Genomic DNA, 67,549 nt, shown 5'->3' with positions numbered 1-67,549 from the left:
CTCCCTTCCATCGTCTGATTGGTCTGACTAGTCTTTCGCAAGGACTTCTGGGTTGGGCATCGCCGAAGACCGCATCAAGAGTGCAAAGGGGGCGCCTATGAGCATACTTCGGAGTATATGAATGACAGCTGGGACACGCTACGGACTCATATACTAATCGAGCTCGCGCAATTTAAGGCCACAAGACCGAATAAGTCCACACGAAGTGCGCCATTTGGGCCAGGGCCTTTGGCTCCATGTCCGATTCCTTCTGTGGATGCCCTGGCTCAAACTGAAATTTTTACGTAACATGGGAGCGCCTATGGTTGGCTTCAATTCATTACAATGTAAGAAAGCGACGTTGCATCGTCCATCTTTTTTTTTACAGTCTATGGTATGGAACCACTGCTTTATACAACAACAAAACTCAGAAAACTTGTTTAATGAATTACATCACAATTGAACAGTATGTGTTTTATTATGATTTCTAAATGCAAAATCTCACCTAAAACAATGTTATATAGATAAAAACCTAAATAATACTGTACATGAAAGAACAATTAAGATCTACCAATTATAACATGACGACTATATGCACCAAATCAAATGAAGAAGAAAAGAAGGTTAAGTAGGTTAAATAAACGTTTCAAGACAGAGCAATAAGAAGTGTTGTATACAAAAAGCCGTAACAGTTGAAATGTAAGGACCAATAAACCTATTGTCGAAGCAGAATTTAAGTGTATTCACATTTTGAAAATACAATGTCGTAAAAATCACAATATCTGAGCAAAATGACATTTAAGATAGACTAAGCACTCACGTAACACTACAGATGACCAAAACTATGAGACGAAGGTTTTAAAGCATAAAATCAAACCGTTTCACTAGAAAACACTGAACTTACTCTGGTGTTGTTAAACTGATGATGCTAAAACATTTTTAAGAAATACTTTTTAAGAAAATGACCACTACAAACATATACATTAAACAGAGCTAGCTCACCCAAAAATAAAACGCACGTTTTGATGAAAAAAAAAACACAAGTTTGTATAATTCATTGTTTTAGGAAAGTCTACAATGTTGACTCAGTTTACAACGTAAAAATAATTGCTATGTTCACACTGTCAAGTTTCAGGACTTAACCGCATCAACAGGTTCACACAGCAGATTACAATCGCAGCTCCAATCTGTTTTATGAACAATACAACCGTATTAACAACTCAAATACGGGTGTGACACCCATAGTCTGGCACTGTATGAACGTAGCCAATGTTTTAACAACCGGAACACAACAGCGATTCCACAAAACGAGTAGAGAACTGAAAAGGTCATGACTTGGTACATAATAAAATAACGGATTATATTCGAGTTTACTTGAAACTAAACCTGTTTGTGTGCCTTCAGCACACTTGGTATATATGGCACAGGTCACACTAATTAAGTTTATGCCTACATAATCCACTCATTTAAACAAAAAAACAAAAACAACAAACATAAATCTGTGTGGTTTGAACTACATGAGGACTACATTTTTGGGTGAACTAACCCTGCTGCCATCATCCCTCCAAAAAGCTGGAAATGTTCCCAGCTATTAGTAAAACCCTTTGCCTGTGCAATTTGGGCAAAATTGAATTTAGTCTCCGGATTCTGTGCACACATACTATTGCTTTGAAATCCTTGGCACAAGCATTGGTTACAAATAAAGCATGGTATTCTAAAATTAAACCTTAAAAAAAACTTTAAATAAAACCATAAATCATTTTTGGATCCCAAAATTAGCAACTGCAAACTTTGTTCTACTAAATTGCATGCTTTTATGTATTATGCGGACCAAATTTTTTACCCATGCACAAAAAAATAACAATCATTGTGTGCGAACTTAGACTTTGAACAAACATTGGGGTTCATAATGAGCTACAAAGTAAAAAACAAAATTCAACACAGTCTGGCATGGCAGGCAACACCAAGCGCACGTGTCAAAAATATACCGAATTTCAATGATCATTTTATTTCTTTTTTTTGAATTTACCTGACCCCACTCCCTCTCCAACCTCCTTGTCACATACGTTGTTCACTTTCTGACAATCGATACTGTTGTCTGCTTCATCTGTGACCTCTGCATTCTTCTCATCTGTTGTGGGATCTTCTTCCGTGGTTTCATTTTGAACCTGTACCGGAGAATCAGAGTTACGGAACCGTTTGGGAGAGGGATCGTCGGCTTCGGTCTTGTCTTCGTCTTCGAATGTTGAGGGAAGTTTCTCGAGCATTACCGTCAGTCTCGGACGGCCTCTCTTACGATGTTGAGTGCTGGTACCAGCATAGCTAAGATCCAAATCTACATCATCTGGTACGCAGAGTTTAATTTTGCCAGAACCACGGGGTCGTCCTCTCTTTCGTGGAGCATCTCCTTTATTCTTTTTAGTGACGATGACCTTTTTACCGGAGCCTCGAGGTCGTCCTCTTTTTCGAGGGGAACCATCAGCTGCTCGTCTTATGATCTTCACTTTGTTAGAAGACCCCGGAGGTCGACCTCTCTTTCGAGGAGATCCATCCACAGCCTTGACTTTCTTTACCTTGGAACCGGAGCCTGGAGGTCGTCCTCTTTTCCGAGGAGTCCCATCATTGGTAACTTTGGCAGAACCGGAAGGCCGACCCCTCTTCTTTTTAAAGGTACCCGACGGCCTTCCTCTTTTTCGGGGAATGCCATTAGCTTCGTCAAGGCTAACTTCAACACTAGACGAGGCTTCATTTTCTCCGCTGTCTGTATCGGTTCGCATTGGCGACTCTGCCGTGGCTTCGTATTTCCGAGGCCTTCCTCTTCCCCTCTTGGTCTTCCGGGCATCCGATCCTACAATGGGATGAATACGCGGCCTTCCAAGGGGCTTCCACAATTTTCGTTTGCGTTTTATACTCTGCCTATGAAGTTTCTCCGATTCCTCCTCTGGCGTAAGCGGAATCTTTCTCGGCCTGCCGCGGATTTTTGTCTTCTTTGGTCGACCACGTTTCTTCACCTTGGACTTTATGATCATCTCAGGAGCAAAGAAGTCCACTTTTTTGGATGTCCTGGCATTGTCTGTCGGCGCTTTCTCTGTAGTGAATTTCTTGTTGAGCGATCCCCGCGGTCTGCCTCGTCCTCGTTTGGGTGGATGGATGCTGTCGTCGGGCACTGTGTTCTCGGAACCATCTTGGATCTCAATTTCCATCACGCTGTCACGTTAGACTCACAATGCCACACTCGATTGATTGTTTGGTGTGGAGATTCTGTTTGTCAAGAACAAAAGGAGAAATCATGATGGCTGTCTAGGTAAGGTTTGACAACATAATGTTTGAAGATCATCCTTGAAAATATTTTTACCATGTAACATTTCATGAATGGAGCATTTATTAATGTAAGTTTTTTTTAGATAATATCAGCAGACAATAAATCAGTTATTAACTCTTTCCCCACCATTGACGAGTTATCTCATTAATTAAGAGAAAACATTTGCATAAAACATTGTTCCTGTTTAGGTTTTATGTTAATCTGTAATACCGTGATTATCATCTAGATTGCACACTTACCCAATTTATAAAAACTGAAGGTTTTTTTACTAATTGTGTATGTTTTGATAATCATTCTGAATCTGATCTCTAATAAAATTACTTCACAAAAATGCAATTATTTCAGCTTTTTGCTAAAAATAAAAATATATATTTTTAAAGAAAAATACCCATATTTAAGAGTTTATAAGCATAGAAAAAAATATAGTTAGGATAACAATTTTTTCCCCGTTGTATTTGTTTCTTTGTTTGAAAGCAGAGGGTCTGTTCTTTCATTTGATATATTTGTATGTTTATATATTTTTAGAATATTTTTTTCTGGAATGCATTTTGTGAAACTTTTGTGAAAATTACAAAAAATGCTGGTGAGCAACTTTAAAAAAAGGCTGGTGGCGAATGAGTTAATAGGGATGCACTGATATATCGGCCTATAATTGGTATCGGCCTTTCCTCCAACTATTAGATCAATCGATTGTAAAAATTTTTTTTTCGATATTTAGGTAGGACTAGGAATTTTTATTCAAAACAATTACGAAAACAAGATAATCAAGATAAAACTTCGAAAGCACCACTGATTTGACATCTGTAGCCTACTGCAACACTTATACTATACTTAATAAAAGGGTTAAATAAATACATGTTTTCAAAGTCTCAAAGTAACTGTGTTAAATAATCGTGATTATGTAAAAAAAAAAAACTGTGATAATGATTTTGCAAATGATCGAGCAGCCCTCTATTTAGGGTAATGGTATGATGTCTCAAGCCTAAAAATAAAGCGATTTTTGTTGCACAAAGAAAGACATTCTGATTATTACACTATACAAATTTGGAAAACTTTACATAATTTGAAACAATATTATCTTTGTTCATTTAAAATATTATATTAATATACTATTAACTGACCAGCAAAGCCACTGATGATAAAGGCCACTTTTACCAAAATGCTTGACTAGTTCAATGTTCAAAAAATGAACTGCAAAAAACTGGAATAAATTTAATTCCTAAAGCTTTACATTATTATATAGCAGTTTTTATATTTTATTGCATTATTTTTCTACATTATATAGTTTTTTTTACAAAAGTGAGGGGACTTGTATTATATAATAATTGGGGGATATTCCGTTTAACTAGAAGATGATTAAATCATAAGCATGATAACACCGACATAAAAAATACTGTAGCATACGTCTGTATTTACTATAGTCTACACTTTGTTAAATCATATAGCATACTGTAGTATTGATAAACTATAAAATACTTTATATTAATGTAAAATCACCATATTATCTAAGAGTTTTACTTTATTTTACTATATTAAACACTACATTACTACAGTATGTGTTACTGTGGTAAAGTATGTGTCTGTATTGACAACAAAAGACGTCTACAGATCATCGACATAAGTTTACGTTGTCAGCTCTCCACGCATTCCTAATGGCTGAAAACTGCATCGTTTACCACCACAAGATCGCTCACAATACAAAATACTAGCCTTGAAATTCTACTTGCTTATAACATTTTAGAGCGCAATTACACCGAATTCGCTAAAAAACACATTATTGCATGCAGTATGACACGCGGATGCTGCAGACTTCACGTGCACATTGAAGCCCGCGAGCTTTTGTGGTTCCAGGTAAAACACTGGCGATTTTTTTAGCCGCCTGCTAACAAGATAAAGACAAGTTTACAGTGAATTTCAAAGGATTTCATTCGATCGATAGTCGAGAATATTTGAAACACAACGCACCTTACTGATAAAGCGCTCGGACAACAGCAGATGTTGATGTTTTCATGCATGCGACAATATTTTGGTAGCAAACGGCACCGGACAGTACAGTGGGCGGGTGGGCGACTGCGATTATTTGAAAAGCATGCCCGACTTCATGCGGCGCTGCGCAAGACCGATCGGCGTACGACATTCTAGTACCGCGAGAGCGGATCAAAAGCTGAATCGCTCTCGCGGTGCTGTGATGTCATACGCCGATCCGTCTGCGCAAGTTTGCGTGAAGTCGAGCAAACGTAATGCCATTTCTCGCTCGTGTCTAGCTCGGTTCTGAAAGCCGATAGGAGATCGCCGCCTACTGTGACGGCGTGCAAATCGGAGAACAAAGCCTTCATACATTTGTACAAAATAAATGACATGTAGGCATAAATGTAACGTGTCATATTCAAATAAAAAACGTCAACCTGTAACACAGTAATCCCTGTTATTACAAGAACAACGTATTGAGGTTATTACACATTTTTATTACACTTATTTCACATAATAATACATATTATATATAGAAGGTAGGCTACTGGGAAAAGGGGTGTCCAGATCTCAACTAGAGTGCATTGAAGGGTACACGTTTTTATCAATATGTGTGATCCCTATGATTTGAACCCAAAATCTTTGCATTGTTAACACAAAGCTCTACAATAGGCCTACCATTTCTCAACCAGGGGCCATCAAAAACCTAAAAGTGGGCTTTTTAATGACCTGAGATGACAAAACAATCAAAATAAGCTAAAACAACTAAACATCAAAATATATTCCATAAGGGCGGTTTCCCAGACAGGGTTTATTCTAGTCTTAGACTTAATGCATGTTTGAGCTGCCTTAATTTAGAAAACATTTTGTACTGACATATCTTAACATATCAGTGCCATTGCTTTGTCTCAAGTGTTAGGTTATTTTTAAATAAATAAATCTTAGTAATGCCAAGCTTGAGAATATTTTATTGTGTAGAGGGGCCAAATAGTGTTATGGACAATGTGCGAGGGGGGCAGATCAAAAGGTTAAGGTCGTTTAATTCCATTTACATTATAAAATTTACAGTCGATACAGTCAATAGTTGGTTTAAAGAGCAACTATTTCATTGCTAAAAACAACATTGTTTTGTGTATTTTGTATAATACAATGTGTTTGCATGTTTTATGGTTAAAAAAACATTATTTTCCACATACCATACATTTTTGTAGCTCCAGATTTTCTTTTTGAAACGCACAGATTTGAAAAGCTAAGTGTCCTTGATTGGCCAGCTATTCTGTGAGATGTGATTGGCCTGAATACCTTTGCCGTCAGCTTTGCAGCCAAGAAAAGAGATTGACGTTGGAGATGATAACTCGCGTCATCATTCACTTTGGGGGTTGTACCTTTTGCACATTGTTAACATGTACTAATACACACTTACACACCAAAAGAAATCTAAAAATGTGAAGAAGACAATAGGTGCCCTTTAATGTGGCATTCTTGGGGTACTCTCTTAAATTCCATTAAGGTAAGCAACAAAGTCGACCAAGCCACAGAATATTTCGGATTATCTGACCTCTTGCTCTCATTATGTCCATGCAAAGCAAGCTCAAAAACAAAATTTGTGCAGTCTATCATGCAGTCAGACTTTAAAACAACAAACAGGGAAAATAATAAAAGCCATGACTTACATCTTATGGCAAATAGAGTTGGCTAGCTAGATCCAAAGTGGTGAAAGCACACATACTGCAATCACTTGAATCCGTTGGTTGATCTGGTCCAAACCTCTTAATCCTTTATTATTCTTCAACTGAACGTCTTTTAAAGAGCGATTTTGTAAAGATAAAATCATATTTTCTTTCATCTCGATATTATTTCCCTTGCTTCCACTGATTAGAACTGTAACTAGCAGTGTGGTTATGAGACTCTAAGAACGGTCACACGAGGTCAAATACAAAAAAAGAAAATTTTTGATTTGCCTACACCAGACGTGGGGAAATTTGGGGTGCAGCAGATCTGAAACAAGCCAATTCGAAATTTTGGGTGGCGCCCACACACTAGGGTTGTAACGGTATACCGGTTTGGCGGTATACCTTGACATTAACTTTTACGATTATCATAGCGTTAAGATTTGCTTATACACGGTTTTGGACAAAAATAAAGCAGATCTCACCTGCGCTACTACGCACATGCAACTTCATTTGGCGTAACCGCTACCAGAAAAAAAGTTAAAATCTACAGTATGGGAATACTTTGGGTATACAAAAACGAACGTGGGGTTGTCCTTGAAGATAGATATCCAGTTTGCAAGAAATGTGGACGAAGAGTGGCTGCAAAAAGAGGCACTAAAGCCCATTTAAGTGGTTTATATTACAGATCAATTGAATTTGATTATACTTAGGCCATATAATAAAAACTATACATTTTCACTCACGATGTGAACAAATTAATATATCCAGAGCAATTCTGAGAGAATTCAATAAAATTTTTTATCATTTTATTTAAAAGAATTAAATTAAAAGAATCAAAAAAGATAAAGAATCAAACTTTACTTTTTTCGAAAGTGTATTTCCCCCCCAAAAAAGTTTAATATAATAAACCATATGTTCAACCCAAAACCCATATCTGTTTTTTATTAATTTAAGCGTCTTTGTAGCTAATAATAATAATAATAATAATAATAAGTGTTTAATACCGCGAAACCGTGATCGTTTCTGAGATGATTATCACACCGTGGAAATCTCATACCGTTACAACTCTACCACACAAACACACACACAACAAATTCAGTTAAGATTTGTTTTTATAAATGATAACATGATTAACAGTGAAATAGTACAACTAAATGCTTTTATTTTGTATTAATTTGTAATATATATTTAACTTTTTGGTAACATGTTAAAGTAGCTTTCCTCTCTGGCCAACTTTAAGGGGGCAGCCCACCATGTTTATATGAACAAAGTTTTGTTCATCAGAACATAGAAATGTAAATAGGTTTGTAACAACGCAAGAGTGAGTAAATGACAGATTTTTCATTTTTGGATGAACTAGCTCTTTAAATGTGATAACATTGGCGAATAGGCTAATATTTAGATGAAAACAAAGATTTAAAAGTACTCAATATTTCATTAATCCTGTTCATTACACTCTGTTGTAAAGTTATAAATGGTTTCTTCACAGCAGTGCCATAGAAAAACAACTTTTAAGGTATAACATTTTCAGCATATTTGTGTTCCCTGGGATTGAATTTACAAGCTTTTATGCTGCTGAGGCACAGGAACTTTCAAGTCAAAAGTTCTTAAAGGGACACTCCACTTGAAAATATGCTCAGTTTCCAGCTCGTCTAGAGTCAAACATTACATTTTTTACCGTTTTGGAATCCATTCAGCTGATCTCCGGGTCTGGCACTACAACTTTTAGCATAGCTTAGCATAATCCATTGAATCTGATTAGACCATTAGCATCGCGCTAAAAAATAACCAAAGAGTTTCGATATTTCTCCCATTTAAAACTTGACTCTTCTGTGTAGTTACATCATGTACTAAGACTGACAGAAAATTAAAAGTTGTGATTTTTTTAGGCCGATATGTCTATGAACTATACTCTCATTCTGGTGTAATAATCAAGGACTTTGCTGCCGTAACATGGCTGCAGGAGGCACATTGATATTAAGCAGTGCCTGAAAATAGTCCCCTTAGTTACTTTCAATAGCAGTATATTAGTATATTTTCCAAAAAAGTGGAGTTTCCCTTTAAGAGAAGCATTTCTGTCTTACCTTTTATAATCTGTAGATCCAGTTTCCTTTTGTGCAACCGATGTGGATTGTGGACAGTTTTGCAAATTTTAAAGGTTCTTTAACCATACAATTTAGGTACTCAACACTGTCAGAAATAAAGGTACCAAACCTTTTTGTCGCTAGGGTGATTTTTTATCTTTACAGGTATGTAAAACATAATACAATGTTGTTCCTTTTTGGGTACATTAGTGTACCTAAATTACTTATCGTGTACATTCAAAACGTTCAGTTAAATGTTTTGTACCCCTAACTATACACAACTGGTCCTTTAAGATACACAATAGGTCCTTGGGGTATAATATTGTACGCCAAAAGGTACAACATTTCAATGTGTTACATACCCATAAAAGTTTAAAAATGAACCGTGTACAACCCCAGTGACAGAAAAGGAACAGTTTTGTACCTTTGTTCTTGAGGTCCTCCATCTTTGGCCGAGTAACATCATTCTGGTTCAGAATTAAGAAGATTTGAGAGAAGATTTGTAGTCTATTTAATGATTTCTTCAGTGTTTAATGCTGACACTTTTCCAAATGCTATTTGTAGTTATAAAGCTTTTAATTATTTCCTAAATGATCTATTAAAACAAGACATTTGCTGGAAAACTAATCACTTCGATTCATGCTTGATAATGATAAGAGGTTTGCAAAATCAGACTCTATTCTACAATGAAGGCACCCTGCAAGCACATGTCTGTATGGTAATAATTTTGAAGACCACTTGCTGATTTTCATGCTCCTATTCCCTAGTCCACTGATCAAAAACAAATTTGTGGTAAAGCTGTTAATCTAGCGCGTACCAGATGGGAAAGTTGATGTTCCATATCTTATGTCTCATACTTACACAAGCAGGAACGAGAACAAGTGGGCCGCCTCTCTTTGCCTACACGAATGCAGATAATTGTGAGTGGGACCTTTGGAAAGCTTCCCTGTTTTGTATTAGAACAGTTTTGAGGCATCGGGCAGAATAAAAACCCGAATACGTGTTTGAGAGCAAATTTTTATTCAGTATGTATATACAGTAACACGGTCAACATTATCCAACACTTTTTGGATCATTATTTATTTCACGTTTCCAAAACTAACAAATCCAAAATCTATTCATCATGACAGCATGAATTGAAACAACTATTAGATAATTAAATAGGACAAAATTGACACAAACCTATCACATCCACCGCTTTAATGAATAACATCGCCTACGCATTTTACAGATATACTGTAATTAAATTAACGTATGTAACATATGCGCTCTCTATATGTTCCAGTTCACTCTCTCTGTAAAATATGATTATCTTCACTGCTGAAAGAAAACACAGTCTCATGTGAGCCGCTTCGGGGCAACATTTATTTGCATTTGACAATAATGAGCAAGAGATGGCAGGCCAGCCTAGAAAATGGATTCATGGAGCGGCTCCATATCTCATCCTCGGAAGAAACGTATAGGGGCCACGATCCCAGGCTGGCTTTTGATTCGTCGCTCCCAGTGGCCAGGGCACAAAGTCAGCCAATGGGATCTGTCCCCGACACCTGCGTCAAAATGGCCTGAAGCTGATATCACCGATGTCTGGAACCGAGACGTTTCAGGTAACATGAAGTGAAAGTGGCATGGCTGGTTTAAAATCACGTTGGCAGTCATAACTTTTTTATAATGCATGATTTTTCTTACAGACAAAACCTATACGGGTGTAAAAACCTCATAAATATTGTCGAATACGCCAATGCATGACCCTGTCTGTGAAAGTCTCAATCTAATTTTGAGATTAGGAGCATCAACGTTTGATTTCAACAAATGATTTTATTTCAGTGATGTCCTTTCTCAGTCAATTAAGATATCAAGGTTATATTTTACATACTGGTTTACATTATCTATAGGGTGAAAAACTGTAAATCACAAAAATGATTAACTATTAGCATCACCTATGATTATATATCTTTATGTGTTATGCGTTTTTCTGATAAAACTGTGCTTCCTATACATTGAAAAACAAATGCAAATGTAGTGATGTTATAAGCCGTTTATCATATACAGCTCTGTTCCCAAGGACCTCACCTGTGACCTTTCAAGACATCACAGGTTAAGGGTCTCAGGGACAAAGATGTACACACTGTGGTTTTATTGAGATTCAGATGAATCAAGGCTGATTCCAGGTCAAGTTGGGTTTGAATACATCAATGATTTAACAAAAATCTGCATTTTATTTAATTTGACCAAGAAGATTTTTTATTGTGCAATTACTAATACACATACAGAAATAATTAAGATAGCATGCAAAAATTGTTTATGAAATCAATACACTGATGTGTTATCCGTAAAGCACATTCCCTGTCTGTGAAATCCAAAATAAGTCCCATAATTTAATGACTTTTCTTAACAGACACATTTAGTCAAATACTATAGTGACTACAGATGTGTACGGCATTGGCAATTATTTGTACTATCAGTGCCTTTCAATAACCACAATTGAAACATAATCCGTAAAATGTTTTATGTGTAACAATGTCATACACCATGCGACACCAAGGTATTGCTGATTCACGGTCGTAGTGTCAATGCTTGCAAAACGACCGACCCCGTTATTGATCCGGGATGAGAAAGCAATCGCTCTACCATCCTACTTACCTCCTGTTAGATTTAACACAAAAGAAAATATACGGCTAAATCACAGCATCACGTCCGACCTGTTTCTGTTTCTTCTCACATCTGTTGAGGCTGCGACCTGTGGAAAACACAAACAGAGCGTTTTAACATTTAACAATACTCCGGCATTAACATCAACCCCCCGGAAAGACTGAAATTAAGGCTTGGGATCTCTGCTTTAACGTCGTAAATGAGTGCGCAGTTTAGTTTTGGGCCCCTGGTGGCAGACGAGGAACATTGCGTATGAACCGAATGAACTCGAAAGATATGCAATCCCAGCAAACTGTGTCTCCCCTCGCTCTCCGGCTGTCCTCCTTTTCTGCAAACCCTCTTAAACACAAACACACGGCCGGTAGATTAATGCGCTACGTATATATAACACGCAGAATACACATGATAAACCCGAGATATATCGTATGACAAAGACGACGTGTCGCAGGTCGACCATGTATAGCGAGCATGCAGCGCCATATACTTGTCTTCCTGTTACTCATGGTGTCCCAGTTTCAAACGCTGCTCGTCTCCTTCGGAAAAGAAGAGTGGGGGAAAACAGCAGCCGGGAACAGAGAAGGCAGACAAATGAAATTTAGAAACAGTGAGACAAGACACAAGGAAAAGAACAGTTTTCAGGGCTTCAAGAAAACTGTAGATGTTAAACAACTAAAAAATGCTACGAAGCTGAAACTGCGTTTCCGACTGATACGGCACCGAAGCGTATATACATTAAATTCACGACCATACATAAATCTGCCTCGTATGTTATATATACACTCAAAACAGTTGTCACGAAATCCAGGGTGTGATGGTACGTCTCCTGTTCGTGATCCTCGCTTTGTACTTCAAAGTAAAAACGAAGGCAAACTTGTTTCCTTTCACATCTATCCCTCCATCTCTCCCTGCGCTCGGATCCCTTTCCAGTCCCTCCTACCGTTGACGCTCTTACACTCCTGGCGATAAGAGGCGGCTCATGAGATAGGTGCGCTCGTACAGCCCACCATTATCTGAAGCTTCCTCTCTCTCCCTCTCTCTCTCTCCCATCCTCTGCTCCCATTACATCCGACAGAAACCATGTCCAATCCGCCCCAGCGTCATAAATCAATGTCACCTAAACATTAACGTGCCCGACCGGCGCATGCCGCGGTCGTTCGGACTCGGTCTCGCTTCTTCCGTCACTGTCCCTGCCTCGCCTTTGCCTGGGTGTCTCGCTCTGCTACACCCTACCCCCCCATCGTCTCCTCTCCTGCGTTTAGTCCATAGCATACACACCACCCCCCCCACCCGCAACGACAATGTCTGGCGCTCAAACACCAGAACAGTACTGACACCTTGGGATTGATCCTAACGCTGTTAGAAGTGTCTGTGTGTGTGAAATGGAAGATATTACAACATATGGGATATATAGGGACACACACAGAGAGAGAGAGAGAGACCGAGAGAGAAAGAGAGAGACAGAGAGAGAGAGATCCCTCTCCCAGACAACAAAAGCTTGAAGGTGATTACCCTGCAGTAATGAAAAGTGTCACTAGCCATCACACTGCATTACAGCGAACTTCTTCCTTTGACAGAAAGATCTGACGTAATGATAGGTTTAAAGTAACTCAATAAAGTCTGTATGAAAAATCTGTGCTTTTAGATTAAACGTTCGTGAGACGTGAACATTTTAAACAAAGAAATGCTTTGGCGTAATACGAACAAGAAGGGTCGACGCTCTTTCTAGGCAGAAATCCAATGCATGTCCTATACAAATGAATTGTATTCGATATCATTTTTTTCGTTATGAAAGCGACATTTACTATACAGGAATTGTATAGGATTAATCGATGACGTAATTAATATTAATACGTTAAAATATGACGCTCGATATTGTATAAATCACCATAACTATCAATCTGTCTACCTGTGTGTGATAAATATTCATGATGTATGTGCGCATTCACAGTAAACATACTGCATCAAACAAACAAACAAACAAACAAACAAACAAACAAAGATGCCATAAAACAACAATCTGTGCTGCCGAAAAAGGAATTAAACAATGAAGAGGTCTGAAGCTAATGAGCCAAATGCGAAAACAGACAAAGGGAGAGTTTGATAGGACCACAAAACAGATATGCTTTGTTACGAAACGGTAAAATATTGAGTGACTTCAACATAGGTGCTTAATTTAATGGTTAACAATAAACTAACTTCTGGATCTTTCCCATCAATCGTAGTTTCTCGAGGGAAAGCATGGGAGGGTATAAAGTATTGGTGCATGTTTTGTGCGCTCGTGTTTCTTTGTTCCTAAGTCGGGTTGTTTCTTCTTCTAGTGTGGGGCTGAACGTCTTTGTGTGTGTCTGGTAATGAACGACAGCCAGAGATTGCTGATATGTGCTCTTTTTATCTCGCTCTAGAGAAGGGCAACGCAATGCGGATGCTGGCAGCCCGTGCGAGGGACCAGACAGTCCGCGGGACGGAAAAAAACAGGTGGAGACGTTTATCATTCATAAGAGTGCGGGAGAGATGATCGAGGGGCTAATTGCAAATACCGACCTCGCAACTTAGAAACCCATCCGAAAAAGGCTTTAACTATGGTAATTATTATAATGTATGTGCTTGAAAAGAACCGACAGCGGCTCGCAGCTGAGAAAATATTAAAACGAGCTAATGAACAGATTACGGATAATGGATGACGGATAATGAAGCCCGTTTTTTTTTCCGAAAACACTCTCAGCGTGAAAGAAACACACAGCGGTGCTGTTTTCGTGTATTGTGCTATAAATCCTTAAAGATCAAGTGTGTCATTTCTTCAGTATTAAGATTCCCCTATGTCAGCTTAAAATCCAGAGAGCCATAAGTACTCCATTAATAAACAATGTAGACCTATCAAAAATGTACATTAGCTCAAAAAAGGATGTCGGAAATACAGCAAACACATTACATTACCATTGCATCACACGCATGCATCACTTCGGGAATTTACAATGGACTGAAATACGATGGGTTGCTGCTAATTGTTGCCATCTATAAGCACCTCAGCAGACAATAAGATAGACCTTATAAACCCAAATTATGTTATACACTCAATAAAGGTGACATGGAAGAATAATTTGTGGCTGTAATATAGTTGTACAATTTAGAAACTTTTACTTTTAATAGTTTACACGACTCCCAAAAGGCTATGTGATGTAAATCTAGATCTAAAGAGATCATTAAATCTCAGTGGATAGCAAGAAAAATCCTCTTTTTTTCCTCAGAAATTTACTTGACTGATTTGTTATAGCCCTCTTGTGGACGTGGGGAAACGGGCACTCACCCAAACCGTCCATATGGCAGATACAGCTAACTAACACCCTGTTAATGATAGTGAAACAAACAATGAACAACAACAACAAAGAACCTTCTGTGCGGATGCCAGCCATATGCTTTGTTTAAAGCACAGTCATGGCCCAGTTTTAAGGCTAAAAGCTGTGGTATTTTTGTTTATATGCAGTGGATGGCCATTCATACTCACCTCGATGTAATCGTGACACCGCAGGGAAAGCTAGAAGGTTGTACAGTTAACTCCAGGCTGATTATGATGCAAAACCATACAACCAACTACCTCAGCCTGCAGTGCACAGACATTGTCGTACCATCAGTAATGCATATATGAGTATATGAGTAATGTCTCCCTCTATTGGACAACTTATGTAATGCCACAAATCCCATGCACATGAAAGGAACACTGTAAAAAGTGACATTTTGATCTAGTCAAACAAATATCTTAAAATGGTAACACTTAAAATAATTTTTTTAACATTTTTTAATTAAAGTGAGAAAATGTAAGGTGAAAAAATCTTTTAAAATTACTTCAATTGGTAACCACAGCACAGCTATTTAGTTCAGAGAGAGAGAGAGAGAGAGAGAGAGAGAGAGAGAGAGAGAGAGAGAGAGAGAGAGAGAGAGAGAGAGAGAGAGAGAGAGAGAGAGAGAGAGAGAGAGAGAGAGAGAGAGACACACAAAAAAATAATTGTTTCAATTTCAACAAACCACCATTATGGAGATCAGTGTTTGCATGTCATCGGCTCATTTGCATGTTAAAGGACACACCCAAAAATGGCACATTTTTGTTCACACCTACAAAGTGGCAATTTTAATATGCTATAATAAATGATCTATATGGTATTTTGAGCTAAAACTTCACATATGTACTTTTGGGACACTAAAAATGTATTATTCCATTTAAAAAAAAAATCATAATATGACCGCTTTAAAATTTTCACTTAGTGAAAAAAGTTAATTTTTTTAGGTGTTACACTCTAAAAATGGCTGGGTTATTTTTTAACCCAAAATGCTGGGTTGAGTCTGTTGGGTTGTTTTGCTGGGTTATTTTTTAACATTTTAAACACTTTTTGGGTAGTTTCAGTTTTCTGGTTGTTGGGTTAAAACTGCTGGGTTATTATGCTGGGTTGTTTGAAGAGGCTCACGTGCTTCGCGCCTTTGATGTTTGAATGTGCTCAGCAACAGTCGTCGTGAAAGGACAGAGTCACTGGAAGCAGTTGTTTCAAGGTAAGTTTATATGTTTTTTGTAAACATTTCATGAATATAAACAAGATTATAACATTTTGCGAGACAGCGTGTTAATTTATACAGACTAAAAGACGACGGGTGTAATTTAGAGGAATGACGACTGTTACCTCAGATCGCCATTTACACAAATTGACTTGAATAATCGTTCTAAGATGTTTAAGATGGCATATTAATAAAATTAATAAAATCGATGTTACAAAATCCCCATCATACGGTTGATTACGTTAACTCGTGATAATTTCTGTAAGCCTTTAACAAAGCGAGTCAAAACCCGTACCGAGTCGACCTCCGCAACCCCACTTCGGCTTTTTATGTCACACACGCGCATAGTTTTCCCAGGTTAGCAATAGCGACACTATTAAATCAAATTTGGTGACAAACGAGTTGCTTTCTTGTCATTCGATATGTAAAGACAGACCGCGAGGCGCGAGCACATGTTAACTTTACCGGCGGCGGAGAATTGCGGAGCCGGCGTCTACTCTGTCACTGAGGCAGGGACAAGCAGCACATTCAATTCACCGTCGGTACGGCAGGTAACTCGTCGATAAATGAAAACGAAACAGCGTTTCCAAGAACCGGTGTCTAAAATGTATATAGCTTCGTCCTCTCTTTTAAAATGAAACAATAATTTAAGTGTTTGGACATGAACTTGAAAACATAAACGTATTTGTCACCAAGACGGAGGCTGCGTGTATCGTTTAACAAACATGTATATGTGTTATATGAATGAAGATGTGTTATTGAGTCGTATTTAGTTACTATTCTATATTAATTTAATAATATTTTTGGGTTGTCTCCTGTGATTTCAAGTTTATATTGACCAACCCTCTGATCTGTGGCTGATACTGTATCAGAGATGTTATGTTTTTTGCAGAGATTAGATGTGATGTTGTTTTCCCATTCTTTTTTTAGAGTGTGCAGAGAGTTTTAACGTCCATCCATTGATGAGGCTAGCAAGGCCTTCATACAACTTCAGCCAGTAAGTATAATTCCTATTTAAAATGTATTGGGAATGTCTTAATTATCTGCTGCATTTTAGTTCTGCAGCACTTTATTCTTTATAGTCAGATCATCCTATTTGTCAGTCTGTGTGGTTTGCAGCCTTTGTTGTTGGCACAACAATTAAAGGAGTGTAACACCAAAGTCTTATGCAAACCGATGACAGGCCATTGCATTTTTGGGAAAAATTCTCACACGTGGTGGTAATGCAGCCAGGGATGCAAAAGAAAGTCTTATAATTTTTATAAAATGTATAATTCCATTGACCCACATGGTTTTCTGAATACTTAAATCTGATAATTTAGTTCAGACCACTAAAAGTTTTTTCCTCTTTTGTAGATTGCAACAAATGTAGTGGAAGTTCTTCTCTGGACAGAATCCTCGAAATCCTTTCCTTTATTTCCTGGCCATGGGAAACTTTTTCTCAATCTGTCTCTCTGATGGAGCCAATACGGAAGTGACTACACTGCAATTCGGCCAAGATGGCGACGGCACGCACCGCCTACTTTAGGCTTCAAAAATGCTCTTCACAAACCAATGGGTGACGTCACAGACACTACTTTCATATTTTTTTACAGTCTATGGTTTAAAGGCATTTTACGTGCTTGAAAAAAATTACCCCAGGCAATGTGCATCTACTGTAGTCTGTCATTTTCCAAATGGATGAATCCTCTGCTGTTCGATTCCTTTTTACATCTTTGTTCGTGAGGAGTAACTTTAATAAATGAATTATTGTTAGTCAAATACATTCCATACTCTGAAACTTGGAACATCTGTTCTGTAAAAAACTTTACACATCTGTAAATGATTTTACTTTTAATTTAACAATTACATTGTTTCTTTTCTTACACTGCTGCAGTTTTGTTTATATACATTTCAGTATTTCATTTATATATTGTATATTCTTATATACAAATTCTGTCTTAAATTCAAGCAAATTGATTTAACCTGTTACATTGTTACTTCAATGTGCATAATTTCTGATATTTAATAAATATATTTATACTTGATGTCAGTAAGCAGCAGTCCTTTAAATGATTTTGCAACTGCCAACTGTAAAAATTTAAGACTTTGTAGTTATTTTGAAGTCAAATAAACATTTATTTGGTGTTCACAATGGTCTTGATTTACAATAAAGCAAATGATAAAAATAACCCAGCAAGAATAACCCAAACCCTGTATATTAATCTCATAAATGGTTAAAATGACTACACGTTGGGTTTTTTCAACAACCCAACCTGCTGGGTTAAAATGTGTTACCCAACGTGCTGGGTTACTTAAACCCAGCATGTGTTCTGTCCAATATTTACCCAGCGCTGGGTTGCCAATTGGGTTGTTTTTAACCCAACCATTTTTAGAGTGTACCAATTGAAGTATTTTTTAAAGTTTATCCAACTTTTACTTTTTACAATGTAAAACATTGATAGATTGAGCACAGTAGGGGAGAGCAGAGATTGGTTTAACGCTCAATGAATGCACTTTTAAATAAATAACATTAACTCTTTCCCCGCCATTGACGAGTTATCACGTCAATTATAAGAAAACATTTTCCTACCAGTGACAATGACCAACTCCTGAAGAGTTTTTACGGTAATCTGTAATTATTATCTGTAATTCTGTTATTATTCACTCTATATTCCGATTTTACCCATATAAATTTATAAAATGTATAAAATTATTTATAATAAAAACTGAAGCAAAAAATAATTTAATTAATTTTAAACTCTGATGTTTTGATAATCATTCTGAATCTGATTTCTAACAAAATTCATATACAAAAAATCAATTATTTCAGCGTTTTGTTCAAAATTTGGTATTTTTGAAGAAACCCATATTTAAGTTAAAAAAAGAGAACAAAAAAGTTTTTTCCTTTTTGTTTGTTTGTTTGGGTCTGTTCTTTCATTTGATATATTTGTATGTTTATATATTTATAGAAGAAATTTTCCTGGAAGGCATTTTCTTTAAAAAAGCTGGTAAAAATAAATGTTCTTATAATAATAATAAGAATTATAATAAGAATAATTAGTATTAGTAATAGTGTTGATAAAAATTAACAATTAGTATTAGTAATGATCCACAGAAATATATATATAAAAATTGTTAATTTTAAAGTTGTGTTATTTACAAAAATCTAATTATACATGCAATAAATTTCGTCTAATTTAAGTAAATAATCCAAAAAATCTGCAATGTCCCTGCTGTATAATAATAATATCCTGCATGGCTGTATGTGCCCCTTGCCTTCACGAATTTCAAGTTAAATTGTATCCGACTCAATTAAGTTATAATTAAACTGACACGGGTAATGACTGCTAAAATGAAAAATCAGGCAAACATTTCAAAGGTTTAGTATAAACCTTAACTGCATAAAATGAGCAAAAACCACAATGTGTCTTTTATTTACGCTGCTTTATCAACACAATTATCACTGTTCTCACCTACATTCCAATGCATAATGAATACATGCAGCCATGTAATGTATATTTATCCATAGTATAGTGTATGATTTTTGTACCGCTACTTATTGCGTATTTGCAAATATATTTATTAACATATAATTAAACCTAAAAGGTTTAGTCTTAAACATATGCAACACATCTGTAAAACTGTGCAATGCCTCTGTTTGAATGCTGTTAGTGTTGTGTGCTATGATGATCAACAAACCATCCACTCGAACTTTTGTGCCTGTCTGACTGATTTAAGTTTCATTTCTCAACTGTCATTTCATGCGCAGAATCAAAGTAAAAAGTTACGAAGTTGAATACGAATATGAGAGACAGGAAATTAAATGTAAGAAAAACTAACCTATATTAAAGGGACAGTTCACCCAAAAATGAAAATTCTGTCAAACCGATCATGAATCCCATTTACTTTCATAGTAGGAAACAAATATACTAGGGAAGTGAATGGGGCCTTATTTACAGTTTGGTTACAAACATTCCCTAAAATATCTTGTGTATATAACATCATGAGATTGCATAAATCATTTTTTCATTTTTGGGTGAACTGTCTCTTTAAACACGTACATATAATCCATCACACAGGGTTTTGTTGTTCAAAGGGTTCTAGCAAACACAAGCAATAAAAACATCTGACTTGGGGAAATACTTGAGATTTTCACATGCTTAATGAGGTGACTTCAATCAATTTCATACGCTGTTCGACAAAGAATAAGGCCCTTAATCTTCTTCGTATTGAACTGCTGTGTCTGATACCTGGAAAATGAATTCAGCCTATTGATCAGAATACTTTTTGCCTTACACATACAGCAATAACAAAGTTTCACTTTCTAGTCTCTCATTAACTTTTAAGTTAGTTTATATGCAAACTTTTCCTCGATATCTGGTACTTGATTATTTGTTATGAGCTTTAATAATGCAGTTTCAAACATTTACATTTTTGCATTTGGCAGACGCCTTTATCCAAAGTGACTTACAGTGCATTACTTTTGTATCCTGGATTCGAACCTATAATCTTTTGCACTGCTAATGTTAACATCTGTCGCATCTTCTATTCAGCCCATTTCACTCTTTTCACCCTTCCCGTCTCGAAAACTAAAGCACAAACCTAACCATCAACATTATGAATTTGATACTTCTGTACTTACGGTTTCTACTGTTAAGGTCTCTTACTTTTCTCATTTTTTATGCGCCTGAATATCCTTTAATACTTCTGTCCTTTTCTCTCTGGCTGGGCTCCACCCAATCTTCTTCTCTCTTTATTTTTCTTTCTCTCACAGCCACATTCACAGTCCAATCACGTGCGAATGCGGCACGGTGGTGCCAGTGCCAGCTTTTGCCAACCTGAAAGTCTGTGTGTCTTTACCAGGACATAAGGTCACGCATTTAGTCATGAGCTTAATTATCTTGGTAAAGGTGGCAAACATTTTTGGAAGTGAAGCAACTGCGACAAGTTTCAAACTTCACGTCTGATTTTTTTATGAAAAGTGAAATTGCGGGGACTATTTTTTGTATAAACTTGATATTAACCAGATTTTCTCTCTATAATTTTTATCTTCCGTCACTCTTCTTCACTATGTTACCCAAACTCCTTCCCATAAGCCTGTGTGTGTGTGTGTCTGTGTGTTTGCCTCCGCCGCCCGATACCTTATTCAAAAAGCCAGCAAATGGCAGGTTGCTATGGGAACTCGCTGCTTGGCAACTTGCTAGCTTGGCGACGTGCCCATCGGTTGCCAGGGCAGTGTTTTTATCGGTAGCTAAATGCCGTGCCAGCTGTGTGCGTCTGGAAGTGCAGCTTTATAAGTGTTCATTTAGTTTATTTGTGTGTGTCTATGTGTATGTGTTTGTTTAAAGGAAGGATTTATTAGGTGGTAAATTAAAGTGATGAAAAAATGCACTAATAAAATGTATAGATACATGTATGTCAGGTTGTTTGTTAAAGGGTGATTTTGTGCATCTTTTGTGCAAGACAAACTAACAAGAGCCCCATATAGATAAATCTTAAAGAACAGACCTTTAAAAATTAAAGAAAGAAAGAAAATGAGGAATATTTGAAGATCAGAAGAAAATTGTGCATAATGTAATCATTTACATTATATTTTCAATGTCTTTACAAAAATTCAAAACCTGTGAAAAAGTGAGTTAACAGTAAATTCTTTATTACCGTGCATGCGGAAATTCCTTTCATCGTTTCAGTCTTATGGATGGACTAGTGGCGACAACTCCGAAGCATTCCTGCCATCAGAAAAGACATTTAATGCTGTTAAATCTCGATATTAAAACACATACAGAACAACAACTTGTCTGTATTGCTTTGAAAAAGCCCTCAATTACTTTCCTATCTTGATAAGATGTTTTCAGATGTTTCTACAACTTCTAGTCTATCATGCAGAACTTACAGTATTTTAGTGGGCATTATTAAGGTAGATTGTCACTCAACATTTCATTGCCATTGTATGTAACTCCTCTTCAACTAATGCAGAAAGCGCAGGATTTTGAACTGAGGCCCACGTGTGTTGATGAAAAGGTCTTTGGGTTAAGAGCTATACTTATACTGAATTAATGAAACGCCCATATGCCACACAAATACTATCCAACATTGAGCACAGACTTTGAATTCAAATCTATGTGAAATAAACAAAAAACGGTGTTTATGCTGTATTGAAACATTTGTTATTATTTGATTATGTTATATTTCCGAATAAATAAACAAGCTACAGAAACATAGTGAATTGAAAAAATGTGGTTTAATGTATTAAAACAATGACCAGAAGAACCAATTACATTTAAATTAGCTTTATCATAAGCACACCAAAGCGTTTGAAGGCGGACGAAAACAGCAGGTGGACGCCGTCACCGACTGTGACCGCTGCCAGCGTTTTTTTTTCAGCTAAGAGTTTTGGTTGCTATGATATTTCTGCTTTGTTTATTAGTCGTTGAGCGATGCACTGGTTGGTTGTTGTAATATTTGTCCCGCCCCTCCACCGTGATTGGATGGCTAAGTGAAAAGTGACATTGACACCCGTTCACTCGGATTTAAAGTTTTTTTAACTCTGGGCGCTCAGCGATGAGCCCGGGAAAACGCAGAGGGCCAGTGCTCAGCACAGACAAACCCCGCCACCTGTTGGCATTTTTGAAAAGCGCGGCATTTCCATTGGAAACAATTAACTCTTTCCCCGCCATTGGAGAGTTATCTCGTCAATTAAGAGAAAACATTTGCATAAAAAAGCAGACTACCACTAGATGGCGCACTTACAGAATTTATGAAAAAACTGAAGCTAAAACATTATTTACTCTTTTTAAACTCTTTTTCTAAACTTGTTTTGATAATCATTCTGAATCTGATCTCTAACAAAATTCCTTCACAAAAACGCAATTATTTTTTTAAAGAAAAATACCCATATTTAATAGGGGTGGGAATCGCTTGGACCCTCATGAATCGATTCAGAATCGATTCTTAGGGTCCCGATTCGATTCAGAATCGATTCTTGACGTACTAATTTGCATATCTGTGACGTCATTACGTCGCATTTGCTTTCAAAGCCAGGTTAATGTTTGCGCTTTTGCTAGTCTCTGAACTGTCATATACTGTACTTTAATGCAACTAGGGATAAATAATGTCATTCTTATATACATACATGTCCTGTTTCTGTTGTAAGACATTAAAACCAGTAAAAATATTAATTTAACGTGACATATTAATTCTATATGCTAACCGGCATTAACTTCCACGAACGTTAAGCGTCTAATCATCATCATTATACACAGTGATTGGCAGTATTACTGTATTTATATAATGCAGCGCACCCAGCGACTGAATAACAAACTATGTGCATATTTTTACAGAAGTATATTCATGTTCTATCTAAACAGTCTGCGGATGGTTTAGGGCAGGGGTGTCCAATACGTCGATCGCAAAGGCAATGCCGGTAGATCACACAACTGCTGCTCCACGCGCAAAATTGTCATTATGGTCTTTTGGAGTAATTGTGAAACATGCAGGTCTTTTTGAGTTGCTGCGCCTTTCTTCTCAAATGTGTTTTGCCAGGCCACTGCAGCTCAGTCGTCTTTAACTTCCAAAATTCACATGGATGCGCATTCTTGCCTCACGCAGTTCCTGATTCACACGCACGGTGTGTGTGAGCGAGCAAACGAGAGGGAGAGAGAGGCAGCGTAGCGCTGATTTGTATGCTTTACTGTTTGTTTCACTAAACCGCATCTCCGCTATTTTAAGGAGTACTCGACATGTACTCAAGGTTTTTTTTTTAAACTCCTCAAAAAGAATATAGTAATGGTGACAGCCCTAAATTCAATGTAAAGATATATGCAGTATAGTCCTACAAGCATTTAAAGTGTTCTTTCTCTTCTGCTCTTGTAAGCTCCGCTATGCGCTCTTGCAGGGCGCGCTCTCTTAAGTTGTCCGTGTGCATCACCGCTCCCCCAGTTGAGTTCCGCCTTTTGGTTCTGATAACGTGACGTTATTTCGTAAACTAACATTTAAGAATCGATTCTTGACATTTGTGAATCGATTCAGAATCGTCCCACGTCCGAATCGCGATTCATCTAAGAATCGACTTTTTTTGCCCACCCCTAATATTTAAGAGTTTATAAGCAGAGAAAAAAATAGATAGGAGCGTTTTTTTACCTGTTTTATTTGTTTGTTTGAAAGCAGAGGGTCTGTATGGTTATATATTTTTTAGAAGAAATTTTTCCTGGAACGCATTTTGTGAAACTTTTGTAAAAATTACAAAAAATGCCGGCGGGCAACTTTTAAAAAAATGTCTGGCGGGGAATGCGTTAAAAACATACGCCGGCAGTGGGCGTAAACGCTTTGATGTACACGCTCAAATATAGAAACATATGAGGAGCTCAGATTCAAAAGCCACTAAACGCAACCTCTGTCAAAAATGAGAGAAAGATATTACACATTCATGAAATACTTCAAACGCTTCAAATCTCCTTAATCCCGGGACTCCGACCATTCAGAAATATTGCTTTGTTGTCAGAATCCATTAACTCTTTTCCCGCCATTGACGAGATATCTCGTCAATTAAGAGAAAACGCTTCCCCGCCAATGACGAGATTTTCTGTCTTTCCGCAATACCGCTATTATCAACCAGGTGGCGCCCTTCCACAACTTTTTAAAACCGGAAGTATTGCCCTATGGCAAGCTGCTGCATGTCCGTGTCTGTTTTAAAGATCGCTCTGAATGGGATCTCCATGAAAAGTCCGTCATAAAAATGGAATTATATCTACTTTTTGCTCAAAATATGGTGTTTTTGCAAAAACCTACCCATATTTAAAAGCTGATTGCAAAAGAACCACTAAAGGTAGGATGAAACGGGTTTTTTTTGTTTGAAAGCAGAGTGTCTGTTCTTTCATTTGGTATATTGTATGTTTATATATTTAAAGAAGAACATTTTCTGGAAGGCATGAAACTTTGGTGAAAATCATGAAAAACGCTGGCGCTGGCTGGCAACTTTTTTTAAAAACGCTGGCGGTGAAAGAGTTAAGAGTCTAATAAAAATGCTTTTTTTACAAGAAAAGATGTCAGATGCACTTAGAGGGTTTTGCATCTGAGCTTTTCATGTGTTTTATGATGTAATCAAACTCCTAATATGACATTTTCTGTTTTTTATTCTCTCTCTCTCTCTCTCTCTCTCTCTCTCTCTCTCTCTCTCTCTCTCTCTCTCTCTCTCAGCAGTCAATGTTAAAGATATCAAGGTTATACTTTCACAAAATGTTTTACATTATGTTGGATGATTTTATATAAAAATCTATGAACTGCAAAAACATGACTTTAGCTGGGTTTTCACAGACAGGGTCACAAACATTTGCATGTTATAAGTCATGAAAAGATTTGCTCATTTTGTAATTTGGTTCATAATTGTGAAACATTATTTTAAACCGTTAAAAGAGATACAATCTTATAAGCCTGCTGCAGTTGTGACAGCTCCTCATCACAAAAAAAACAATATGAATGGTACTATCGTGAAAAACCCTTATTTTTCAAACAAAAGGAGCTCTTCAAAGGTTTCACAGAAGAGATAGCAGCTTTAATTGTATCACCTAACAGGTCTTTCTCAATCTTTCCATCAGGACACTGATCAATATAGCATCTGAACCTGCAGTCTACATCATTACACAGCCTGAAAGAAATGTGTGTGCGTCTGTATGTGTCCTCTCTACAATCTTAAATGATGTTGATTTTTCAATCTGAAATGTGTTGAAGATGATTGTAAACAGCGAAAGAAATCATTTATGACTTCTTGTATTTGAATGTAGGTGATGTGTATCAGTGATGTGATTGGTTTATGCCGTGTGTTTGTGTGTTGGCAGCAGACTGAGCAGTCTGTGTCCTTGTGTTTGCACAATGCGGCAAAGGGGTGGAGAACTAAATCAATAAGAAACAAATGAATTCAGATCAATACTGAGTCTAGTGATGGATAAAAAGAGGTTGAAGGAGACCGAGTCACGGAGAAGGAGAGAGAAAGCAAATGAGAGAGCATGCCTATGGAACATTCAGATGTAACTTTATATTAACAATGCAACAGTTTTTATCACTTTACATTATTGCTTTACAGTTATATCCGCACATATATAATAACAAACCTAAACTGTGACTTGCCTGTAATGTTAAGGAGATGCACGTTTTGTTCTGCTCTTTCTGTAGTACCATATCTAAATTCACCATGGTAACCATATTTTAATTATCAAAGTCATATTCTTAAAATAATATAATGGTATGAGATGATAATACCTTAATAGTCCTATTTATATAATCTGCAGAGACCATCACACTTTTTTGACATTTAGCATGTATAGATATTCCTATTTATTATATGAATATAATAATGCTCCTGTATAGCTCAGTGATAGAGCATTGTGTTAGCAATGCAAAAAGTTATGGGTTCGAACCCAGGGAACACGCATTCCAATAAAAATGTATACCTTGAAAAACACTTAATATGTTTAATGATGTCATAACACTGACATCATTAAAGGCTTTGGATAAAAGCATCTGCCAAATGCATAAATGTAAATGGAGTCCGATTACAATCCTACATACAATTATTTTTACAATTAGTAACACTAATGTATATCTAATGAAAAATGTATTTATTTTTTATTTACGTGTTTTTATCATTTTTAACAATTTCTTCTTATGGCCTTTCTCATATGGCTTTACTGTAAATACTAATATGTTTTTTATGGAAACTAATTGCAAAATTGTGCAAGCGCTACAGAAATAAATCTGAAATGAACTGAATATACTACAGTACGGATTATACCACTGTCATCTAACCATATATTTTAGATGCAGGCTCAAAATGCTAAAAGTTTTTTTGTACTTTTATTGATATATTGCAGAAAAACATAAAAGCAAATTGTCACAAATTGTGTTTCTCAGCTGGTAGGTCACTGCCTTTATGGGTCATGTGATCGCAAGTTATACAAAAAGACAAGACATGTACAATATAAATCGAACGCTCTGTAAGTCGCTTTGGATTAAAGCCAAATGTGTAACTGTGATTGCATATGTACTGTAATTATACCAAAACCACAAAACTCAAACCCACATCTGTCACATTCCCCTTTAATACTCATCACCCACCAAAACCACCTTTAAGCAGTCTGTTTCAGGAGATCACCACAAAGTCATTAAAATGATTTCAACCTTCTTCGTGTTATTACAGACTCAAACATACAGTAAAACAAACATCTACAACTAGTCAAATATTAGTATTGAATTTAACTGAGGTACAATGTAATCAACGACTGCATTTCCTTCGTGTTACACTTATGAGCACAAACTGTTATATTGTTTGCAAACATTTTGCATTACTTAACATCTAACATTTTTTGCATGATGTATTAAAATTTGATTTGTAACATACAGTATGGTGCAAAAGTCTCAGCCCACCGCTAGCTTTGTTGTTTTATCAGATTTATGACTATCCATATTTATTTTCCCCTCTGTTTATTAAGATACAAACAGATACAAAATGTAAAAAATTCACAATTGTCAGAACAAAATGGCTTCTCGGCACTAAACTCTTTTGAGGAGATTGAAGTCATTAAATTAGAAGTAGAAATTAGGGTTATTAATTTTATTTAAGTTTAAAGATGCACTGTGTAACTTAAGTTTTAGAAGGATATCTTGACAAAAATGCAATATAATATACATAACTATATTATCCGTGGTGTATAAAGACCTTACAAAATAAATTGTAATGTTTTTTATTACCTACCTGAGCCATTTTTATCTACATACACCGTGGTTCCACTTACTTTGTGCCACCATGTTTCTACAATAGCCCTAAATGGACAAACTGCTCTATAGAGTGCGTTTTGTTACTACATTGTATAGGGCTGTAACGATTAATCGTGCAAATGCGCGTTTTTTCAATGAATGAAAAGCCAGGTGGCGCTCTCATGCAGGAACTCCCTTTGTGCCACAGAAGAAGTAGTATTACGAATGCTATTCCAGGAAATGTCTACAGGAATATTTATATTGCTGTTCTTCAAATTGTTTCAGTTATTTTCATGATAATAAAGAATATTTTGAATGATTTTGTTTAACGAGTGTTGCTTTTTTAAAAACGACTCTGACTCGTAATGATTTTAGATTGAAAAGGACTTCCTACTGACCAAATGCCGTAGTACACGCACAAGCTGTGCATGAAACACATAATCGATTTAAAATCGATTCCGAATCTATTTCAGACAGGCATTTTTAAATGGGACACACGATTCATCGTTACAGCCCTAACATTGTATCAGATGACGTGTTTGTCCATAGCTTCACTATGCATTTCAAAAGGGAGGGGTGAGCTGTGGACTGAGCCGTTGGTTGCAATTTACAGTATCACAGCTAGATATCGCAAAAAATGTACAGTGTTATTGCTTGTGTAAGTGTAAGAGGAGATCACACTAAATACTTTACACTTCAGCTTATATTTTTATTCTGTTTTGAAATCATACAAATTACCTGTATTATTCCTGTATTAATTATATATGTTCAAATGTTCATATGTTGCAAAAACATATCCTGATGATTTTTGGCACAAAAGAAAAATCGATAATTTGGACTAGGGATGCTTAACGATTAATCGCGATTAATCGTTAGCAGAATAAAAGTTTTTGTTTACATCATATATGTGTGTGAACTGTGTATAATAACTTTGTATAAATAAATGTACACACATGCATGTTATATGTTATAAATACTTAATATATAATTTTGTTTTCTTAAAATTATACATGAATGTGTTCATATTTATATTTATATTTATAATATAATATAATATAATATAATATAATATAATATAATATAATATAAATATATATATATATATATATATATATATATATATATATATATATATATATATATATATATATATATATATATATATACCTGTGCGACTTAAGACCGATTTTGTGTTCCAGAGTCACGTTTGTTTATGAAAACCACAATTAGAAACGCCTCCTAACGACCTCATTGAAAAGGGTGATGCACAGCGAGAAAGTCGCTGGTGGTCCGAATGGGGACTAAGACTTTTGCACAGTACTGTATATCATTTCTTGCTGCGTTAAAGCAACACTAAAGAGTTATTGCTCTTTGCTCCCCCTACAGGTTAGAAGCGTAATTGTTCATTAGCACTGTCGTAAATACTGCAGCATAGCTGGCTCTGATTGGATTGTAGGTCTGCCGTAAAGCAAGTTTTTGTAGTTTTCACTCGAACTACAGGACCACTACCTGACGCTTGGAAACTTCTTTAGTGCGGTATTGGTTGATAGAGAGCTGGAAAGCGAATGTGAAAGTGCCATTCACCCTGTTTTGAGTGGATGAACCACTGAAACTTTTTTGGAAACGTTATTTTAAGGTAAAAAAACTCTTTGGTGTTGCTTTAAGGTGATAGTTCACCCACAAATGAAAATTCTGACATCATTTTTGCCATTACCATTAGACTCACACAAACTTCTGTGATCTTTATTCATAATGTTCTGGGTTCAGTACAATGAGAATAAATGGTGTCCACTGTCCCTGATCCACTTTTACTATTAATTTCCTATTGTGTTCCACTCAACAAAGTCAAATGGGTTTGACTACACAAACATACAAACAAGCAATAAAGGAAGAAGAGGTTGAAATCTATAGTAATTGAAGTATTCTGCCATCCACTTTCTGTTAAATGGGTGACTCATGCAAGGCTGAAGGGAGAGGGGAGAGAGAGAGAGAGAGAGAGAGAGAGAGAGAGAGAGAGAGAGAGAGAGAGAGAGATTAAAAAATACAGATGCAATGATGGCATATTCACTAGTGGCCGATGTGCTTTAAAACGTGTTAGAGCCTTGAACTTCATAACTTACTGTCTGTGCCTTACTGCTTTTCTAAGGCTCCATGTAAAAGTATTGGGCCACTGTACAGTGCTATTGTATGGTGTTGAATATTCTGAATTTTTTAGTCCAATTTACCATCATAATGTAGTGTACACTTGACCCTGACCTGTTATCAAAGAATGCGTAATATCCAGAGAGCCTCGCATATTACAGTGTAAAACAATAAACCCATTAAAATCACTGATTTCCCTAAACAGGCTCAGTTAATGCTTTTATTGCATTCATGCATTTAGCAGACACTTTTATCCAAAGCACATTTAAATGTATACATTTTTATCGGTATGCGTGTTCTTGGGTTCAAACCCATGACCTTTTGCGAAGCTAATGAAATGCTTTACCACTGAACTATAGAGAAGCACAAACAATTAATGAATCTACGTACAATGCATTTGTTTCACAAAACATGTGGTATATAACATTAATCCAAACGATTCATTCTCTGCTTTTTTCTGACGTGACCGTGCCCTTTTAAACTTTACTTACATTAATCACAGCTTCTTCCATTAAAACAAGACTTCCAATCTGAAACGAAAGAGAGAAAGAAAAAAGATGATTATAAACCACTGACTCATGAGTCAATTTAGGGTCCATTAAACCTACATTCAAGCCATTCAGCCATAAACATGCCCGAGTTTATCAGACAAAGAACATTACACAGAAAATGTGAAAGCATTTCCCTGAGCTGAAGTTTTATTCATTTAATCAGCCATCATAGCTCAACATCCCACTATATTAAAGACATCTGTTAAGGAACAACAGAGTGAGTTTCTCTTCTTAGAAGTTAGAGATGGACAGATGGATAGACAGGCGGATGGACTCACTGAACTCTTTTCAATTTTTCTTTGAAAACGGTCCTTGATATTTGAAAAGAGACTTAATTTAAAGTCATTACACGTCAATACATTTTGTTCAAAGATCTAGTTTCTTTCATTGAGCACTGCCCTTTAGAAGCTACATAACATTTATACGCTTACATAAAGACGAATGGTTTACAAATTTGCATAGAATTTATATTTACATTTAGGCATTTAGCAGACACTTTTATCTAAACATTAAGAAAAAATACAGCGTTTTGTCATATGGAGGCAATCCGCTTGTTAAATATGACCTTACGCACTGCTTCCGGGTCCAACCGATCTCAAATACCACTGGGAAATCCTGGTAACACTTTACTTGAAGGGGTGTTCATAAGACTGACATGACATCTTCATAATCATGACTTGACATGTGCTATGAACATGAAGGAGATTTTATGCACGTTTACACCTGTCATTTTGTGTCATTTGGTCAATTATGTCATGGATTTTAATGCAAAGATGACATTGTTTGAGATGTCTTTGATATGACAGCTTGACATTAACCAAGACAACATGACTGACCATTGTTTACCAGTGATACAAATTGAATTTGTCATTAAAATGTCATTAAGTGTTAATACGCTGTCATATAGTTTTATAACAGCGTCATGAATATTTTTCTTGACCTCAACTACAGTGGTGCAAATATAATATGTAATTTAAATGTCATTAAGTTAAGTGTTAATACTCTGTCAAATAACAGCGTCATTAATATTCTTCAGTTCATAATGTTTTTTTAAATGTCCACCGTGTGTTTAAGAAATAAAATCAATCATCCATTAATAATAATAATTGAAATTGATAAAATTATATTTTATTTTTGCTTTTGGAGACAGATTCACATTTCAGTACAATTATGGGTTAAGCCATGCGATGTAATTAAATTAATGAAATATTTTGTTATTTTTTCTTCTATGTCAGAAAATTTTCGAACCCTCTGTGTGAGAAAGAACAAGTTCTGTTAGTTGTCAGTTTTTTATGTATTGTGCACACATACTAAGTATAATCTTTTGACGTGTCTGTTGTATTAACTTACTTAATGACATTTAAATGAGTTTAATGTAATGTTAACCCATACGCTAGTTTCTTAAGTTTGCTATTTCATGTTTATGACAGATTTTATGAAGTTATGATGTATTGGTTTATGTCAAGTTGTAATAAAAACATCTCAAACAATGTCATCTTTGCATAAAAAATGACACAACTGAACAAATAACACTTGATGACAGTTGTCATAAATGTGCATGAAATCTCCTTCATGTTCATGACACATGAAGATGTCAGTCTTTTGAACACCCCTTCAAGTAAAGTGTTAACCCAAAAACACCTGATCCTAATTTTAGGCTAGGTTTACATGGAAACGATCTGAAAAGAAAACGCAAAAGTGCCGTTGCGTTATCACTTTTTATTCCGCATTTATACGAGCGTATTGAGGAGGAAATCTGCGTGCATACGGTGACGCAAAAATATGTGATATTCGATGTAGTATGCACTCCAGGCGGCTAGGTGGCAATGTGAAGCACTCACACACAACACCACCAAGTCCGCGTGCCTGCGTAAAACCCTCTTCCTTGTTCTCCCAGGTCTGTCAAAAGCCGTCTGGTTTCCCGCCGACGAATTGGCGAATCAACAATTTGATGGCGGTAATCAATGTGCCTTCTCTGATCAGTAATACTATCTGTGAATATTTCGTACAACTGCTGGAAAGACTCATTATAAAGATATTTATCAGAGCTGCTATGGCAACTTGAAGGTCCGACGAATGGAAATAATCCGACGTTTGTTGTTATTTTCCTGAACTGGCGCATGCCTGTGATGTAAACGCGTACGCGACAAGAGCCACCATGAGTAGACTTTTGATTTTTTACCCTTTAGATGGGAACATGAGGGTAGATCGTTTTTTAGATTTCCACTCTGGAGGGTGGTTTCACTTTTTTGCATTTTTAAGCCCCAAAAACGCTGTCACCGTGTGAACAAAAGGCACAGCCGATAAAATATTTTTACGTTTTCACCCATGAGCGTTCTCGTGTAAACAGGCCCTTAAGCTCTATAACAAAATCAGGTGACCAGACATGGATATTTTACAAATTATTAAAGGGATAGTTCACCCAAAAATGATAATCATTTACTCACCCTCATGTTTATCAAAACAAAAAATTATTAAACAACCCACCACCAATATCATGACCTACATGCTCATGTATTTTACAGTATAAGTATTTATATTACATCAAAACCATGGCATTAAAAATTGCTTAAATCATGCAACTAATATAATAATTAATTATATTAGTATAATTGTTACATTGTTACAGTGAAATAATAGTAAACATAATATAAAGCTCATCCAGTTTTTCCAATAGTCCAAAGGCAGTCAAATGTACAACTCAAAATTAAATTACTCGGATGAAGATATAATGGTAAATAAAGGTAATAAATATATCCATTTAAGAAAAGTGTGTTGTAGTACGCAACTCATGTTTTCTTTAAATCACATCAACAGCAGGCAGGACTGTAATGCTCGTGACATGCGTGTCATTTTATTTCAGTGTGTTATTCAAAACAACTCTGTTTACTATAACGCAAAAAGACTGTGTGTGATTTTTACAGTCGGCAAGTCTAGTGGAAGAGTTTTTTGCAGCATTAAGTGCAAATATTTTTATCTTTAAAATCACGAGCATCTGTTCCACCTTTGAAACCACCCACGTTTTGTTGCTTTCCGCATATCTCCTAATGAAAATAAACTACACATTCGCGACTACCGCGTCCCATCTGCAACCCATCCTCGAGGTTGGTGGCGAAGCACCAGTACAGTAACTAGAAAATGACATGACAACACGTCGTTTTGGGTAAACTATCCATTTAATATATTGCTGTTGGTGATTACGTGAGCCTGGAGACTGCACACTGTGAGTTTATAAAATTATAGCTTTAATGTGTAATATGAATGAGTAGTGCTCATAAACGGGTGTTTAAAATAATATCCTCCATTGAAAGAGTGGAGGTTCGGACCCGGAAACAGTATTCCTCATGTCATGACTTGGCCGAAGTGCTTATACCACGTTACTAGTTTTCAAAATTTCGAAAAAATACCTGTTGGGAGAGAGAGGGGGGGAAATAAAATTTGAGTTTCGTCAAAAATACCAGAACTCTGTTTCGTCTCTCAGATAAATACAACTTTTGAGATTGCTTACACACAATGAGTTACACACATTCAAAGTGCGTAACACATTAAAGTCAACGTCAAAGCCTTTCTTCGACGTTACAAGGAACTGAACAACCAAACTGTGACAGATGTGCAGCCCATTGGGAATGCAAGCCTCAAAGCAGACACGACCAACAGTACCAGGCACTCGAATGCACTGATAACAGACACTCTCTGTTTCCTTCAAACACACATTTACATTCATGCATTTGCCAGACGGTTTTATCCAAAGCAACTATATGTGCATTACAAGCCATATATTTTACAGGGATCGAACCTATGACCTTTGCACTGCTAACACACGCACTTGCATGTGCATAAGTATCTGCATGGGAATTTTAGTACCGCATGCATGTACATAAAAGACACACATACACGCCCTCTTTCACAGAAGTACAGTCTATCTCCTTGTCTCGCTCACACCCAACCCCCAGCACCTCAGGGTTTGAAATTCATGTGCGAAATAGAGAGAGAGAGAGAGAGAGAGAGAGAGAGAGAGAGAGGAAGACAGAGCACATGGGGTAATGCAGTAGGGTTGGTGAGAAAAAGAACGAGGAAAAGGGGGGGAAGGGAAATCGAGCAGGAAGATACTGACACGTGAGAACAATAGAGGAAAAAGAAAACTATAAAAAAAAGGTAGAGAGATATCCAACGCAAGACGGAGTATTGTCAGCGGTACGACTTACGCGGCGCTGGGGAATTCACTGCATCAGCCTGGACGCATTCCAACACACACAAAAACATGCGGACACGTTCCCAGAAAGCGGCGGATGTTAACCCTTACACCACAACTGTAATTTTATAATTATTACTTGTACAAAGAAGCGTATGTTCACACAGACCACATCCCCACAGTGCATTTCACACATTACCTTCCCTGAAGTGAAATGTCATTCCCTCAGCAAATAACACTCTCAATGCCATTCATTCATACGCAGCGTACATGTGAAGATAATAAACGGACATAGCCAACCTACACAAGAGCAAAAAAATTACTTGATCATCATATAGTCCTATTTGTTATATCAGTGACAGTCAATATCAGTATATAGTGTTCTTGTAGCTCAATGTGTAGACTACTAAATTAGTAGACAAAGATCATGGGTTCGATTCCCGGCGAACACACTAACAAATACAGATACAATTTGTAATGCACAGTAAGTTGCTTTGGATAAAAGCGTTTGCCAAATGCATAACGTACACTGTTTGAATAAATGAACAAAATATGTAATTGGGGCAGTATCCGGTCATAAAGAGTTCATATTAGCACCTTAGTGGTTTATATTAGTGCCTCAAAGGTGAATATTGGTACAAAAATGTATACATTTCAGGACCTAAAGGTACATATTACGATCTTTTTAAAGGGTACTGCTGCCCTAGTGACAGATGTGGTACATATTTTGACCATTTTCTTTTTGACAGTGTACACTTACTGTAGGTTCACACCCGCCGCGTTTGAGGCGTCAAATTCGCGTCTACCGCGTCTAGTTTGCCACTTGAACATTTTGAGTTTACTCGCCTCATTCACACGTGAAAGCCGCGCGTGATATTCTAGTCATCTAGACATTTACGCGAAAATTCGTGTCATGGGAGGGGCTTCTGCGACTCTGCTCGCTTCCTGTAATCACGTCACTACTAAAGCGAGCTCCTGATTGGTTAACGCAGCGCGTTTTTCTGCCAAAGTTCAAATTTTTCAATTGCGCTTTTCCCGAGGCAACACTCAATTCATGCCTTTCGCGCCAACTAGACACGCAAATTAGGCGGAATCGCGTCTACCTTGCCGCGCTAAACGCCTCATTCGTGCCGAGAGACCCCCAGACGTGCATCAATGCGTCTTTACACTGTCAGAAATAAAGGTACAAAACTGTACCTTTTCTGTTACTGGGGCTGTACTCTAAGTTTCCATTTGGTACCTTTACAGCAATACAAACCAGAATACAATTTTGGGTATATTACCGTACCTTAAGGACCTACATTGTTAGAAAAAAGTCAAAATATGTACCCTAGCTGTCAGTGGGGCGACACCCTTTAAATAGGTAATTGTTGGACCATTAGGTACAGACATGTAAACATTTAGTACCAATATGTACCTTTGAGATACTAATATGTATTTTTGAGGTACTCATAAGCTGTCTTTGGTCCCAGTATGTACCTCTGAGGTACTAAAATGAAATCCTTAGGTGCATAGCTGTACTTTTTGAAAGGGTACAGCCCCAGTGACATAAAAGGTACAGTTTTGTACCTTTATTTCTGACAGTGTACATTGACTTAACATTGAAATCACTCGTGCTTGAAGCCTCTACCGCGGCTGGTCTGAACGCAGCATTAAAAGTTTGGAGTTTTTTTAACTCATGGTTGGATAGAGTTGTAAACCCAACTTTTAGTTTAAAGGTGACATAGAATGATTGAACGGGGTATTTATCCTTGTTCTGTGATGTGACATGTAGACAAAAAATGTCTGTGCCTTAGAAGCTTCCTAAAAACCTCTCTCAGATAGCTCTATTAGGGTGGGGGATTTTAAACAAGTGGTTTTGCACCTATTTGGCTCCCCCTACTGGCTTAACTTGCAATCTCATTACTGATTGGCTGACTTTGCTGCCACTCAAAAAATGTAGCCAATTATTTTAAAGTGGAGCGGCAGTGAGATGCCTGTGATGTCATAAGAATCAGTTTTTCAGATTGGGCCGTTTTCTGGCTGACATTTCTAAAAGAGGAATTTCTATGAGACTGAGATGTTTAGCATGTTTAGCACTTTTTGTATGTTTGTGAATGTGGGTAGACTACCATTATTCAACAAAGACAAGGTAAAAATGTTTTTTTATTCTCTGTCCCCTTTAAATAAATCAAGAAAATGTTTATATTTGACAGACTGACTTAGTTTCATTTGAACCCAACGGTTGGGTTTGTCTATATTTTACCCAGCCATGGGTTGAAACAACCCCAGCATTTTTTTATTTTAACATATTTATTAATGGAGCAAACAACCATTATTGAATTAAATAACAGGTAAAAGATGATTCGGATGTCAAACGGATGTCATTTTGGGATTGAAACGGTTTAAATTACAACCCAAAGGGTTGATTTCGTCCCTTTTTGACCCACCAATAATGTAATATAGATATTGCCTATGATAAAAAAAACAATCTATTAAACATATTTTCCACTCGTTTTATAACTCAAAACCATGTTTTCACAAAAGCCAATTTTCTGTAGCCTTGAATGGGAATAGCTAAATATAAGTTGTTCACCATCTTACATACCACGATGATTCAGGCTACATGTATTCGGGAAAGAACTAGTTAGTGTGTGAATTAGTGAGCACAGCAGTCGACTAATGTACAATGGATTAAAGCAGCACATTTAAGTGCAGCTCAAATGCTCACAGCAGGCCATTTTAGCCTATAAACTAAATGTAAAAGTATATAATTCCCTTTAATTCTGATTGTCAAACAGCATGTTCTCGAAAACAGCATGACGCAAAACTTAAAATCTATTGAGAAGATACTTCACAAAACTAAACTGAATGAAGCAAAACAAAAACAAATCAGATAGCTAGTACTCATTGGTTACATACTTGAATATGCATTTCCTTCTGATTCACCTGCTGCAAAACATCCCTGTTTGAACAGAAAAGGATGTGCATATTTGTATATCTGAAACTTCATTCAAAAATATCTTTATGAGGTCTCTCTTCATTTAACATTTTGCATTAGCTAAGTACTGGCACTCCGTTTTCATGTGATGGAGAGATTATATAACATGGGAACATATAATATAACATTATATAACATTTCGACATACCCTCCCTTTATAGCAATCCTCCATTTGCTTCAGATGCATATTCAATGTTTTTCAAAAATGCCTCCTGATCGAATTAGCGGGAACAATGAACCTGATACTTTAAACTCGTAAACAACCTCTTTAATTTTCAGCCCATGTTTTCCAAATGCATTGTTTTAAGCTAGTGACTGGAAATTGTATCATTCGGCTAATTGAGACATCTGGCTGAATCACACGCCGCTGTGAGTTCGTATCGAGTGTGTGTCTGAATAAAGAATTACGCACAGCCTCCCAGCACAGCCCTGATGCTCTTGGATGCAGGAATGGATGATACGTCAACACGCGATGAAAAGAATAATTATGGGATCCTTGAGAGGATTAAATCGAGAGGTGATATGGAGCCACAATGTTCTCAAAACATTCAAATTGGTTGCCAGACAGAACCTAAACGTTTTTGCGCTTATTGCATTCATTTTTTGAGGGAAAGCTGCAGATTTGATTTACATATTATAAAATGCGCCGGGCATAATTATTGTTGGTAGTTGGAAGAATAAATTATATATGAGTATAAACAAATAATAAACAAACAAGCAAGTGGCGGGCAAATATTTTAAATTGTTTTAGGGACGTTTATTAGAAAGAAGCAAGAATGAAGCTCCACCCCTAAATAAACGTCACTGGAGATCGTATTAAAATTGTAAAATCATTACGAACGGCCATGAGATTGTGTTGGAATGGTAAGCGTTCAGATCTGCGGAAATCATCTGGCAAAGATCCATGCCAATTAACAATTTTACATCTGTCTGATAACAAATCTCCTTCATATTGGCACCGAACCACATGACCATCTGCTTATAGTAACTAATTCAAAACTGACAGCTTGAAATCTTTTCTGTCAACACAGACTTTTCTATGCAATTATAAACTCCTTCCTTTATATAGAAACCGTAACGATTGTTGGATTTTTCCAAAGCAAAAGCAACAGCTTTGTATAAGCCAAAATAACACTGATGCACCTGTGTTCGTTTGGCTTCCTTTCAAGCTCGGACAAGCACACGGACCTCAGCTGACACGGTTCCCCATAGCGTTTTGTTTTAATCTTTCTTAAAGAATTCATCTTGCTGCACGCTAGCAGAGCGCTGCTGAGTTTAAAACGCATCCTGTGGCTACGTGAGAATTGAGACATCAAAGTATCAGCCAGTTTCTGACACCGACACCAAGATCTTTTGATGGTTCTGCTTCATTTCTGGAACTCCAGAAATCAAACAGAATACATTTCTAACGTCATCCTGATGAAGTCCCGAGGAAAAACATGCATGAAGATCTAAGACTTTAGAGAATGTAACATGACAGATTCTCATCTTTATCATTTTATTTCTCAAAAAAAAAAAAAAACTGAGCATTATTTCATACTTCTTCTAAACCCAGTTAGTTCAAGACTTTTCCTAAATAACGTGGAGTTTTTGATATCTTCTTTCTCCAAGAATGATATGCTTCTTATTTTCTAAAAGCATCTCCTAATTTTCTCTCTCTAATCTATGGTTAACCGCATAATAACCACTTGAAGTTGAAACTGAATTATTTCTGAAAATTATTTAAAGGGAGGACTGGTAACCTTAGTAACAAATTTGTGTATTGAATACAAATTAATATTTAGCAAACAATTATTGTTTTTTTAATTATTTATAAAGGTTCATTTCTTGTTGCTAAATGTACCATTTCATTAGCCCAAATTCATATAGTGGTGGTAAATTCTGAAATATTTTATATATTTTAAATATTTGTAAAAAATTAAATCTGTCCCAATTGACTCGCATTTTTTTCCAATACAATAATTTCCTGGGAACTGAACCCATGACCTTGGCACTGATAATGCACTGTTTATTAGGTAATATATTTACATTTGGAGAAGGTACACTCGGAAAACAATACAATACAAAAAAATAACTTTCTTACTTAGTATTTTTGTCTTGTTTTAGTAGAAATATCAAAAAATTCTTAAATTAATAAACTTTTTCTTGTTGAGCAAAATGAATTGGAGTTGAACAAAATAAGTGGAGTTTATAAAAAATATACAATTTAAGTAAATCTGTGCTTAAAACAAGCAAAAATATCTGCCAATGGGATGAGCAAAAAAATCTTAAAATAAGTTTTCTTTTTTCTTAAACACTTAATTCAAGCTAAATTATCTCACCCCATTGGCAGATATTTTTGCATGTTTTAAGCACAAATTTACTTAAATTTTATTTTAAAACAAGACTTATTTTCTTAGGTCATTTTATTCATCAAGAAAATACATCTTGATTTAAGAATGTTTAGATATTTCTACTGAAAACAAGACAAAAATACAAGAAAGTCATTTTTTTGCAGTGTAGGTATAAAAGCTGTGGGACAATTCCCTAAAAAGCGCACCTTTGTACATAAAGAGTGCAAATCAGTCTCAAATGTGCATATTGGTACCAAAGGTATACATATCAAGGTAATGTCTCAATGACAGCTTTTGTGCCAATTTTTTTCAAGAGTGTACACTTTTGTGTAAAAATGCTGGGTAATTTTCAACCCAGCGTTGGGTCAAAAACTGAGAGCCCAGCAGGTGGGTTAAAATCATAGACTGTATAAAACATGGACATGACATAGGTTTTTGAAGAGCGTTTTTGAAGCCAAAAGTGGGCGGAGTCGTTCGTCGCCATTTTGGCAAACGCAAAACCGTGTGACACTATCGGATAACCGAAAATGGTCAATAGGCGGAATGTGGGTGGAGCTGAGTGGACAGCAGTGGCAATCCACCCACCATCACTCAAGCAGCCACCCCCTTAATTATTGAGGACTTTAAGGCTTAATATAATTTAAACGGATGAGTTACAAAAAAATTCACCCCCGCACAGTTGCATGAATGGCAAAATTAGCTATATAGACCACAAACATATTATTTTCTGTAAAGTTGGGCATTTTAACATGGGGGTCTATGGAAATTGACTCCCTATTTGAGCCGGCCCGTCGACAAATTGCAGTTTAAGTAATTTCCGCGTTGGCTTCATCAGAGAGATCGGAAGGTTGGCCCTCGGTTTAAATTAACCAAGAAAATTTTATATTTGATCCAACAATCGGTTAAAACAACCCGAATTTTGGGTCGAATCAACCGAGCGGGCTAAGATCATCCCTTTTGGATCCAATTTTTTTATTTTTTAGAGTGTACATTTGGCTACAGGACATTTGTTACTGATATTTGAGTACATTCTTTCTAAGCAGTGGGGGTATTTACCATAGGATCAGTGAGGGGTAACTAAAGGTTCCTCATGAGCTATTTCACTTTCATCAACATTCATCCATCTCTCTTAAAGCAAAAAACAACACTGTCCACAGACTGGGGATATCCTGAGGTGTATGCATGCAATCCATTACAGTATGATACAGTATGTGGTTGAGTTTCATCCATTATGAATGAGACATGCATGATGGAGAGAAGGAGGGGGTGGGAAAGGAAAACAGGACAGTGTGAAAGACACAATGAGAAGTTGTGCTATATTATAGTCAGATACACATGAAGAATGTAATTGAATTATTCCTGGATATGAATGAAAATTTAAATGATCAAACTGACCGAATAAATGGATTAAAACTACTATAGAAGTGAAATGTCTCTATCACACAAGTGTCACCATCATCTTCAAATAAAACTTACAACTGCTTTCAAACATGTTTCCTGAACGCTCATTCTGCCAAACAGATAATGGCTCGGGACAAAGTCAACCCGATTTTCGCACTATTCTGTTACAGATAAACATTTCATCACAAGCAAAACTTACAAATAATGAGTCTATACAAGAGTACATTGTCTGCTACGTCTGAAAATATAATATTAAAAAGCAGAAGAAAATACATGAAGTCGTCTATGGTTAATCCCTAAAATCTCGAAACTCCTTTTAGACCTTCAGTATATTTTAACTTCGCTCTGTCGGGCTGAATCACAAGATGATATAATGATGTAGTTTCGTATACTTCTTAAATTATAGACCAAAGCACTTCTTCTGCCTCAATCCATACGTTTCGAATAACCCCTCGATCACAAGTTGAGCTTTAATAACAGTACCGTGGAAGCCTGGGTTATGTAACGTTACATAACAGACAGGCGGTACGAGTAATATTTTATAACACCAGGGACCCTAATACCCTGGCATAATCTCTCCTGCACTCTTTTCTTTCTTCTGATGCTGAAATCAATGGCTTTATATTCCGGAACGTCTCCTTAACGGCAGCCGATGGCTCGATATCAAACGATGAAACGCTACCGCGAGCTGTTTTCCACCGCTGCTCTCTTCGTCTAGCTGTAGACCCAGACACTTCCCTCATCTAAATTTCTATATCAAAGCGCCTTTGAGTTTATCCGCCACCCTCTTTTCCTCTCGCCCGGTTTATCTCTCTGAAGACCCTCTGGGTGCCAAGGGGGTCAGGCTGGGGTCATGGCACAAATGCACAGCATGCACCAACGGGCCATGGCAAACAACCAATCACAAGAAAGCAGACGGCTAAACCACTGTCAAGATGCTTTCCTGAAGATAATGGATTTTATATTTGCGTAGGGTAAGGAATATCAAGCTCTTTGTTAAATCTGACATTATACATATATAATGTCTGTGATATATTCAGCAAAAATTGTAACACATGACAGGAACACAAAGTGATAAACACAATACCAAGACTACGTGAAGAGTTTGGTTCCAAAACGCAATAAATCCATTTAGACTAATTTTGGTAAAAACGTCTTTTCTATACAAAGAAAGTGACAAGATAAAAACCTTTTTTTTCTGTTACAAACTTTCACATAGCATCTCTAGGTTATAAAAACTCCATAATTTGATTTTCAAGATTAATTATAAAAACGAAATGCAATAAATCTATTGAATCAATATATAAATATGCATTCATCTTTGCCATGTTATATTCATTTAGTTGACTAGTGGTATACACTGATAAAAAAAACATTAATAGCATAATTCAAAACATATCATATTAAGAACACTGTCATTGCTGCTGTTATCCTTGGGACGTCATCGCTGAACCTTTTTGACAGCGATCAGCTGTAAAATGTTTTGGTCCTGCTCGATTTTTGTTGACTTTGCGTAAAATAATGGAATGTTTTTCATAAGATCCCCTTGGGTCAATGTGTTAGCATGACAGAAGCTTGATGCTGTCGGGAGAACAAGCAACAGCAGACATTTTTCCTTCGCCAGAGTAAAATATTAGATTTCGATGGCTTACGTTTCTTCCCCGCCACAGAAAACCACCACAGGTTTATCAATGCCATCAAAATTACTATTGTTTGTTTGTTTGTTGATCACGAAGTACAAAGTAGATGAGGAAAACTAGGATTCTGTGTGTATTCAACGCACCACCATTGCGTTGTGATTTGTTGAGCGAATTTATTGCATTAACATTTTTTAATGCCGTTTATCGTGTTTTGGAACCAAACTCTTCATATATTCTCCTGTCCCATCCACAAACAAAATGTTCTTTAAATAAATGCATAAATTAACAGGTAAATAATGTTTCATGGCCTTCTGTCATATTATTTAATGAAAATGTTTTTTAAAATCAGTTAGATTGCAGGGCTCAACATAAAGGACTTCCCGGTGGCCCGGGGCAAGCGTGAAAGACATTCGGGCCAGTAAAAAGTATTGCCACTTGCCCGATTGGGCCAGTAATTCACCCTGTTACTAAAATATATTTTATTCAATGTATATTATTTAACATCTTGGAAGCAGACATTTAGGTTACTTGGGTAAACAAGACGAAAAAAACAATGCAATATTTTGCCCAGTTTGCTGTCGGTTTACAGGTAAAGCAGAAAAGTTGGGAGCCTTTTTTGTTGGAACATGTCATATGTATACAATTATATTTGACTTTTAAATTATTATTTTTAAATATGTGACACTGACTTTTTTTATTGGGGCCAGTGAAAATTTTGGCAGGGCAAGTGAAAACCTGAACCACTAGCCCGACCGGGCCAGTATAAAAAATTCTTTGTGTTGAGCCCTGGATTGTATACAAGACCTATACATTTTGGTGCATATCGAAATGATTGAAATGAATGATTTTAATACTGCATACAAGTTATGTGTAGTCAAAGTTTTAGATTGATGCATTCTTGACCAGCAAGAATCTTGATTGAAAAATTCTTGACCATTGTATCGCACATTGCATATGGCATCATTTAGTTATCAAATATCGCATTTTTCTTCTCAACCCTAGTGCAGTCATTGTAAATCCTTTTGTAAATTCAGTGAAGTTTTAATTTCCTGGTTTATGAAAAACAATTAATCACTGATTAAAAAAAATACGGTTTCCTCAATAATAACTTTTCAACTCATATATAATGTTATAGCAAACTCACATTTAATTTTGAAATGCCTATTCTTTCATAAACCAATCAATTCAAGATCAATGAAATCAAGTCCCACCCTATATTTTTTTCTCACCGAATATCCCGTTTCACTCAAAAATACATCATGGGCTGCCTGTGGGGTTTCAGATTACCTTAAAGAAACATACAGTGCACTCTGTTAATGAATATCATTACGAACAAAATACTCCTAATATTCATATCAATAATAATAATCCAAAATGCAGAGCAAAACTTGCACACCTCAAAGTAACACGCACATAATCGTACACTTATTCTCACAGACACACACATACACACAAAGTTACGCCTACAGTACCAGCTTTATGTAGTATAATTCAAACCACAGATACACTCTCCGTTCAATAATGCACAGAGATGTGACCATAACCAACAAAAACTGCATCCACAAGAAACAGAGCACTCCGCACTGTCCGCAGAGATGTAAAAATCACGACACAGCCAGAGATACACACCTCTGTTCATGCATCTTTAACAGGATTCGCTTTCATGCATTTAAAGACTAAATGCCTCAACACAAAGGGCAAACCGCTGCATGAGATGCCCAGTCTGTACTTACTCACGTGTGCCATATCACGAGCTAAGTCGTTACCATTTATTTCGTCCGAGGCAGTCATAGTTACTTTTCCAAATATGTTTTTATTCTACAAAAACTATGGCACGTATCACACTCGGGCCTGCGATCTGCAGCTATTGTCTCTGGTCCACGAGCTAGCAGACGACCGGATGGATGGACAGTTGCGGGGGTTCCCGGATGAAGGGATGATGGACAGAGGAAGTTGGGGGCATGCGTAGGGGCATACTGGGATCGGAACGCAAGTCAGAAGCATGGGCGACCCCCACAATTCCAAGCACAGTTTGCCCTCCTGCATGTTCAAGCACGCATGGAGACCTACACACACCCACTTACACACACATACGCCGACACACAAAAATGCACATGCGTACACCCCATCACATCTAACGGAAACACATAACGCAAACGGATGCAATATCTGCATAATGGTACCTGCATTAAACATCCTACTATAAGATATAAAATGCGTCTCTTTAATTCAATCCTTCTCTGATGCCTATAAATGCTGCATATCCTCAATATCATCCTCTACAAAATATTAAAACATTCCAGAGGGAATTATGGGTATGAAAGACACCATTACTGAGGAGAGATAAAGAACTGATTCGGAGAATTTGAAATGAAGGAGGAAACTGTACGCTAATGTTAGTATGCAAAACGAGAATTTAAAGAGAAACAGTAAAAAGTGAATAAAAAATCAGGAGATGGGTGTATTTGTATGAGGAGAGCAAGTAAAGGGGAAAGTTTAAAGATAACATACCAAAAAGTGAGAATAACAAGATTGGATTATAGGATTAAAACTACAAAAAGAAGAATAGGCGGACAAAACAAAAAGACAGGAATACCAGTCGAGTCTTCTTCTCCATTTCCCGCGATTTCGCTGATCTCATCAGTCGTTCGTCTCTCATTCCTCCGGGTCTCCAGTCTGCTATCCCAGCAGCAGTCACTTCTCCCTTCTCAGCGTTTCTTCCCAAACCACGTTTTTCTATTTAATTTTTTTTAACCCATCCCATCAGCCCATTTCCTACTGTTCGCTCAGCGCCCCGGACTGCTTTCCGCCCTCCTTTGACACTTTGAACTGCTGAGATTTTGGGATGGGGCCGGAAAAACAGTCAACAAAAATTCCCCAACGTTAAACGAAACTGCTCTAAAAAGGTCAGCGGAGAGCGGATGGTAACCGGGCGCTGAGGCAAGTAGGAAAGGGGCCAGGGTTTTCTTAAGGGAGGCACGAGAAAGGGGGGAACCACAGAGTGGCTGCGCATGTTTCTCCGTCCGAATCTGCCAGAGGAAAGCCGAGGAGATCTGCAGCCGCGGGAGAGGGACGGAGAGAGAAAGAGAGAGGGAGGCGGTGAAGGCGCATGTGTACGCCAGCGACCGCATGAGGAGATGGGAGGGGAAAGGGAACGACAGATAGAGAAAGAAGGCTAGGGGGGTCACAGGAGGAGGAGTGAGCCGTAGAGGAGCGTTCAGGGGAGGGGGCCGGAATACATTTTCTTGCCTTTGCTCTCGTCTCCTAGCGTTGGATTTTCTTTGCTCGTTTTGTTCAATCCCACCTTCTGAACTCCGGGGCGAATAGTTCTACCTTTGGAAAAAGGAAAGAGGAACGTATATCCGCTCTGGTTTTCCCAGCCCGCTTCTTGCCGTCTTCTGGGTCATTTTCTCCACATGCACTTGAACTTCAAATCCTGTCTGCCGGCCCCTCCCCCTTACGACCTCACTGACACGCTCTCCTTCACTCTTTCTTATAGAGGCTTGAAATTGTGCTCGCAGGCTGTAAGTGAGAGTGGGTTAGGGTGGGGTGAGGGGGGCGAGGGGGACATAAAGGGAGACAGACATGGGGGAAGGGGAGGTTTACACGAACACACTCTCTGTGTGTTCGGCAGGGAAGAAAAGAAGAGAGGAAATACAGCAGCGTGCACATACATGTGTTCACTGATTTTAGCTTTCAGTTTCTCGTTCTTTTAAAATCGCTTAAATCTATGCATTTTTATCAGTATGTGTTCCCTGGGAGTCAAACCCACAACCTTTGAGCTGCTAATGCAGTTGTTTACCCGCTAATGCATTACATTTACACCTATGCATGTGGCAGACGGTTTTATCCAAAGACTTGCTGTGCATTAAATCTATTTATTTTTAATCACTATATGTGATGCAGGGATATTGAACCTATGATCTTTGCATTGCCAGTAATGGTTTACCAGATGAGCTACAGAAACAAGATAGTGTATTCTTCAAATTAATATAACACAGTTTACAACAACAAAGTCACACATACTATACATATTCAGCAAATATTTATGTGTACTGATGGGCCAATATATTGCAGATGCCGATATGTCAGCCGATAGTTAGATTTTTTTTATTATCCGCATTGGCCGATAAATCTTTTCAAATGGCCAGTAAATTTCTCTATTACTTAAAATTTGTTGTTTGTAAAGAAAAGACACTAAGTGTCACTCAATGTAAAGCCAAAGTCTGACAGACAGTAAAATGACCAATCATTATTCACTTTTTAACATTATGTTGTATAACACACAACACACACTGGTTCAACACACTTATTTAAACAGTACTGTGGGATGTCAGATCCACATTAATAATGTCTTATTATTAGGGCTGTCAATAGATTAAAATATTTAATATAGATTAATCGCATGATTTCATGAGTTAACTCGCGATTAATCGCATATTAATCTCACATTTTTATCTATTTTAAATTTACCTAAATGTAACACTTTTTAGGTTTTTAATGCTTTAATCAACATGGATTTGGATGTGTATATGCTATATGCAAATGTATGTTTACAACAGCCTGTTTACATTTTCAACAGAACCATCAGCCATAGTTTTATATATGATTTTTCCTTTAGAAGACCTTGTTTTTTCTCCATTTCTGTTTGCTGCTGCATCATTTGTGACTTGTGCTTGCAAATTGAGTTGGGATGAGCAAATTTTCAAAAATTAGTTAACATTCTCTATTAAAAAACTTCAAAACAATGCATAATTTGTTGGTATCTGACAAAACATGACAAAACTACACCAGTTTACACAAAGCAAAAACAATATCAATAGATGTTAAATATATGTTTTTCTTTTATTGTTTAATTTTGTCATTGAGACAGACCGCTTTAAGATACTGTAGGCTAATGCAAGGGTTTCATATAATGATACACCACAGATACTTTTCCTCAACAGTTAACCAAACATTCACTTCAGATATAACAGATTATAGGTCATACCTGCGTGAATTCTTGTCAAAACAGATATTTTTAAATTTAAATTTTGTGTAGATGTCTATATCAAGGTTCCGCACTCGCGTGTTTGTGTGCATGCGCTTCAGACGTCAGCGTAAGGAAGATTGCTTTTGAGTCTTGTCACTCTTAATAACTCGTTTAACATCAATCAGGTCCCGAAATTTATCTCTCTTAATAATTATTTTAACATCAAGCAAGTTCTGCAGTCTTTTTTCTATAATTTTTGCCTGCTTTAAAAACGAAACCAAAAAGTGGATGAAGACGCATCTTTCCTTTAGATTATGGATTTGGGACAGTACACCTCTCAGGAAACGTACAGATAAAGATAATTTTAGATGTTTAACAACCATTTAGAGCCTTTTATTCGCTAGACTAGAGCTTAATGTTCTTATTTTGATGAAAACCACTTGCTGCGTCTCAATTCATCCAGCTGTGGGCCAGACCAAGGGTCAAACTAAAATTGCATGTTGGCTTAATCGCGCGTTAATAAAATTAGTTGCGTAAAAATTAATTTCGTTATTAATGCGTTAATTTTGACCGACCTACTTATTAGGTAAATTATTATGGAAAATATGTTTTAAGTACTTTTAAAGGGTATATTTATAAATATTATGCTTAACAAATGTTTATGTAGTTTCACCAATTTTCTATTTGTCTCTTATTTACTGTAATAACATTTGTCTTATATTGGCCATACAGCTTTCTTAATATCGGTACACTGTTAGAAATAAAGGTACAAAACTGTACCTTTTTTGTCACTGGGGCTGTACCCTAAGTTTCGGTTTGGTTCTTTTACAGGAATACAAAACAGAATACAATTTTTGGGAGATGACCGTACCTTAAGGACACCTACATTGTTAGAAAAAAGTCAAAATTTCCTAGCTGTCAGTGGGGCGACACCCTTCAAAAAGGTAATTGTATGGACCATTAGGTACAGATATGTAAACATTTAGTACCAATATGTACCTTTGAGATACTAATTTGTTTTTTTGAGGTACTAATAAGCTCTCTTTGGTCCCAGTATGTACCTCTGAGGTACTAAAATGAAATCCTTAGGTGCAAAGCTGTACTTTTTGAAAGGGTACAGCCCCAGTGACAGAAAAGGTACAGTTTTGTACCTTTATTTCTGACAAAAAAAATCTATCGATCGACCACTTCTTCTGTGATATTGCATAGTGCCAATCCCAAGCTATTAATACTATGTTTGAGAATTACGGTACAGTACAGTATTTGTATTATAACATCTTCTATCAAAAACCAAAATGACACAATTACCTTTGCCAGGAAATGGAAGAAAAATAGTGACAGTCGATTCAAAAATTTTAATTCTGTAATTTATTCATCCTCGTGACATTCAAAAATTGTATCCGAGTCTTTTCTTTTGGGAACACAAAAGAAGATATTTTGAGAAATGTCTTAGTGGTTTTGTGTCCATACAATGAAATCAACAGGGGTAAGCATTGTTTGGTTACCATCATTCTTTAAAACATTTTTGTGTTCTGTAGAATAAAGCAAGTCATGCAGGTCTGGCATTACATGAAGGCTAGCAAATGATTAAAAAAAAATCTTTTTTTGGGGGGGTGAACTATCCCTATATTATTTCTGATACCCCCACACACATTTATAATTTCTATTCGATTACTTCTTACTGTTACTAATAAAAATGATCTCTATGGGCCCCAAAAGAGCGTGGACCCTTAGAATCGCCGTAACCCCCCCTCCCACACACATTAGTGGCGCCCCTGGGCATTGAGGTCCACCCTTACCAAAATCCACTCAGTTTAAAATTTCTGGCCTCTCGACTGGCAGATAGTCGAAGTTTGTTATTCAAAAAGTGCAAAATAATCCATGACCCCCCCCACCATTGAACATAACAATATTTGGATCCCCCCGACTCCCCCCGATAATTTCTACCAAATAAAATATACTAGAGCTTGGCATAATTGTTTCAACTTATTTTTTTACATTTCAATTTTTAATCATTTTAATCTTGAGGCCCCCTTGAAAGTTTGTTGAAGCCTCCAAATGGGCCCTAGCCCCATGTTTTAGATACATTGGTCTAGAGTAGCCTAATATTTACAGACCTGATGTGACCCAGTCATTAGAAATTTAACAACCTTTTCTCCAGCACTATTGTGCCCCTGAACAAGACACTTAACCTTAGGGCATCCCAGGGGGATCATTCCTACAATTATTGCTCTCTAATTCACCGTGGATGAAAAGCGCCTGCTAAATGGCACATAACAGGTCCTATTAAGATAACACTGTTGTGTTCAAACTAGGCTGCAGTATGTAATCCTTCTAATTACTTCATGGTAGCTACAAAACATATTAAATTGTGCAATGTATAATTTACACATTACCGGTTTGGTTTCATCCATGTGAGTTATATTCTAGGTAAAGCAATTCTAGAAATTATAACAAAGGGTGACTTGTTCTGTGACACCTGCCAAGGTCTGTTTACATAGATTTGTGGATAATAGAAGTCAAACTGTGTGCCAAATGAGACATTTTAAAAACAAACTGCTCATTAAATAGGGAAAGGACACAATATTTCTTGCTCACAAAAAACTTGAAGTAAGAACCTGAGACACAAGGAAACTAGAGCAAAGACTTTTTTCTGTTTTGCCTATAAGCGTAAACTAATGTTAATATTCAGGTAACTCATTCTGTATGAGTCAATATCCTAGTAGTTATTATCGCAGTTGTTTTATCTTAACACATTCCCCCAGGAGAAACCTGGCAAGCACCTTGTTAAAAGCGGCTCATTGCTCACTCTTGGTGGGAATTAATCCACCAACCTTTTAATTACAAATCCTTACACTTTTATATGGCACTACTACTTTAAACCATAGTAACAATGTATAAATCAACCAATGCATGAGAAAGAAATGGTTCATTGACTAAAAACATCTCTGTGAAGAACCCAAAGCACCTGTATGTTTAAGAGTATAATGCATCTAAAATGTCAATGCAAAACACTTGCACCAGCCTTACACTCACAGTATCAATTCATCTACTTTACTCTTGGTGTTCAAACAAATCCTAGGCCCTGACAGTCTTGCAAAATGATGTGAGCTGATACTTTCCTATACTCCTAAATCTAGCAACACAGAACTACAGACATCAAAAGAACACTATTCGTGTCTCCCCGGACTACGACAAAGACGTGGAATCTTGCCAGATAAGGATGGGCACCATCTTTTATACGAATCTATCATGGCGGCACAAAAAGTGGTTCTGGTCCTTTTGGTGCAATTGGAGGTTTACGGCGCCCTCTGTTGTTTGATAGGGGATGTACAAAGATTTTTATTAGAAAGTGCATTAAAATAAGTTGTAGAGGATTTGATCAAAGCTATGAAGAAAATGTTATCCTGTGTCACCTATGTACAGAACTAAGCTTTAAAAAATAAGCACGTGTGGAAACTGCTGTGCGACAAGTCTTAAAAATCTTGAAATGTTGCTTCATGCAATTACAATTTGAGATCTATTATAATTATAAATATTGTTTTAAAAAATTATGAGTCATACATTTATAAAGTAATAGTTAATTATAGTGATGTTATATTCTTTTACATTTTAGTGCCACAAATACTTCAAAACAGCACATTGGTGCATGTAATTATATTTATCTACTATATCAACTAATCTGATTAATAAAATGTGATTAAAATGTAACCTTTGTATTATTTGACTGGAAAAAACACACAATAAAACAAAGGATTATAATCTTTTTTAATTTTGTTGTATTTTCCTACGCCACTTCGATAAAGGGAAAGTCTAAAGGAAGTATATAAGTAGCACAAAATAAAACGTGGTGATTTTTTAAGCAGATAAAAATGAGAACTATATTTCATGGCGGAAAAGCACTTAGTTTGCAGCACTTCAACTTCAGGCACAGTTATATTGGCGGAAGTTTGAGAGAAAGGGGGAGTAGTCAGGGGTAATGATGTGACTGCGCGCCAAGGTCGAAGTGCTGCAAACTATGTGCTCTTCCGCCATAAAATATAGTTCTCCTTTTTTATCCGCTTAAAAAAATGCCACGTTTTATTTTTTGCCACCTACTTACTTGTGTAATTACTCATGTAACTGTAGATGTTAAATAGGGAAAACATGGAAGTGTTGGTGGCTTCTAAATTCATCCCTGTTTGGATCCTAAGGAATGAATGGGGCAAGGCTAAATGCTAACACATTTATGACGCGCTGTACAAAGAATGAGTGCACGCATTGAATAAAGATATGTATGTATTAATTCATCTAATTGAGGAAAGAACATAGTAAATATTGAAGAACAGTGGTGTTTTCCTTTAAATGTATACATTTGAATTGATTTATTGTGGATTTCATTTAATAGGTAAAAATGCAGTCATGCACAGAATATATTTTTATTTATTTTTCATTTTATAACAGTGAATCTCAGCCCCCACATAGTTCAGTCCATAGTTCAATATTTCATTAAAGCACACCCTCAAAGGGGGCACATTTACACATCAGCAATGACTGTTTAGTGTTGAGACTGCTGCACGTGCAGTCATACGAGAAAAAGTAGACAGCTAAATGCTATTATCAGGGGCGGGGCCAGGGGGGGCCAGGGGGGGCACGGGCCACCCCCGCAATTTGATTGGCCACCCCAAGTGCCCCCCCTCCCACACCATCAGTCTCGTCAGTATTAATTATGTACTAGTGGTTTTGCTTTTCTTAAAATAAAACTTCATATTTTACAGGGCTTTGATTTATTTATATTACATTTTTTTTATTAGCTTAAAATATTAAAATATAAATTTTTGTGGAGGCTCCGCCTATGAAAAATTGTCTAGACCCGAGGAACCACTCTACCGTGACATGTTGTTATCGGAGTCAATTAGTAGGCGCACACTTATAGTAACGAACGGTGGTGGCACCAAGAAAAAGCAAGAAAAAACACAGAGGACGGAGAAAGGAGTTTTATGCAGATAGTGAAAAAGGACAACAAAGTCATAGGTGAGTGAGCTGAGTTTTGATATGTTTCCTTAAATGTGGAAACCTGCGATTAGTAAGAGCTAGCTCCTCTCTGTTACTGTCGAGAATGCTCATTACTAAAGTTGAAGACAACCTAACGTATTAAAAGAATATATAAAGTCACGTTTGCCTTTGCGTTTGTAATAAATAGTGGTGTGTTAGATCGCAGTTTATCCATACGGATCAGAACCCACGTTTCAACCCGCATGCGATTCGATCGCGGATTAAACAGGGATAGTTTATAATTTACACGTGTTTTAAAATGTTAACCTTCAAGTGCTTTTAAGCAATTTAACACTAAAAAGGCACTAAGTGAGTAGCTGTATGCAAAGACAGGTTGAATGTGTCCGGTCCCGTTCCAATCAGACGTAATCCTCCCTATATCCTTCAAATATTGATGTGTAAACTTTAGGGAGAGTTGCGCTATTGTATCTCATAGTGTATTGAATAGATCAATGAAAAACAACGTAACGTTTTTATGTGGAGTGACTGTTTAAGCTGCGCCGTCTGTGTGTGCATGGGTTTATTTAAGACGACAAGTGCCCTCAATAGTCGACACACGGAGAGAGCTTTGCGTTGATTCGGCGCATGCAAAAACATTAACATGTCATACGACTATGAATAAACGTCTAGAATTTCCTCAGCCTCTAAACTTTCATTGCTATTAACTGTTTTCCTTTTGTTAAGTACATTTTCTGTTGCATGAAGCAGGTTTCACTTTCAGGTGCACAGGCTTTGCAAACTAGATAAAACACAAAGTTTAAACCAAGCATTGTCCAACATCTGATCCTGATCTAAACCAGTTTGGATTTATCTGGATTTGTCGACTCCAAACTTACTCTGAATTTTGAAAATTAAGAGTTTGTTGTTCAAATAGCTTCATGCAACAGACCACAGCCTCAGAAGCATATTTAAAGAAAACAACATAAACATTATTTTTTTCTATACATTAACTCACTATGGCTCTGTGCAATATGCCATTTAATACAACCAAATGTAATATCTTTATTAAGATGATATGCGGACAACATTCAACTTTAGGAAATAAATTAGTTTATGACTTGACAAAGTAACTGAGAAAAATGCATTATTATTTCTTTAGGGACAGACAGACAGTCAGATACAGGCAATAGGACCAATGAAAAGGTCTCAAAAAATTCAGAATTTCTTCATTTTGAAGAAAAAAAGAGAGATAGAAGCAGAAAGGCATGAGGAGAGCGAAGAGACGAAGACGCAGCAGTAGTCCACTGACTTTTCTGCAAACCAAGGTATGTGTATTACATGCAGAGACCAGAGGGAGGTTAAAACAAAAACACATCAGGAGGTTTAAATGTACTGAATGTATCAGGATACAGTATACAGTATTATTACCTTCAATGTAGGGCAAGTTACACTAATTCACTGTTTATATGTATTTAAATGTGCCACCCCTCTCTAAGTCTGTGCCCCAGTCCGGCCCCCCCATGAAAAATTGTCTAGACCCGCCCCTGGCTATTATACGGTTTTATTACAAGGCTTTGTGTAATTCGAGACTCTGGTTTGGTCAATCGCTCATTCTAGTATTTTTAAATGAATACATTTGTTAATGCCATCGCTGCATAAATATACTGGCAATATGTTTCCTACAAATATTATGAGGCGCTGCGCAAACCCATTGAATATGACATCAAAGTACCGCGAGAGCGAATCGAAAACATCGCTTATGGATCGCTCTCGCGGCACTTTGATGTCATGTCGAACACACATATGGTGCCACATTTACGCTCGGTACAAGTAAGTTCATAACATATCTTAAACCCAAAAGTAATATTTCACGTCCATGTGCTTATTTAGTCAATAGCCTCGTCATAGCCTACAGTGGATAGTAGAATCAGTGTCGCAAAAAATGATACCCTTAAGGAACATATAAAACCCACCTGCCACTAACGTTAGTTGAAAGATGAATTAACTAACTGACTGACTGACTGACTGACTGACTGACTGACTGACTGACATTATATTTTTTCTCTCTCATGTGTGATAAACTACAGAAATAATGAACTGTAAGTGAAAGAAGGAAAGATCATCAAACCTTGCTGTTTCTGGCTGTCTATCGCGTCTGGCGCTCTTGCGTTTCCTTCAGATGAATTCCAACAAGTTTGTTTTTAACAAGATTCCCAAATATTTCAGTCTGAACATAGCAGTTTGTGCACCTCATCTCTGCAGATTCCTTTTTGAACTTGTCACTAATGCATGCTTTGCAAAAATACTTTATTGAAAGATGAAACACAGCACTTCACAGTGAACCCCAGCAACAAAAGTGCATGAAAGCGCGCCATCTCATTTCATATGCATAGAGGGCGGAGTCTTAAAGGATTAGTCCATTTTCTTAAAAAAAATCCAGATAATTTACTCACCACCATGTCATCCAAAATGTTGATGTTTTTCTTTGTTCAGTCGAGAAGAAATAATGTTTTTTAAGGAAAAGAAAAACATCAACATTTTGGATGATATGGCGGTGGGTAAATTATCTGGATTTATTTATTTATTTTTATTTTTAAGAAAATGGACTAATCCTTTAAAGGCACCGCAGCAGAAATAGACCATGTTACACAATACACAATTGGGGAAATTAAAATATTTAAAGACATGAATGTTAAAGTTTATGTAAAATAATTTTATAAACTAAACATGACTAGGCCTGTCTTCTGGTCCTTGTGCATAGGGCTTTATCATTAATAAAAGTCTATATGTAAAAAGATCAGATAGCCTACATACAGGAAACAAAATAATTCACAAATGTATTTTTTTATTTTAAAAATGCATTTTCTAATATGACAGATACCACTGAACCACGTTATCCAGCATTGGCAGAGGTGAAAAACTATCTGCACTGATCAAGGCAGCATGTGTGGCAGTAAAAATCAGCAGCATTACATCTCCAAGAAATCTGAAAATAAAATGTTTCACATTATGATTTTTGAAATTGAATTAAATGCAACGTTATTATACATTTTTGTTAATATTGATTATGAAACTTAAAATATTTTAAAACAAATAATGATCTAGTAAAAGTTCTTACTCAGCGGAGGAATCTATCCTTTTATCCAGACCATCAATCGTTTTTACGTATTTCTCAAAGACCATTTGCTTAACATTCATCAAAGTTCTTTAAAATTACAAGGAGGAACAAAAGTTAGTTTAGATACAATACAATGAAATAGTAATAATTGACATTTATAAAATTTCCAATTTACTGTCTGAGGTATTACGTATATGCTGTGTCTGTTGCATCTAGTTCTATATTTGTTTAAAAGCTGATCAAGTTTTGAATAAACATTTTGTGGGTTGGTTCACTCCGAAATGAAAATTCTGTTCTCATTTACTCATGTCATTCCAAAACTGTGTGATGTTTGTTTTATAAGTACTGTAAATGGCTATGGCTGTATTGTAGTTACTGACATTCTGTCTCCTTTTTTGTTTCGTGAAAGTAAATCATTGATGGTTTGGAACAAATTTTCATTTTGAAGTAAATTGTCCCTTTAAGAATCAATGTATCCTTACTTCTGTGCTTCATCAAGGTCCTTCTGAGTTATTTTTCCACTGTCAATTAACTCTTTAATGAAAATGTTCTTCACTTCATCCCACTGCCTATGAAATGTGATGTAAAAGTAGAAAACATGAAGTTTTGCATTTAATTATAGGCTAACTCCATCTTTACTATTGCATAAATGATCTAAGGTGTTTGAAGCTGTGTTAAATCATCACCAAGGACACCGTCGACAGCTTAAAGTACGAAACATTGGAATATAAATGATCAGACACTATTGCAACAGTTCAGCAACAATGTTTCTATTTCCTGATAACTTCAGATATCTCATTTAGCTCAACTAATACAGGAGAATATCAAAAATAAGACTAAACACTGGAGATGGAGAACAAAACAATGACATAATAGTTAAGTTTAGTCAAATATTGAGGTTTGAAAAATTGTATCGTCACATTTTTACCTTAAAGATTCTTGGACATCATTTTCTTTCATGGTTTTGATATCAATAACTTGGTCCCAGATGTCAAAAAATATTTCTTTAATAGTGCTGTTGAAAACACAAATGGGTTAATACTGATTACCTCTAATCATTAACTATCACTAACTGCTTTATTTTGCATCTCAGAGGAACCAGATACAGTAGATAAACTTCAAATAAATGTCAGTGCTTTACTGATCTTACTGTAAAGGTTGCTTTGGGTTTTTTGTATCTTCCACATCTGGTATCTCATTTTTCTTGGTTTTAGATAGAAATGCATCATCAAAATGATTCCATATTTCATGAAGAATTTTCCTGGATTAAAACAGAGACAGGATTTCGGTTCAGTTTCCATTTTTCTATCTAATTTCTAAACAATCTGTACCTCTGCAGTTCAAGTTACTGTTAACTTCAATCACATACACAATCTCACCTTGATTTCGTCATGATTTCTTCTCCTCCTAAATCAGTAAGTACATTATAAACAGTCCCAAGGACTTTATTGACCTCTGAAATTTTAAGTCTACTTTCACACAGTTTTTCATGAATTGGGATACGGTAGACTGAGGCAATCTTATAAAAGGCCCTGAAACAAAATAATAAAAAATGATATAAAATGATACAAAAATACACGTTAGACACCATACACCACAATAATAACAAACGGCATTATATGCACATTCAACAGAAAACAAAAATCACAGACACCCAGAGATGACTGATGTATAGAGACAGGGTTGTGTAATGAAAGTACTGTGGTACTAACCAGTTTGACTGATTGAATCTTTCATTTCCAAAAATCTTATCACCCCATCTGTAATATTCCTGTTCAACATTATTCAAAAGATTTCCGAAATTCTGATCGCTCCAACTGGAAAGAGACAAGTTAAATCTTTAAAAAAAATTATATTTATTTAAAAGACAAGAGTCACATATTATTTAAGTACTAAACAGGACCATTGCTAATAAAGTTTTTTTTTAATCCATCCTTAGGATGAGAAAGCTCACTTTCTCTTTTATAAATTTTATTTTTAATAAGCAGTGAAATTAATATATTTCTTTACCTCAATACTTGCTCCTCTGTCTCCGCATAACAATTTTTTGAGGTATCTTTCAACATCCTGCGAAACAAAAAGTGCTTTACTTTTAGAAAGAGGTGATAGACAGACAGATGGATCAATCAATCAGTCTGTTAGTCTTGCGTCTTGTTAAAATTACTCTTTTGAACAACATCAACAACATGATGCATTACGTGAATTAGGCCTATGTCAAATTTGAGAGACTAACATCAATGTTTTACCTTAAAGAATCGATATACTGGTCATGAAATTGTTTGCTTTCAGTGTATTCCAGAAATTTATCCCAGTAAAACACAAGGACCGCAGAAGCAGTTCTGAAACACAGAGTCAATAAATTATTGATATAGTTAATATTGTCTAGTTTTGTCATGACATTCAACAATTAGTTATTTGTGAATATTATTTAAACCTCAAATGGTCCACGTTTCCCTTTTACACTACTGGCCCTGTCTAGCCTATATGACCCCAAAACTGAAGGCATAATTGTAAGAAAAATATAAATTTTGTAATGAAAAAAAAAACACTTAATTGCATTTTGAAATGTCTGTTTTTACAAAATTCTACAGAAATTATTTTATTTTATTATATTAATTTTTGTGTGGAATTTTTTAGATTTATGCTGGATTTATTGATTGATTTTTTTGACAAATTGAACTTTTTTTTGCATTTCCCATTCATTTTCAATTGGGCTCATGTTGACCCCAAAGACCAGATTAATAAAAAAATTACATACCTTCAGAACAACCGAATCAAGCCCAGTTTTTGTGTATGTATAGATAGATAGATTATTTAGGGAAAGTCGCAAAAGGTTATATCACTGAGATAAAGGGAAACACTTTTATTAACTAATGAAATGTCGACTGGGGTCATATAGACCCCAAGGACCAATTGAGGGTTAATTTCAATAGTATAACTCAAGAAAAACAGTAAAAGGGGTTAAACACAACAAAAGTATATAACATAATTTTATAACATAAACTTTAGTATTTGGTCCTCACGTACCAAAGTAAACCATGTGATAAATTGGAAATATACACTTACCTAAAGGATTATTAGGAACACCATACTAATACTGTGTTAACAATAATACTCATTGTCATGTTCAAGAAACCAATTTGAAATGATTCAAGCTTTGTAACATGGTGCATTATCCTGCTGGAAGTAGCCATCAGAGGATGGGTACATGGTGGTCATAAAGGGATGGACATGGTCAGAAACAATGCTCAGGTAGGCCGTGGCATTTAAACAATGCCCAATTGGCACTAAGGGGCCTAAAGTGTGCCAAGAAAACATCCCCAACACCATAACACCACCACCAGCAGCCTGCACAGTGGTAACAAGGCATGATGGATCCATGTTCTCATTCTGTTTACGCCAAATTCTGACTCTACCATCTGAATGTCTCAACAGAAATCAAGACTCATCAGACCAGGCACCATTTTTCCAGTCTTCTTCTGAGCTTGTGCAAATTGTAGACTCTTTTTCCTATTTGTAGTAGAAATGAGTGGTACCCGGTGGAGTCTTCTGCTGTTGTAGCCCATCCGCCTCAAGGTTGTGCGTGTTGTTGCTTCACAAATGCTTTGCTGCATACCTCGGTTGTAACGAGTGGTTATTTTAGTCAAAGTTGCTCTTCTATCAGCTTGAATCAGTCGGCCCATTCTCCTCTGACCTTTAGCATAAACAAGGTATTTTCGCTCACAAGACTGCCGCATACTGGATGTTTTTCTCTTTTCACACCATTCTTTGTAAACCCTAGAAATGGTTGTGCGTGAAAATACCCAGTAACTGAGCAGATTGTGAAATACTCAGACCGGCCCGTCTGGCACCAACAACCATGCCACGCTCAAAATTGCTTAAATCACCTTACTTTCCCATTCTGACACTCAGTTTGGAGTTCAGGAGATTGTCTTGACCAGGACCACACCCCTAAATGCATTGAAGCAACTGCCATGTGATTGGTGGATTAGATAATTTCATTAATGAGAAATTGAACAGGTGTTCCTAATAATCCTTTAGGTGAGTGTACATACTGTTGTTAAAAAAACAATTACACAAATATTTTAATAGTCTTGCTCTGATAAATATTCTTTAGTCTTACCTCAGTGTAACTGCGAAATCATTTTTTTCGGTTTGCCTCTCTAAAGCAGAAATTTCCATTGCCTTCTCTTTGACTAGATTAAAAGCCACTTGTGCACTATAAATAAACATTAAGAACTGTCAGAATATGATGCTATATCAAATGTGTTACTTTCATCAAAGCTGGCATTTTGCCAAATATAATGTTTTTGTAATGTTTAAAATGTATAGGTTAAGTGTACAGATTTTATATTTCTCTGAATGCATTCATGACATCTTGGCACTTACTCTTTATAAAGTTGGTCGAAGTCTATTTTCACAACTTCTAAGGCAACTTTCAGGTTCCGCACCATGTTGGGTGTCAAAACACTTTCACAACAAAGAACTGTTAATTTATCAAACTCATTGTTTTAGATTACAATGTCTTAATGTCTTCATTGTACAACTATTTATACCTGAGCATAATCTGTGTACTGAAAAATTTTAAATAAAGTTTTAATTTAATAAAAGATCACGATGGATCACTCCATTATGTACACTCTCAGAAAAAAGGTACAAAAGTTGTACCTTTTTGTCACTGAGATGGTACTTTTTAAAAAGGTCCTAATATGTAACATTTAGGCCCAAATATGTACTTTTGAGAAACCAGTATGTATCCTACTAATAGTGTACTTTTAAAGGTGACACTGACAACTTTTGTACCTTTTCTTTTGAAAGTGTACAGTAATAGGAAACTGAGATCATTTTTATCTATAAATAAACCTGATGTAGTCTATAACTAAAAAAATGAATCAAATTTTTACACAATGAAGAAAAAAAGAGTTTCCGTTTAACACAAGATCATACATTTTGGAGAAAATGTAACTCAGGGAGCCAAATGGATCACTGTAGAATGGTGGGGCTTCTGGAAAGTATTGAGACCCCACATCTCTGTGATAAACAAAATGGATGAGGAATTATTAATGATTTAATGAACAATAAGACTGGAAACATCACATTAGAAAATTTTATTAGACAGATCACAAAAACAAGCTAACCTCCAGAGCTCCACCAGTGTCTCATTGTTGAATATCCATCCAAACGGCCCAAGACTGTCAATCAAACAAAACCATATTCATTTATCTAAACATTTACATTTTAGCTTTTGTTGCCTTGCATTGATGCATGCTGTTAGATGATTAAAATGTTTTTAAAAAAAAGTATTTTCCTTACTCCTCAAAGGTACTTTCGGCTACTCCCATAATCACGTCATAAACACCTTCTGTATATATTGTACATATTTTGTTAACAAGACTGTGAAACAAATCAAAACAAAAGGATCAGGACAAATCAAATGTTCAAACTAAACAAACAAACAAAAAACTAAAAGCTCTTCATGTCTGTGTATTGCTCAGGGTTATCTGTAACTAACAGTACATTTGAGGACTTTGTATAATCGGAAAATATGGTAGAGTTGTTTAGACATCACATGTTTAATTACAGTGAACTCACAAAGTTGAACTCACCGTGCTGCAATAAAAAAATCGTCCTGGTTTCCTCTATCCCGTTCTTCAGCAATGGTTCTGTCCATCAGTTCTTTCCAAGACTTCCACAAGTTTTGCATCTCATTACTGTTTTACATTAAAAAAAACATTGGTCACAGAAGTTACTGAATATTTGCAATCGTGATTTGAGATTATATTTATTCTAAGCATGTCTATCACATTACCCCGATACGTTGAAGTTTTTCCTGCTCAGAGCAAACTCTGCTCCCTTTTGGATATAACCTAAATGTTTCACAAAAGCTGTACCTCCAAGCACAAAGAGTTTATCTGCCATTTCAAGGTCTTCATCTTTAATCCTGACACTTCTCACACCTTCAAAAAGCAGAAAGAATTAATACATATTGTAAATATATGAGTAATATTGTTTAAATAATAGACATTATTACAGTACACTCTGCTTTGGAATGCTTGATTCTGATTGGCCACTGGTGACATTCAGAAGTTTGATATTTACAAATAACAACCCCTTACCAAAAATTAACCATGGTTTTATTGTGGTAAAAGTGTAGTAACCATTGTTTTTTGGTTTATTGATTACTATCAGCAAAACCATAGTTTTACTACACTAACCATGGTTTAACTATGGTTTTTAAAAAATGTTGTTGTTACCATGGTTTTACTACAGTAACCATGTTTTTTGGTTTTAACTGAAGTAAAACCATGGTTAATTTTCATAAGGGACAGACTTTAAAAAAAATTGATGATGCAAAGTCGCTTTCTTCCATTGTAATGAATAGAGGGTATGCATTGACGTCACTTTTTCACGTGACCATGTGGGAACTCGCCCTGTTGAGTGGCAAACGTGCAACAAAATGGCTGGTTTCCATAGCGACTGCTGCGAAAATGCCAGTAAAACTGACTATTTTCAGCCTAAATTGAATTTAGTTGGACTTGATAGAAGAGGTGGACAATACTTAGTTACATTAGTTACATTTTCCAAGCATCTGTGCTTTATTAGGGTATTCTTGGGAAAAATGTTAAGGAATCGGCCGTGGAGCCAGAGGCGGAGCCAAGGCCGCCTTAATGCACGGGCTTACCTGGGCTGAAGCCCAGGGGCCTCCCAAGTTCAAGGGCCTCCCAAGTTTGCGTTCATGTTGAGCTGAAAAGGTCATATTGTTTTGTAACTTGTCAGGTTTTCTGTCAATCACTCTAATTGCACGTTACATGGCTGCTGATTGGTCTGTTGTAACTTAATGTTAAATAAAATGTTAGACGTAACATATTTTTTATTCCGCGTAATGTAATTAAGTGCGCGTTGTCAACTTGACATTCCTGCACGTTAGACTGAGTGTGACAGAGAAACGGGAAATAATCCACAAACAAATGAAAGAGTAATTTCTGAAATTTCATAATAAGCACTAGTGAGGTGCAGGTCTCTCTCTCTTTCGTGCGCGCGCTCGCTCGTTCGCTCTCTCTGTGCTCGTGCAGCTGTCTGAGTCTCTGGCATGCAGAAGTCTCTCCAAACGTGCACAAGAAACTGTGCCGCTAAATTAAGAAAGGAGTTCCCGCACATAATGCTGTTAGTTGTTATAAAATGTAAGTCTACTCGCGTTTATATCAGTGACGCGTGTGCAGCTGGAGCGATGTAGTTTGACGCGACGTTAGCTCACAGTACACACATCTGTTGCTTTAGAAAGACGAGAAAGAGACGCAACGGTAAAGGTGCAAGTCTAAGGAAGTAAAGAGCGACAATACCATCTCAAATGATCATCCCCTGATAGCACCATTATAATCTCCTTATCTAAAGATCTTATATACAGGTATGTTCCCTGTCTGTCTTGTGCATATTCATACTTGGTCGTTTTACATGCGTAGTATGCATAAATACTAAATACAATGCATACTATATCTTCAATAGCCTACAAAATAAATAACTGATTAAAAAACAAGATTCTGTCTATAAAGACTTATCTTTTGTTATCATTAATGCATTTAACAAAATTCTGTCTATAAAGACTTATCTTTTGTTAACATTAATGCATTTTCACTTTAAAACTAACTTTAACTTATTATATTTTTAAAACTGTGGTGAGCATTTAGTAAAATGATAAAACTATATAAATATAAAGCTTATAAACATATATACTTTCACACATTTTGGTTTTATTATCACCACATGTTGCTGTGTGTGGTTGTTAAATGAAGTGTCTTGTGTTTATGCTCAAGTGGGCTCAGTGATATGTTAATAATGATATTATGGTGTTTTCTGGGTCAAAGGGGGAAAACTCACTGTTGTATGTCTCGAAAGAAACTAATGCATTTTGTGATGTAGATTACCTAGATATTACACTTTTTAAAAAAAATTGTAACTATAAATCTAGGGGAAGGGGGGCCTACAAAACCTCTTAGCCCCGGGGCCTCACATTAGGTTAAGGCGGCCCTGGGCGGAGCCACGGAATCAAACTTCAGCCCAAACGCGCCCGATTCAACCACGCCAATCATAACGACACGCCCTGTTTCTATAGCATCAAATTACTAGCTAAAATGAAACTTATCACAAAAATTAACAATTGAACATATATCAGCATGATAACAACTACCTTAAAGGACCAAAACTATCTTTCGGAAAATTTTATTGGAAGTGTAAATATTTTTTTATCTAGAGCCGAGTCCCGTTCGTTTGCATGGAGAGGGTGGGGTTTATGTGTTGTATTGCAGCCAGCCACCAGGGGGCGATGAAAGAGCTTCACTTTTCAAGATGTACGAGGCACACCCGCCTGAACTAATAATCTTTCGGTTACTCACCTTAATATTGTTTATAACCTGTATGAGTTTATTTATTCTGTTGAACACAAATGGTAAACACACAGTTAATGGTACCCATTGACTTCTATAGTAAGAAAAACAAATACTATAGAAGTCAATGTGTAGTTATCATTATTTATCAAAATAAGAAACGGGGAAAACAGGTTTGTAACAACATGAGAGTGACAGAATTTCCATTTTTGAGTGAACTATCCCTTTAACAGGTGTAAGTCAATACTTAAAATACATGCATAATTATATCATAACATTATAAGATATCACACTATATTTACAAACAATAAAATAAAATGCATGTTTATCTTGTTTGAACTTTGACGTTTTTACTCACAACTAATAAAATATAACAAATCAATATTTTGTGTCCATTTATATTCTTATGTGGCAAGTAGCAATGTAAAAATAGGGATAATGTACATCTGGCCAGGTTATTATCACACATTTTATCAATTTTAAAGTAGTGGACCCCACTTCAGAAAACATAATAATGTAACTTAAATTATTATATTTAAAGAATGATATTGTGATTCATAAAATCACTCTTGATGCTGTATCTGAAAGATCAAAACCGTTGCAGGTTACAATAAATGCATGAATACAAAACAAACTGATGAACTTACCATTTAAAAGAAGCACAGCCAGAGCTAAGATGGCCAGTGACTTCTTCATACTGTTATTTCGTTCTCACGACAAAAGCTCAAGAGAAAGAGACTATAAGCCTAACTGTGACTTGTCTGAAATGTTAACTGAATTTTATCTTCATCTGTACAAACGTACTGTTTGTTTACGCCTACTGAATATAATTCACAGTCTGCCAGGTTAATATGTACCATTTTTGTAGATACCAGTATGTACCTTTGAGATTGATGCTCTGGCATAAGTGAAGCGTTTCAAAGTACAGCAAATTGATTTCTAAAGAGAGTTTAAGGTCACTGAGTGAGTACACAGTACATGTTTAATGTGCATGTCTGTTTTATTTGATGTTTGCCAATATCAGTATTTGTCCAGTCAACAACTAATGAACCAATGACTGAGTTTGTCCAAAATACAATATATTTGATATCAACAGGCAAATATATGAGCTGCAAACCAATTCAATGTGTGTGACCAATTTCATTGAGAATATTTTGAGCAAACTTTAAATTGCATCATGAATTGTTTTTTTTATATATATAAGTTGTGAAGCAAAAAGTTTTCTGTAAAATCAATTTACTCCAAATTAAGATGTCACAGAATTGTCACATCCAAAATGGAGAAATGTAAAATGTATTTTGTTTTAATAAATACGAATACAAATTTAAATTAAATAATTATTAAATTTTCATTTTTAAATATCATTGCTTCTGGTTGGTTCATTTTAATTCACAAAATTCCTACAAAGTATATTTTTCTCCCAAAAACTTAATCCATATCAAATGCATGTTTTCCTCATCTAAAATAGAAAACAGATAAGTAAACTGGTCATTTTCTGATGTCTGGACTCTATTATCAGGGGTTTAGGAAAATATAAACAGATGGTTTGATTTATTGGTAATAAATGCATTATGTAAGAATTTTTATTTCAAGTTTTGACTGCAAATATCACATCCATAACCAGGCCCGGCTCCAGATATGAGATGGTGGGCTAAGTGATATTGCAGGTGGGCCGGTCGGATTGTTGGGGGTTCTTTAATGCTTTAATCTCACATGTCTACAGTTTTACTGTACTACTATGGCCGTTCATGTCGAGCACGACAAACTGCTACACGTTTTGAGCGTCTCTTTTCCAGAAATGATTTGTAGGCCTCCTGAAAAACCCTGCGGCTGTATTTAATTGCTGTGTGCCAGTTAGGTCTGTCATTTGCAAGTGCCTCCCAGTTGTCCAAATTAATGGAGAGGCCTGAAGATCCCCCTTAATGACGTCTTTAAAACGTAGATGGGGGAGACCATGTTTGTGAGGGGGGCCATATAGCAATATTTTTAGGAGGCGGGCAGTCCAGCGAAGATGGCATTCACGAAGGAGGGTTTAGGTGATTGTGAGGTGGTGATGGCACAGTGCATAAGACACACGCTTTTGGTGTGAGAGACCTGGGTTCGAATTCACTGTGACACACCATTGTGTCCCTGAGCAAGACACTTAAGAAGCCTGTGCAAACAAGTTTAAATGTCAAGACACGTTCAATTTTGGAGGGAAAAACGTAAACGTTACTTAACCAAAACAGAGAAATGCTGTTAAACTTATGACAGCTAGAAGTTTGTTCATGTTGTCGTTTTGTACTAAGAAAGATATAAACAGGTTTATAAACACTTAAACAGACCAATAATGAATTTAAATAAAGGTTGTGTACTTCATCTTGAACATTTCTATACCAAACTAATAAAAAAGTATCCTGCCCAACACTGCTGCTTATATTCAAATCTGTCTGGATGAGATGTACACTATCTCTTACAGTTTGACTCTTGTTTACATTGTAAAATACAAACTGATAACAGTGTTTGAGATCAGTAGTCCACACACAGCAAAATCTGGAGCCTCAGAATAACTCTATAAGAGTTTATTTCAACACTTTGAAAGTGTTTCATGGGGTCCACTCCCAATAGAGTTATTTCAACACTTTTGAAAGTGTTAGCATTGACTCTATGAAGAGTTAAAAATCTAACTATAAATTTACACTAATCGGTGTTAAATATTTTTTACTTGATAAAATTAACTCCCTCAGTGTATTTTGTTAACTCCATTGGTGTAATTTGTTTACTAGTGACTTAAGTCCTCTTAACTATTACGACTGTATAAAAACCATTCCAGCATCTATCCATAAAGTTAATCCAAACACAAGTGGGGTAAAGGGCAATTTCTTATGTTCCTGTATAGTTCAGTGGTAAAACATTGTGTTTGCAGTGAAAAGGTCATG

The 67,549-nt window shown here is 36.3% G+C and overlaps 2 protein-coding genes and 1 long non-coding RNA gene across 4 annotated transcripts; all 3 read right to left on the bottom strand.

The window, feature by feature from the left end:
* Positions 1-405: 405 nt before the first annotated feature.
* Positions 406-5,410, bottom strand: LOC135777101 (uncharacterized). Its single transcript, XM_065287898.1, has 2 exons — positions 5,267-5,410; positions 406-3,240 (listed from the first exon to the last, which is right to left on the bottom strand). The coding sequence occupies exon 2, from the start codon at positions 3,180-3,182 to the stop codon at positions 1,986-1,988; it is 1,197 nt and encodes a 398-aa protein (XP_065143970.1). The 5' UTR covers positions 3,183-3,240; positions 5,267-5,410; the 3' UTR covers positions 406-1,985.
* A 5,758-nt stretch (positions 5,411-11,168) lies between these two features.
* Positions 11,169-46,648, bottom strand: LOC135771747 (uncharacterized). Its single transcript, XR_010542989.1, has 4 exons — positions 45,783-46,648; positions 30,581-30,619; positions 21,858-21,928; positions 11,169-11,763 (listed from the first exon to the last, which is right to left on the bottom strand). It is a non-coding gene; the product is annotated as an uncharacterized lncRNA (long non-coding RNA).
* An 8,774-nt stretch (positions 46,649-55,422) lies between these two features.
* Positions 55,423-65,475, bottom strand: LOC135777085 (uncharacterized). 2 transcript variants are annotated; one of them, XM_073812718.1, is made up of 18 exons: positions 65,279-65,472; positions 64,641-64,677; positions 62,060-62,207; positions 61,857-61,961; positions 61,564-61,644; positions 61,389-61,442; positions 61,198-61,281; positions 60,640-60,720; positions 60,374-60,469; positions 58,497-58,589; positions 58,261-58,317; positions 57,963-58,067; positions 57,630-57,782; positions 57,401-57,511; positions 57,179-57,265; positions 56,733-56,819; positions 56,251-56,337; positions 55,423-56,118 (listed from the first exon to the last, which is right to left on the bottom strand). In XM_073812718.1, exons 3-18 carry the CDS (start codon positions 62,167-62,169, stop codon positions 55,998-56,000), a joined length of 1,512 nt encoding a protein of 503 aa, XP_073668819.1. In that variant the 5' UTR covers positions 62,170-62,207; positions 64,641-64,677; positions 65,279-65,472; the 3' UTR covers positions 55,423-55,997. The 2 variants fall into 2 exon arrangements, with proteins under 2 accessions (XP_073668819.1, XP_065143969.1); XM_065287897.2 differs by lacking the exon at positions 64,641-64,677 and having other exon boundaries at positions 65,279-65,475.
* Positions 65,476-67,549: the final 2,074 nt, after the last annotated feature.

Source organism: Paramisgurnus dabryanus, chromosome 19 (assembly GCF_030506205.2).
Source record: "Paramisgurnus dabryanus chromosome 19, PD_genome_1.1, whole genome shotgun sequence".
NCBI lineage: Eukaryota > Metazoa > Chordata > Actinopteri > Cypriniformes > Cobitidae > Paramisgurnus > Paramisgurnus dabryanus.
The sequence above is the reverse complement of the archived record's forward strand: the minus strand, read 5'-3'. Positions and strand labels throughout refer to the sequence as shown.

Coding starts and splice junctions, on each gene's coding strand:
- LOC135777101 (XM_065287898.1), bottom strand. CDS start 3,182: ATGGAAATTGAGATCCAAGATGGTTCCGAGAACACAGTGCCCGACGAC.
- LOC135777085 (XM_065287897.2), bottom strand. CDS start 65,327: ATGAAGAAGTCACTGGCCATCTTAGCTCTGGCTGTGCTTCTTTTAAAT. Junction 61,443..61,563: donor GCCGAAAGTACCTTTGAGGA/GTAAGGAAAATA, acceptor TTTGATTGACAG/TCTTGGGCCGTTTGGATGGA. Junction 57,266..57,400: donor AACCCAAAGCAACCTTTACA/GTAAGATCAGTA, acceptor TGTTTTCAACAG/CACTATTAAAGAAATATTTT.